This window comes from Podarcis liolepis (assembly GCF_965112155.1).
Source record: "Podarcis liolepis genome assembly, chromosome: 4".
NCBI classification, from domain to species: Eukaryota; Metazoa; Chordata; class Lepidosauria; order Squamata; family Lacertidae; genus Podarcis; species Podarcis liolepis.
Genome location: NC_139558.1, coordinates 64,689,182 through 64,761,270, shown reverse-complemented (window position 1 = coordinate 64,761,270; position 72,089 = coordinate 64,689,182). Strand labels below are relative to the sequence as shown.

Below are 72,089 nucleotides of genomic sequence, written 5' to 3'. Positions count from 1 at the left end.
AGACTTGCTGGGGGCATGACAAGCCGCCTTCTCTGCAGTTTCCAGGCAGCAAGGCCACAAAACCAGTCCCTGATAGGTTGGCTGCACATGCATGGACAGCTACATTTGCCTGGGAGCATCACAAATTGTTCAAGTTCTTTCTAGAACTTCCCCCAAGGTCATGCTTATATCAGATCGTAAGCTGGACTTCAAGAGCTTTTGACTTTTATTTTCTGAAATGTGGTCATTTGTACAATCAAGGATCATTAAGATTAATTAGACAGATCTGTCTCCTCCTGCTTCTCTCATGAGTTTTGATGTAAATGTTATTTTCCACTCAAGGTGGCTTGACAACAGAGGAGACTGTTCTTGTATCTTGCAAGAAAGGGAGTGATTCTGAGCTCCATTGCGTACACCAGCTTCAGTTGAGACTTGCTGTGAGAATTGTGAATTGCAACAAATTTAAATGAATAGCTTTGCAATTCCAAATGGCTGATGCGATCATTATCAAGTCAAAATGGAGTGCATATCCTTTTTATATCTTTTCTGTTAATTGATACGCTTGCTGCTCTGTGGCAGAATGTCCACATTTTAGCATTAAAGTCTGGAGGCTCATGATCAGAAAAAATGCCTTCGAAAGATCAGGGCTATTGAATTCCATTATGCAATGACCCTGATCCATTATTTCTCATAGAATGTATGCCATGACGTATAGTACTATAGCTCCACAGTGGTCTGGAATTACATTGGGGTAAGTGGGATTCCTGGCTATATACCAAGTAGGACAATGGCCAGCATGGCAAGAATGGGTGACAGGCAAGACAAGACAAGACACTAAACAGATGTAAAATATCTCCCTGTCATTCTTTCTAACAGTTGTCAATCACTAGAGTGCACCAAACAGTGCCCTTCCAGCCCCCCTCAGGGCAGAAGCTAGAAACACTTTTGCCTGCCAGTTTCAGGGAAATTTCGCTGATAAACTAGATGATGTTGCTGTACGACTGAGCACATATTCTGAAGCCTGCATCTTTCAGATGCCACCAAACAAGCATTTGAAGGCAGTGGGAGGGCTTTTGTGTGTGAAAAGTTAACTTGGTTCTCCTGGCTTCACTTAGCACCAGAACAATACCACCAGCCACAACGTAATTAACATCCAATTTGTATCAACTCCCATTAGGTTCAAATTAACAACGTTATGCTGTTAGCCTGCAGCAGTTAAGAGGAAAACAGAGCTGGGTCGTGTGCAAAAGGCAAAGGCGAAGCCTTGTTATTCCTTTAAGAAAATCCAGTGGGATTACAGTGTTCTCTCTTGTTTGGCTCCAGCTCAGAATTTCATGATTGACAGTACCCTAGGAGATGTCAGAAGCCCCCTAACCTTCATTGTAGTGGCTTCATGCATCACAGTTGCCTTGGGACTTCTTTTTCAGGTGTTCCCAAAGAGCTGTCAACACACCAGAATGATGACCTCTTGTGGAGTCAACATGTTCAGTACGTTAAGATCAGCTGGTGCCTGAGTAGAAAATGTTAGGAATCTACATGAATGGGTGGGAAGAAAAAGAAGACCAACTTTATTATGGACCCTCCTCTGAAAGCACAGTGAGTGAAATGTCAAGCTGAAAACGGTATTGACAGCTCTTCTCTGGTTTGCACAAATGCCAGAAGAGTCCCTTTGACAGTTTCCTTTTTCTTTGTAGAAATCAACAAGCAGCAAAAGATACACTTGCAAATGCCTTGAATAACTGGCATTTCCCCCCGTGCCATGTTACTAGGACCAATCCCAATATTTATTTATTTTTGATTGATTGATTGATTGGTTGGTTGGTTGGTTGCATTGAGCCTGGGTAGCAGTTTATGGAGAACTGCAGAATTCAAGCTTTATGTAATGTACAGTGTAGATAAATGTCACAATGAAAGGATACACCATGATAAAAGCATTCTGACTTTCCAAGGTCTTGTAAACACAGCCTTCCTGAAGTAAAGGCCACAAATCTGAAACCATGTAAAAGGCAGAGTAATACTTTAATACCATTTGAGAGGCATTTTCATTTTCCAAAATGTTTCCTAGCATTCTAGATATTCAGTTTCTTCCCTTGGGGGGTTCTTCAGCTAGTGCCTCCCACTACAGTCATACCTCATGTTACGTTTGCTTCATGTTATGTTTTTTCAGGTTGCGTCCCACGGCGACCTGGAAGTACCAGAAAGGGTTACTTCCGGGTTTCACTGCTCGTGCATGCGCAGAAGCGCCAAATCGCACTGTGCACCTGCACAGATATGGCGCTTCAGGTTGCGGGCTTTTCGTGTTGCGAACAGGCCTCCAGAACGGATCCTGTTTGCAACCAAAGGTACCACTGTACTGCTCAGCATCCAGCCAGTTCATGACAACTATGTGGTCTATATCACTGGACATTAGTGTGAGCTATACTAGTATTTGAGTTTTCACCAATTTATGGTCAAGCATTAACTATTTCCAGACTTACTGAAGTTGTTTTTCCTTGAGTTTCTATTCCATTCCTTGCTAGATAGGGCTGCCAGATTTTCAAGTGAGACTTCAAAGAAAGAAATTTGAATGGGGACCAACAGAAACAACAACTCTATGGCTAAACCCAAGTCTTTATGTGTGTTTTAATATTTACAGGTTTTTATTGTAAAAAATCCATAAATTGAGAGAATTAAGAAACAAATCATAACGTATTAAGTAAATAATAGTCGTCTATGGTGAGAAAAACCAAGCAGATCCTACTTTCTGTCTAATATCAAGCTGAACAGCTATAGGCATTAGATTGCTACATCATCCCTCACCCAATTCCCAACGTGCTTGACTTGAATACTCTTCTTTTGAAAATGTTTTCTTCTTTCGAGATTAAAGGAACCTCAGAGTGTGTTGCCATTACTGAGTGCTGAACCGAGAGCAGCTGCATAGTCTAATAGATTGGAAAGAAACTGGTTTCTTAGACTTAATGAATTTTCCGCTAAAGAAAAACATTTTTTTCTCCCCTTCTCAATATTTATGCTTACACAAAAATTCCTTTCCTTTTCAATAGGCCATGAACTGCTCTCATTACTAGGCCATGAGGCAATTCCTAATTTGGTGTTTTCCCTCAGAAAACAGGATATGCATAGCAGCCTGCTGCCATTATAAGGATGCTTCTCGATAGCAGCTTCTCCCATGACTATAGCACTAGTACAGGACATTAAACAGGAAGATGTACTTTCCAGATGATAGGCTTGACCCTCAATCCATTGATTTGCAGAGAGATTGGCAAACTCAGGGGTGGTTTGCAGGTATAATATGTGGGCTCAACTACATGGAAGTCACACAGGCCAATACAGCAGGCACAACATTTGCAAACAGAAGTGCCCTAAAGCTTCATCTAGACGAGTTCCTTCATGGCTCATTTAGTGCTGTGAAGTTGTGCAGGAATTGGTGGGAAATAGGAAAGGGGCTTAGCTTAGCAGCAGAACACATGCATTGCTTGCAGATGATTGAGCTTGGATAGGTCAGTTGGTTAGAGCGTGGTGCCGATAACGCCAAGGAAGCAGGTTCCATCCCCACATGGAACAGTTGTATATTCCTGCATTGCAAGGGATTGGATGAGAGAATCCTTAGGGTCCCTTCCAACTCTACAATTCTATTATTCTAAGGCGCCAAGTCTAGTCATTAGCATCTCCAGCTAGGAAGATGATGGGGTGGGGGAAAACCTTTGCTTGAGAACCTTGAGCTGCTGCCTATACTGGGATAAGAGGAGATAAAACTGGGACAGATGAATAGTGTGCTCTGGTATAAGGCAAGCTTCCTATGTTTTTACCTCACGGAATAGGTATCGACTAGCACAGGATCTTTGTGTTTACCTCCCTGTTTGCGACTAGGCTGCCTGTGCTTTTCCTACACCCCATCTGCATCATACATTTAAAGCAGTATCATGCCAGTAATGGATTCCCCTAAAGAATCCTGAGTACCATAGTTTGTAAAGGGTGTTGAGAGCTTCTTGGAGACATCTATTCCTCTCACGGAGCCAGTGTATCCAGGGAAGAAGGATTGATTGCCAGCCACTCCGACAATTATAGCTCTGAGAGAGAAATATGGGTTTCCTAACAACTCTCAGAACCCTTAACAATCTACAGTTGCCAAGATTCTTCAGGGGAAGCCATGACTGGTCAAAGTCATATACCTGAAGGAGCGTCTCCACCCCCATTGTTCAGCCTGGACACTGAGGTCCAGCTCCGAGGGCCTTCTGGCAATTCCCTCACTGTGAGAAGTGAAGTTACAGGGAACCAGGCAGAGGGCCTTCTCTCCATTCACACCCACTCTGTGGAACACCCTTCCGTGAGATGTCAAGGAAATAAACAACGATCTGATTTTTAAAAGACATCTGAAGGCAGCCCTGTTCAGGGAAGTTTTTAATGTTTGATGTTTTATTGTGTTTTTAATATTCTGTTGGAAGCTGCCCAGAGTGGCTGGGGAAACCCAGACATTGGTGGGGTATAAATAATAAATTATTATTATTATTATTATTATTATTATTATTATTATTATTATTATTATTTAGTTGTAGTAGTAGTATACTGCTTCAAATGCATAGTGCAGATGGGACCCTATCATTAGAGCAATATTTCCCAAACTTACAATAATCACATGGCCCTTTTGAGATATTAGTCTTACCAGCATACACTTTCTATGGTGAAGATAATTTGGGGGTAGTTTTAAAAATACTGTTTTATATTTGAAATATTTTCTGCAGTGGAAACAAATATGATAAAGTAAAATTAAATTTTCTGTCATGTACCCTTTGAAACCCTTTCACATATCCCTAAGGGTATGAGTACCACACATTTGGAATCCCTGCACTACAGCATGATCAGCTCTTTGGACCAGCACAGAGGATCAGCATGGAAATTGGCAGTCGTTCCTGTACAATTTGTGCATGTCAAACAACATGTCAAATTGGCACTCATCAGACACATACAAAATTCCCATCTGGAAGACTCCTAAAAATATTTGTGTGAAGCTGTGATTGAGAAGAAACACCACTAGAGTCACTCATGTTTTTTAGTGACCCTGTGAAATGTGACACCAGGGCTGGTGCCAGCACCACAGTAACATGGAGAGCTGACTAGGAATCTAACTCCATTGACATACCACTGGGCTTTATCCTCTCTTCCTATTTCTGACCTTCCTCCTGCAACCCACCCCAAGAGGTGGAAGAAACAGAGGATTTGAATGGTTGTCAGACAACCACACATTCTCGAAACATATGTAATGGTGTCATAGAATTATTGCGTTCGAAGGGAGACCAAGGGCCATCTGGTCCAACCCTCTACAATGCAGTCTATTAAGGTAGGATGCGGGTGGCACTGTGGTCTAAACCACTGAGCCTCTTGGGCTTGCTGATCAGAAGGTCAGCGGTTTGAATCCCTGTGGCGGGGTGAGCTCCCGTTGCTCTGTCCCAGCTGCTGCTAACCTAGCAGTTCTAATGCACACCAGTGCAAGTAGATAAATCGGTACCACTGCAGCAGGAAGGTAAACAGCATTTCCATGTGCTCTGGTTTCTGTCATGGTGTTCCGTTGCACTAGAAGCAGTTTAGTCATGCTGGCCACATGACCCGGAAAGCTGTCTGTGGACAAACTCCAGCTCTCTTGGCCTGAAAGCAAGATGAGTGCTGCACCCCATAGTCACCTTTCACTGGACATAACTGTCCTGGGGTCCTTTACCTTTACTTAATGCAGTCTATTTTAAACCAACCAATGGAAATGGAAGCAGTTGTGAACATGAACCTCACTTCCCCCAAAAGTACTTTTACAATAGTTTTTATCAGCACCCGATACCCAGAAAACTACAAGTTGATGATAGCGAAAGCCAAAGTCATTGTGCAATTCTACAGGGAAGTAAGAAGGCTGAAAGCATATTCAGATAATGGATGTCTTCTGCATTTGGCACTGTAGTGCATGGCCAGGGTGTATCAGAAGATTTCCAAGGAAAGACAGGTCTTTTTTTTTTTTTTTTACTCAGGATACCCTGCACTCACTGAGGGATACAAGCTGCACAGAGTGAATAGCCTGAGTTGGGCCTATACTTGTACCTGTCACCTGTGTGAACTGGAATGTGATTACCATGGCCTCAAGCACTTCATATATGAAGTGAGCCAGAAGTACCAAAATAACACAAGCAAGCCTTTGCTATATAATCCTTTGATAATCCTATATCACTTACATATTAAACAGCTATTTACTTGCTCCAGAACCCTAATAATACAAGTCCAACACCCTCAAAAAATGTTTGGAGTCTTCTGTTCATAATAGAATGAGGCCATATATTTCCCCTATGGTCCAGAAAAGGGAATTCTAAGACAGAGGGTTTGATTTTTAAATTAACTGAACCTTAGAACTCCTTCATTGCAGACTAAATGAACCAAAACACAGTTTTAAGCAGTGAGATCATGGCAGTTATTTTGCATTGTTTGGTGCTGGCAACAAGCTGGTTTCATGATCTATTTAGGTTCCAAAGGATTAATATAATTTTCAGTGTTGGAAGCACTTAGTTGTAATTCGTATTTTAATAATGTTTATGATTCCTATTTTGTTGCATCTTTCGCAGTTATAGCATCATAAAACATTCATAGAACCATATTAATCAAGTCACATTCCCGCTTACAGACTCATGATTTATGAGTTTCATGGAGAGAGAAACGGTTTACTGACTGCTGTAAATTGCAATGCTCTTTAGTGCAAAAGTGCTCTTTAGTGCTCTTTAGTACAATATCTGTAACATTCGTCCAGAATTCTTACGATGAATTTGGGGGTCTGTACTTTAGCATTCTGATAAAGACTCTCCTCCCTGAAAGAGAGGGGAGTGGTTGTGGGCGGGAGCCCGAACACCGCTCCTAGCAGGGGGCGTTGCCCCCTGCCTCCAGCTCACCTGGCTGGCACTCACGCCCCCCCCGGTGGCCGCCCAACCAGGTGCCATGGGGGGGGGGCGTGTCCAGCAGCCTTTATGCTGCAGTGCCAGCCTCTCCCCGGCCTCATTTCTATTTGCCGTCCTGAGCGAGTCACCCACCCACCACTCCCTTTGAGTTAGGGCTTAGGTCATTGGCCTTGCTATGGACCTTAGGTTGGTCGCCCCGGTTGCCCGGGGGGCCTGGTAGGAGTTTTTCCATTTGGCATTAGGCTTTTTGGTTTTTTCGCCTACCTCATAGCAATCGTCACAACTTTCTGGTGGTATTGGTGGGTAGGTTAGGCATTGGAATAATGTGTTGTGGTGTGTCGAAGTGCTAGGTGTGGCCATCGCCTATGCCTTCAATTTATAGGGGTATTCCGTTAAAGGAATCTGGCGGTCGTGTATTCCGTCCGAAGCCTGCTTGGCGGGAGGCCATGGCACGACCCTCGGTGACATCAGGGGTGAGCCTATAGTTGGATTAGCATCAACAGGTGTTGACCCCCTGGTGAATAAACCCACTTGTTTTGCGATCCAATGCCTAAGCCAATACCTTTTCATTGCTGTAATCAATAAAGTTGTGGCCTTTTCTAGCCCATTAACCTTATATCACGTGTCCCTTTGTCTTCATTTTACTTCGCGGGGGTCGGGTCCTCGAACCACAATCTGTGCAGCTATGCTGAACATGGAAACTGCGTCCCATACACCCATTAAGGAAACCCAAACATAGATGGGAGAATTTCAGTGAGTACTTCCATCTTCAGGGATGTGCAAGAACAGCCTCCTCCTAAATTATTTCTTTGGCATAGTTATGGCAATGAGGTGCAATTCACCATAGAATACAGTCTTGTTTTGAACAGTGTTCTGGAAGAGAATGTTGGTTCGCCTCTACTACTGACTCTTTTATTGACAGTGAGAGTGGCCCCTAAATTTGTGGGGTCCTCAACAGCAGTTAATTTGTACCTACCTCAGAACAGCCTTATGGCCTTGTTCCATGCAATCAACCAGTTTATCTACCCACCATTTATTTTCATTTTTGTGTGTGAACAAAAGATCGTTTTTTTGGCAGTAAACAATTTACAAACACTATGGGGGTTTCGTGAGGCAAAGAAAATACTGCACAGACAAAATGAGTTCAATACAAATATCCTTTTGCAGTTAAACAAGACAACTATTACCGTATATTTTATATCCAAGAGGAGCATGTGTTTATAACATACTTCGGCTCGGATCCTACAATTTGAAAGAGACCTGTTTAAAGGGTTGTAGGTAAGTGGTAACACATTAGCTTTGCAATAGGAGGTCGCAGGTTCAACCCCTGGCATCTCTGGGTATGACTGAGAAGGTCCGCTGTCTGGAGTGTCGCTGCCAGTTAGATGGACCAGCACTCCAACTCAGTACAAGGCAGCTTTGTGTGCTCCTATCCTGTTGCAATCTTAGCCCAATAGAGCCCTTTTTCCTGAATCTTGGAAAATCACAAGTTTTTGATCACTTTTATTCTATTCCAGAAAAAGGATAAAGATGGATCAGAGGCTTGATGCCCGCCTATCAGGGATGCTGTAGAACTGGGTTTCCTGTGTTGTTGGGTTGTTAGGCTAGATGTTAGGCTAGTTGGTGACCTCTGCATAATTGCCCCAAGGACTATGTGGAGTTGCCAGTAGCTTCACAACTCTCCTGGAACTGCAGAAGGCACCAGCTGTATGAACCAGTTATTACATGCATATGCATTTATTTAAAACATTCACATTTCTCCTTTCCAAAAAGTTTATGGCTGCTAGCAAATAAATGCAGTGTGTAAAAATACAATAAGACACACTAAATCACTAAGGCATTATTAGTTAAAAGAAGAAACAGGGCAGCCAATCCCAGAAAGATAAAACCATAAGAACAGCAATTAAAACCCATTAGTCGAAGTGCACTAAAATCACTAAGAATCAAAGGCTTTCATTAAACAGGAAGGTCTTCCCAAATGAGTTTTATGGGCCCTGTACACATACTTGTCATGATTTGTGCAGTTATGGTGGACCTTTTCCAAGTTGTTGCAGGTATTACTTGATCCTACTGTTACACGCAACCCACTTTTGAGTGGTGGTGAGGCACTGGCAGAGCAGCACTACAAGGTTTGGTTTCCTTGAGATGGGAGTTAATTAGAGACTTATGGTGTCTTTGTAATACTTGCAAATACTTGCATCATAGAAGCAAGCAGGCACGCCTTCAGCAGGCAGCTAATTTCATTTTTCACTTTCTCATGCTCTCTGTCCCCACCATCCACAGACTCCATCTCCTATAATCACCCATGTGGGATGGCATCTGCAAATGCATCAAAGGAATATTATGGTGCCCTATAATATTATGGAATATTATAGGGCACCTCTGTGATTTAGGAAACCACCCAGAACACTGTTTGTAGTACTAGATAATTAAATGCACTCTAACAGTTATTGTTGAATTAGAAATCAGATGCCATCGTATATGACTTCTCTCTCTTTTTGAAAAACAAACAAACAAGTATTTATTGCCAAACTACACTTCTGACATGTATGGCCCCTCAAAACTCCTCTAAATGATGTTCTCTCTCCAAGACATTTGGAGAGAGAGATTTGGAGGTGTCCCTAGTATTTTGGGACATCCCAAGCAGTTCCCTCATTTGCGTCTAGGGTTGACTAGCTTTGAGTAATGTTCTCCCCCACCCACTCCAAATTTTAGCAGTTACAGTATAATAAAAAGCACAGTGATGATCAGCTACTATGTTCCTAACTAATTACTCAATCAATTTTAGCCTAGACCCTAGAGCTTGTATACTCAAATCAGTCCAAACACACAAGTTGAATTAGTGTGGTGGTTTCAGTCTAACACCTACTTAGGTTTCCCTCACAGCCCCAGTATTCATTATACAATTTGGCTTCACTAGCATTTTCTCCTGAGAAGAGGCCCCACTAAGCAATAGATTGATTCATGCAAGCTATTATACTAAAAGGACCTACAGCTGAGTCCCAAAGAGGTGTTTAGCATCTGCTTGCTGCTAGTTATATTGTTCCCCGCTTTCACCAACTTTCCCTCTCAAATAGTATTTCATACTATTTGAATTAAATAGGCAAGCAGTCATTTCCCCCCTCTGAGTTATACCCATGTAACCTACGTTGGGGTTGGGGTTCAGGGAGTCATTTTGAACTCTGTTGTCTCCCTTTCCAGCTTTGTAACATAATTCATAGCTGGCAAATGGTAATGTGATGTAGAATAGACACAGTAGGAGGGGCTGTGCATTTTCAAAGTGAACACCCCCACACACTCACACCATGTTGTTGGAAAGCAAAAACAGAGACAGACCGCTAAACTCATTTTACCTGTTTTGGGTGCAGAAAGGCAGAAGGCAGAGCTAACAAATGGTGCATGTTGAAACAAAAAATTGTCTGCCTATGGATGACAGTGGAGGGAGGGTTTCCAGAGAGAGAAAAAGTATGATACTTCCTTATGGAAATACACACTTTCCCCCATCTTGATATTACTTCTGTTCAAATAGCTCAGGCTTCCTCAACCTCGGCCCTCCAGATGTTTTGAGACTACAATTCCCATCATCCCTGACCACTGGTCCTGCTAGCTAGGGATCATGGGAGTTGTAAGCCAAAAAACATCTGGAGGGCCGAGGTTGAGGAAGCCTGAAATAGCTTTCTGCAGATTTTTGAAACATTATAACACACACACATTACCACCATAAATCTAAAATCAGAGATTTAAAATCCAAAAGTAATAAGTATAGGGCAGTATATAATTTGTGGGTTGTAAAACATGGTGTGTGTGTGTGTTGCAGGTTAGGACATCTGTAATCCTACAAGTGATTTATGCAGACATGCTAGCTATCATGTTAAGGAAAGTAGGGATTCTTTAAACATAAAATATGGAATATTACAATGCCATCCAACTTATCACAAGTGAACATCAAATATAACATCTGTAATCTGATACCAAGGACCACTGCCCAAGCCCTCTCCATATTACTGATTTATTTATTTGCTTTCTTTTTAGACAGCCCTTCATCAACATCAAAATATTCCTAGGGCAGTTATGAGACATATAAAAATGCAACAGCAGATACATAAAATATATAATCATTAAAACTAGGCAGGGAGTACAACAGTGTGAAATTACTTAAAACCAATGTCTTACTCACTTACTCCAAATACCTAGGCAGGGACGGCCCTACCATTAGGCAGAATAAGGTGACTGCAAGTGGCATTCTGAATTACTTTCATGTGCGCGTAAGAAAACTTCATTTTGTTCAATCTGCACCTGAAGCAAAAATATATAGTGTACAAGTGTAATACACCTGCTAGTTCTGGTGTTTATGTGACCAATGGCGCATGAGCTTATAATACTTCCCAACAGATCTCTGCCAGTGGATATGTTATAAATCTCTCCAGAGCCAGACAAATTAGCCTTTATTTTTTCTCATATTGCTCTGAGCATCTCACATGACATTCCCAAATAAGGCATTGTGCTACAAGCCAACTCTGATTGCTAGTAATGACTTAACTGCAATGGAATTATAACAGTATGAATAACAGTGGTTTGCGCTGTGAATGCCTCAGCTACTCCAGGAATGCCTGAGCAACCCATACAAATCTGCTTCTCACTGACCGGACTGAAAGAACAAGGAAGCCCGAGCACTTTACAACTGCTGCCGATCTGTAAATACTGCTGGGTTCATTCAGCAGCACCAGGGGGAAACAAATGAAAAGAAGATAACTCCACTTCAGTACCATCAGCTCTAATGTTTGCAGATTAGAAAGGAGCTAAAGTTAAAGGATATATTGTGTTTCCATGTTCAACTAAAATGCCGTGCTATATCTTACAATTGCTTCATGCGGATGGAGTACAATTTATTTAATTCCATTATTTAAATATACACTACACTTTCATAAAAAATACAGCAAGGTGGCATACAACTTAAAGCAAAAACATTACAGTAAAAGCTTCGGTTAAAACTTCAATAATTACCGGTTGATAAAAAGAAATCCATGTTTCAAAGTCTAATGCAGTGTTCACAAGACTTCTAAAAGAAAGATGGGTTAGGGTCATGTTTTTCCTGCTGTCTGTGTCCTGACAAATACATGGTAAGTAAAACTCAGCAGACACCATATTTACCATGACTGCAGGTCTACACTGTAAAAAGTGGCACTTGCAGAATTTCTTCCTGCCTCTTAGAAGTGCAAAGGTTCTACAGTGGAACCATGGTTCTCAAACGCCTTGGTACTCAAACAACCTGGAACCCAAACACTGCAAACCTGGAAGTAAGTGTTCTGGTTTGCAAACTGTTTTCGGAAGCCGAACGTGCTCCATTTTGAGTGTTACTCTTCTGATTTGAGTGCCACACTTCCATTTTGAGTACCACATATCCGTTTTGAATGTTACTCTGAGGTCTGTCTGTTTTTGCTATTTATTTTGCGTTTTTGTTTTTGCAGCTCTTTTTTGTTTTTGTGGCTGTGTGGAACCCAGTTCAGCTACTGATTGATTGATTGATTGATTGATTGTGTGCCTGCAGTACATTGCTTATTGCTTTCATTTTATGGATCAATGGTCTCATTAAATAGTAAAATTCATGTTAAATTGCTGTTTTAGGGGTTGTTTTTAAAAGTCTGGAACGGATAAATCTATTTTCCATTACTTTCTATGAGAAAGCACACCTTGGCTAAGATACCACTGTACTTGGTGAAAGAAGGCAACCCTAAGCTAGGGGCACTAACTGAACATATTTCGTTAGATTAGATATGCAAACTGCCTCAATTTATGTGAACACAGCCACTGTAGATGCACTCTAAACACAGTGAACTCTAAACACAACATATTATACACTTTTGTAGAGGTCAGACAGTTTAATGTGCATTACCTTTGTACTAAATATTAACAATGAAAATGTCTCCAAGATAGATCTGAATATGGGATAACTAAATGTTTGGTAATTAATGATGAAGTCTCAGCTTCATAAATGGCAACTCATCCATTAATGGTAACAGGCTGAATGTTGTAGCTCTGATTTTACAGTGAATTCCAGATAGGTTCTTAATGAGGCTGTGTAGTAATAGTAAAATAATAGCAAATGCCATGTAAATCATTTGTGGGAGAGCTGTATAATATTTGTAAAATAGTTTCTTTTACAATAGGGGTAGAGTCTGCGTGTACCCCCCCCCCCCACTTGGCAACAAACTGGGCTTTTGTGGGAAAGAGACCTTCAGTTAGCCCAACAAAATTGGAAGGGGCCTCAGAAAATATCCATGTCAGGGACAGACTGCATGAAGGCTGACATACAACATCTTGTTTCCCATGGAAAAGCGACACTGCGCAACACTAGGTTGTGCAGGCTTTGGGGAATGCCTCAGTGCGTAGCTCTGTTGGGGACACATTCGTGCTTTGCATTCTCTTGAAAGCTATGATAAACCATTGGTGCACCTACTTCATGGGCACATTCCTTTTGTCCTACAGGCATTTTTAGTTCAGCAGGTTTTTCAAGTTCCTGTAAAAAAAATGCAGCTCTCATCCTCATGAAACCTTTGCGCAGTGCTTGTGGGGCGATTATACAAATCATAGGAAATGATGGTTCTTCTGGGCTGCTCTCAAGACACTGATAAAAAAATGTCTCCATGCTCTTGTTGCTTGCTTCTGCTACAGTCCCATCTACAACAAGATCTCACTGCTGATGATAGATGAGCCTACTCAGTTTCCCCTTGAAAAACTTCACCACCGTCCAAGAATATTTCTTAGCTTTCCTCATCATCTAGTTCCATTGCCCAACCTTCCTTTCTTTAGAAATTGCTTCCTGGTGTTCAAGTCAAATCTGCTTTTTTGCACCTTGAATTATTTTGTGCCCTTCCCTCCTAGGCTCTGATAAACAGTTGTCCTCCCTCATCTTTATGACACCCTTTCCCACATTTGAGAATTATCATCATGACTAATCTTCTTTTCTGTAAACTAAGCATGAACAGTTACATCATATGCAAAGTGTTCCAGTCCCTTTACAATCTCCATTGTGCTTCTCTCTCTCTCTCCCTCCCTCTCCCTCTCTCAAAATCCTCTTCCTAGGTACACTTTCTTGCTCTGGAATCTTGCCCTCCAGAGTCTTGCTCTGAAGTCTTCATGACAACCAACCTCCAGTGGCTTGCCAAAGTCCGGATAAAACAAGGGATGCTGCCAAATTCTAACAAAGCACAGAATTTGATGCCAAATTTACAGACCTGCTCATCATAGAATACCAATATAGGTAAAGGTAAAGGACCCCTGACCATTAGGTCCAGTCGTGACCGACTCTGGGGTTGCGGCGCTCATCTCGCTTTATTGGCCAAGGGAGCTGGCGTACAGCTTCCGGGTCATGTGGCCAGCATGACTAAGCCGCTTCTGGCAAACCAGAGCAGCGCACAGAAATGCCGTTTACCTTCCCGCCGGAGCGGTACCTATTTATCTACTTGCACTTTGAGGTGCTTTCGAACTGCTAGGTTGGCAGGAGCAGGGACCGAGCAACAGGAGCGCTCTCTGTTGTGGGGATTCGAACCACCGACCTTCTGATCGGTAAGTCCTAGGCTCTGTGGTTTAACCCACAGCGCCACCCGTGTAGGCTAGTAACTCACCCAAGACCTGTTAAAGGTGGTAAAGGGATAATGTGACAAATGAAGAGGAGAGACACACTCCATGACCCTGTTCCCTGCATCATGTCTCTGTTGTCTTCCACACATTGGGAATACAGATCAGTAGCAAGGAACTTGTTGGACTCCTGTATGACCCTCACATGATTTCCAAGTTTTGTTGAGAGCCTTCCTCTCCAATGTGTTGAGGGCAGTAGGTCAAGGTACTGGGGATTCAACAGAGGGGACAGGCCGACAAGTGCATCCCCTACAGTTCTAATCATGTGAAGATTTTATTTTAGTTTGCCTTTTTTTATTTTAAAAGATTTATGTGCAGCTTTCAGAAGTCTTCCCAAAGAAGCTCACAACCATAACTAATTTTGTGACAATAAATGTGTCAGCCTTTAAGGTGAGACAAGATTCTTTGTGGAGGTTTTTTTTCTGTAATCCACTAACAATATTCCTATCCCAGAGGAATATTGTACTGTAATTTTTTACACATTTATCAATAAGATAAAGCTCAGCAGTGCACTATGTGTCATGAGGAAAGTTCATATAGAGTCTATGACAGAAGAGAGCTGGAATATAAATGCAGTAAATAAACGTATATCCCGTCTTCCAACACCAGTTAATACTGCTATGCTTTTTCTTCTTTTTAAGCACCAATCTGGAAACCTTTAGTAGTCTCCGTCTGCCACCTGGTGGCTACAGCCATTAGTTACAGGGGAAGCAAATTATTGGTTTAGATTTGTTTTAGCACAGTTTGTTTAGCACAGGCGAGGGAAGCAACATTTTTTCCAACTGATACAGGACAGAATATAGCAGAGCACATTTAGATTTGCTAAGGCTTTCTTATTAAGAGTTTGGCTTATTGAAAGGCAGTACAGTGATACCTCGGCTTAAGTCCTTAATTCTTTCCGGAGGTCCATTCTTAACCTGAAACTGTTCTTAACCTGAAGCACCACTTTAGCTAATGGGGCCTCCTGCTGCTGCCTCGCTGCCGGAGCATGATTTCTGTTCTCATCCTGAAGCAAAGTTATTAACCCAAGGTACTATTTCTGGGTTAGCAGAGTCTGTAACCTGAAGCGTCTGTATCCCGAGGTGCCACTGTATGTGCATTTGAGTGCAATCAGGATTTGGACAAAATAATCATCTTCGCTTTCAGTGACCGACATCATGAATGAATGACAATCTTAGATATATTTTATAGAGATGTTTTTTGATCCCATCAACTCCGATCTCTTAGGATAAATTCACTATGGTGTCACACAGCACCCTTCTCTAAAAGTGCGTTAAAAATAAAAGAGCTCATAACTGATATACCCATCTCTGTCCACCTTAAGCCATAGTTGTCTGACCAGTCACAGAGACTCACAACACTTTTGTCTTGGCCTGGAGACATGCAAAGTTGACCAGACCCCTGTCACTCCTTGAATGAAAATACATAAAGTCTTTGTGCATCCTTTGCAATGACCAGAGCAGGAATGACCATTGGGAGGAGAACAGAGAGAAAAAATGCCATTGTGCATCTGCAGCAGCACAACCTTCATCTGCCCCAGCTGCAACAAAACATGTCTCTCTCGTATTGATCTGTACATCCACAGGAGGCACTGTAATCTTCCAAGAGTTTGGAAGAAGCCAGAACTTATTGGGCTTTGATGCCGTAGGCCCCTCCAATGTAGATGCAAGTTGTATATAAGTGTAAATAAACCATATATAATAAAGACACCACAGCTTCCGCCATGCCTTATTGTCTCATAGGAAACACAAACTCAGCGTTAAAGCATGCCTGTAACCAGTGATATTTCGCACTACTCTGGGATAACAATATTTTGTAAATCTTTTATAGGTTTGCAATTCTTCTCATCTATAACCAGAACAAGTCCTGTTTGGTATAGTGAATTGTTTGCAATTATTTTATTTTACTTGTATGATTTTTGTTTGAGCTGGCTCTTTTAGAGGAAGAAAGTGTACTCTGGAGTTTTCCTTAACGATCTTGAAAGTTAAAACTCTACTTTGTAAGAAAGAGCAAAATTTTGTAATCTATGTGGCCGAAAGAAAGTCAGATTGACTACATTTTCACCCGGAAAGAAGATTGCAAAAATGTGACAGATTGTCAAGTGATAAGAGGAGGCAGGAACTACTCGGTATAGATTGCCAGTAATGAATTATATGTTGACAGGAAAAATGGGAGAAAACATAGTAATTGCAGAAAAGAGAATTAAGTGCTAGACGATGATAAATGGAGATGGAAAGGTAGCACAGCTTAAGAACACTAGAGAAAATTAAACTGGATTCTTTAGTTGAAAAAAAAGCTGTGAATAGGAAGCAAATTTTAGTTTCAGAAAGTTGCAGACTTGGAGCAGAAGGTAGGAAGCAAACGGCAAAGGGAAATTAAAAGCAGGGCCAAAGAGAGTTCACACATTATATCATGCACACAATGAATTTGGAGAAAGAAGATATCCATCCTGTCATCAAGGAGGAAAAAGAACAAGGGTTTCATTTATGAGAACCAAGTGATATTCCTTAAAGGTGATGAGACTGATGTATGGAAAATACATTTTTTATGGTTGCCTCAGTGGAGGAAAACAGAAGGGTTCTTATGGAAGAGCAAATACCCCACTTGCCCCACTTTATTTTTAAACTGAGCCATATGTCAACTAAAGCCACTTACCAGCTTCCATCTCTCAAGCACACAGGGATTCAGGTGCAATTGGATTTCCTTTTCACAATAGAACAGAGAGTGGAGCCATCCTAGACAGCAGAGGAGTGTGCTGGAATGTGGAGTGGAGTCAGAATGAGCCTTGAGAACAGTAGGAGATGGTGGGGCAGAGAGGCGAGTTAACCGTGGCAGGTACCGTATGTTGGCAAGTGTGTGTGTCTGTGAGAGATGGAGACAGACAGACACTGATAAGCTGTGGATTCCAAATTAGATCTATGGATGACTAAATGTGTGTTTCATTTTCTTCTTGTCCTTGACACTGAACAAGCTATATAATGTTAGCCCATTCAGCCCAGTTAATGTCACAAACTGCAGTATATATTGGGGGACTGCATCAGTCTCAAGTAGAAGAAATAAAGTTGGAGATTGTAGAGGTTCAGAATAAGTAAGTTTTAAAACTGTATGCCAAACATGGCAAATTTTTGGAATCTAGTTCATGCAGAAATGTTTTCTGAAAAAGACTGCTGAAAAGATAAAATCTTATTTTGGGTCAACTTACCTATGCGAGTCGCTTCTTTCTTTATCAATGAAGCTCATCAAGTAAAAAACCTGAAACAGAACATGGCTGAATAATAACCAGCTGGCTGACTGTGAGCCATGATCTCCCCATACACCCCAAATCATGGCAAGCTTGCAGATGACATTCGGTGTCAATCATCGCTCTAATCTGGTGTGGTGTTCTCCAACCACTACTCCTATGAGTTGTGTTTTCTATACATTTGTTCTTCTTTTCTATCATTTTCCTTGAAAATTGCACAATTACTGGTGAGCCATCTTTTTCTTTGTGACCGTGCATGTATATTTATGTGAGAAATTATTTTAGGAATAATTTTTAATTATGTTTTATTTTCTAACTCTAATCTACAGCACCTACTTGCCAGCAAGAGGAAGCCCATCAACCACAGCATCTGAATTTCATTTTCCTGCTCATCTTCCAGCAATCCCCTACGACATTCTCCAGAACACTCTATTATGCAAGTATAACAACAGAACTGGAAATGCCCAGAAGCCATTGACAGAACATTTCATTCTCCCTGGAGTCTGGATATTCAGCAACAGACTTATGTCATGATTTCTGTTTTCCCCTGGAAAAGGAGGTTTCTGGAACATTTTTGGCTGTTTCTATTCATGTTTCAAACCTGTAAAGACAAATCTTCCACATTTGTGCCATTTTATGGCCCCTTTTCTCATCTCTTGGATGTGGCAGCCATTTTGTGTCTGCCTGTTTGTTCCTCTGACACCCTTCCTCCCTTTACTGCTCTTAAGGACACTTTTGTGACCAGCTGGTCACAACAGGTGAAGGGATAATGAGCAACAAGGCTGTTATGTACTGAGTTGAATAGGATTCAGAATGCAGCAGTCTGATTGGTCCTAGAACAATGCAGCAGTATGATTGGTCCGCAGGAGCCACCCAATCCAGCTCCAGGTGGAAGTGAATCCGCAACCTGATTGGCCTACAGGAGAATCCCGGAAATAGCCAATCATGTGCAACCCATTATGTAAATAATGCATATAAAGCAGATATTTGGGGGGAACTTTCATTCCTCGCTACTATGAGCTGAATAAATAACATGAAATCCACACTCGACTCCGAGTATATTTCAAAGGCTAAGCAGCTGGAAGCAGCCATGTCTGCCTTTCTTCCCACTACATCAGGAGAGCTCAGTGCTTACGTCCAGGGTAGGAATTGGTACTGCCAACCCTATTCTGACTACCCATTTAATTAGTGGTAGACTGAAAGCAAAAATCAGGCTTTAAATAAGACAACAAGATTATGGTGAAAATGTGAATCTATATCGTTATAGGTTTCATATCCATGAATCCCTTCCAGGTCTGTAATCCACTGAAGTTTAGAATCTAGCAGAAGCCACTGAACCAGTTCTACTAGCCTCTTTGTGATGTAATGGCCTTTGCTGGCCACTTAAGTGCTCTCATCAGCATATCACAGAGCGAGCTATGTTGCCATAGTGACAACTAAATGATGGTGCTCTCCAGGAAGTGGCTAGACATTTCTCCACCCCCTTCACCAGGCTAGCTGGTGTTATCCCAGGGTGGGGAACCATAGGCCAAAGTGGAGTGTATGTGCAGTGAGTTTTGGCTGATGCTGGAATCTGGAGACATAGAGGCTTGTCTCAGTCTGTGCTGGACCCATAGCTGTGGCTTGGGGGATCTCCCTGGAAATCTAACTGGGAGGGCAAAATCTGCTGGAGTGTTGATGCTGTGAGCCCTCCCAGCCTATGCTTGGGTTGCATATATGTGTAAATAGAACTATGCATCCTGAAGACACCACAGCCTCCGTTGATCTTCATTCCAAGAAAACCAAACCCAAGGTAAGTGCTAGACCTCAGGGAGTCTCTCACCATTCAGAGATTGGGGCGCATGCAACTGTGTTGAATTGAAAATGGCTTCTTTCCCTCAAAGCTCAAGGAAGAACTTTTTAGTTTAGGTATGTTTCTCATATTGTGTCATGTTTTATAAGGTCTAGTGTGAGGAGATGTTCTCTGGACAGCTGGCATGGGAGGAGCAGCCCTGCCATTTATCTTGCCTCCCCACCTCCCCCTTTATCTGTGTGGAGGCTCTCCGAGGGCCAGATGTTAACAAATTACCTTAATTATTCCCACACCCCATTCCTTTGGTGTGGCTCTGTACCACACCATATGCACCTCTGTAGGAGTCAAGTTGTAAATGAAATTCCCAAAGTTCACAGCTCAGAAGGTGATGGAAAGTGCGTTTGAAAGCAATGCCCTTAGAGGCCATATATTCTGAGCTTTGTCAGGCATAAGTACCACAATCTGCACGGCTGCAACAGTGTAGGCAATGTCTTAATTACTATAATTAGCCCTGAATCAAAGCCTATCATTGGAAGCATAATAAGCCCTGAGCACAATAAGTTACATTCTAAAATAGCTGGCTGGGAAAAAAATAAAGACAATTTGGTATACACAAATGAGAAGCAAAGAGGTGCTAAGTACTTCATTTAATTTACACTTAAAATTAGTAGTAGCTGTGCTTGATGCTCTATTCAATAGACTGAAGAAGGGATCTCCTGTTATCCCTTAAAAGCACGCATTAAACTACTTACTGAATACATATTTCACTCTTCTGCACATTTCTTGCATTCAGAATTCTTCTGGGTTTTTTTTTCTTGCTTCTTCCTGACCACTTTCCAGTTTTTTTCTATTCCCCTTCTTCAATGTGAATAATGATTGCAATCCATAACTTCATTCCTATTTGTTCTACTTTGACCTAACTTTTTATATAATCTGGAAACACGTCCCATGCAACCTAAACCCTTTGTGGGACCTTAGGTAACCTTCTTGCTTTACATTATTCATGCTTTGTGGATTAACAAACATAGGCAGTTTGCACTGTGAGCAAATTAATTCTCCCATCTACCATTTTTTATTTCAGAAGAAGCGAGACAGAGAGGAGCTATGAATGCCTCAGAAGAAGAAGAGTCTGAATGGGAACATAAAAGGTTGTAGTTCTGTCATAAACTCAAAACCGTCTCCTATTATCAAAGGTCAAAAACATTATCCACATGTCAGCCAAATTTATAAATACGCTCTCCATGGAGCTGAACCTAAAGTATGAAATAAATAGTACACTGGGAGCTATAAAGATGAATTAGGAGCATGGGAACCTGAAACTCTTAGTTTAATTGCTCCATTAGGCGAGAAAAGGGGTGATGTCTCCACATTTATGCACAGGAAATTTGGGGATTATTATTTTTTAAAAAAACATGAAATTATTGTACAGCTTTTAAAGCAGAATGTCAACGGGCTACAACACAGATTGCCCAATGGGGAGTGCCAAAGTTTTAGAATTTACCACACAACAAGATAGTTGTATTTGTTGCTGGCTGGTGGCTGCTTAGCGATTGGAAATCACCTTAATTATCATCAGAAAATGCTATAATTCAGATATACAAAACTGTATTCTTCTCCCACCAAATCATGGAATTCAGCATGAAATGGATGGAAAATGTTAAAAAAAGATGCAAGTGAAATTTTTGGACAGCGCTGGGCAAAGTACCTAAAGTCAATTAGAAAAACAAAGCACACATGTTTCTAAAACAGCAAAGCATCTTCAGAATATAGGTGATTTTGAACAGCAGTGGGCTTTATCCTTTCCCCACATTTATGGAATAACCACAAACATACCAACACATACCCTGGAAGTGGAGTCACCAAGCTTCTGAATTTTACTGCACAGAAATGAGCAGTCTGTTCTTTCTTGTTCCTGCTAAAGACCACAGGCCAGATTGCTCTCAGAAGAAGTGGGTACTTTCTCCATGGAGCCCACAAGTGCAGGGTGACTCACACAATGTGGCTATTTTCTCACTGAGAGACAATTACTGCCATCATAGCAGCACTTGGGCAGCACTAATTATATTAATTTCAGAGCAATATTACTAGTATGGCTTTCCTTCTGGCTGAGTGCGGATGCAATTTCCTTTTTCTGTCAAGAAATCCCTGAACACCACCACACACACTTTCACAAAACCACAATTCCCAGGAGTCCATGTGCAGAGGCAAGGGCCACTATCAACCCACAGTTTGAAGCTGTGATGTAGATATTACCAGGGTGAAAAATCACCTGTACATCAATGGATATAACACAGTAGCTTCTTGACCTAATTGTGTACATGGGGCAAGATCAGTGCAGAACAACAAGCCACTCTTTGACTGTGGGAATCAGACCCTTGGGAGCAAGCAAATATTTGAGTTTGCTTACATTAATTTGTGTGATGAGGTTAACATGAATTTCCCCAGGAGGCTCGCATGATGTGCTTCAAAACAAAACAAAACCCTAGAGACAGAAACCATTCAGGGCCAAAATAGATATGATGTGTGAATACAATTAACTTGTGCATTATTATTTTTTGTTTTATATATATAGCAGCCACAGCATGGTCTGAGTAGCCTCAGGACTACAAGATTGGCAGGAGAGGAAGGTTAACTCTTTCCCTGCCAGGAAAAACTGTAATTCAAAGCAAACCTCCGTTAGTGCCAACAGTAGATTCCTGTGGATTCAAGTAGCAGCTTCAAAGAGGCAAAGAGGTTAGGACCATAGCAAGGAGAGAAAAAAATAAGCTTCCCCCCACCATCTTCATAGTTCAGAGGGTATTTAGGTCTTCCCACAGTTGCCAGTCACATAAAAAAAAATCACTTTAATCGCACTTATGCACTTATGCAATTACAGTGGTACCTTGGTTCTCAAACACCTTGGTACTCAAACAACTTGGAACCCAAACACTTCAAATCCAGAAGTAAGTGTTCCAGTTTGCAAACTTTTTTTAGAAGCCGAACATGCTCCGTTTTGAGTGTTACGCTTCCAAATTGAGTGCCACACTTTTGTTTTGAGTGTTACTCTGAGGTCTGTCTGTTTTTGCTATTTATTTTGCGTTTTGTTTTTGCAGCTCTCTTTGTTTTTGTTTTTGTGACTGTGTGGAACCCAGTTCAGCTACTGATTGATTGGTTGTGTGACTGCAGTACATTGTTTACTGCTTTCATTCTATGGATCAATGGTCTTGATAGACAGTAAAATTCATGTTATATTGTTATTTTAGAAGTTGTTTTTAAAAGTCTGGAACGGATTAATCCATTTTGCATTACTTCCTATGGGAAAGCACACCTTGGTTTTGGAACGCTTTGGTTTTGGAAGGGAATTCCAGAACGGATTAAGTTTGAGAACCAAGGTACCACTGTAACTTGTTTGGCCCTTAATCTCACATGATATCCCACATTACTCCCCCACATCAGATTATTCAGTTTCCAAAATGGCAGATAGTAGAGGGGATATTGTATGGATTGATGTTTAGTAAAATGTTCCTTCTTCATTTGTAACCTTTTCTTTACAATTTAGAACATAATACCAATAACAGTTGACTGTATCCATTATTAGGAAATCTACCTGTCACCGTGGTCCACGTTTAAGATATTCATTCATTCATTCATTCATTCATTCATTCATTCAGGGAGCTGTATGACTGGTTCCTTCAAATCAATATGTGAAATTTCTCTTCTTAACCATTGCTTTCTCTTTATGGTCATTATACCAAAGTGGCAACATATTTTAGCCTTCCTGAAAACAGGAAGACTCCACATCTTGCTTCTCAACTACCATTTTCTGAGTTTGTTCATCTGAGCACTGGATAAAAGCAGGGCTGATTTTTTGGGGTAACACTTATTAAACAAAAGAATAAATGAAGAAACTTCCCCTTGGTTCACTGCAGCACATCAGGGATGAAAATGTTCACTAACCCTTACCCTTCTGCAAAGTATGTTGTGAAATATAATGGCAGGTATTATTAGCATAATTACAAAGACCCACTTTTAAATTGCTGCTATCAAGTAAAAGGATTACTCATGCATCTATAATATTTTCCTTAAAGCATCTTGGAAGAATGCACAACTCAGCACAATCTTAGCTGTCTCTTAATTACGTTCTACACATATCACTACAGAGAGAATTGGGAACGAATCGCAATTTCAACTGGTGCAAGATTTGAAGCATCATTAAACCAAAAGTCTTTAAAAAAGAACCATATTGTACACTGGCCAATGGACAAGTAATGGGTTTGCAAATAAATCTACATTTTATAATTATTGCTCAAATGTCGCAGTACTGCTGTGTGTGATCTTGTGTTAACAATGCTTTTTAAAACACACACACACACACACACACAATGTTTTTTTTAACACTGAGAAATTTAATCTGGAATTAATGCCAGTTTACAGCTCTGGGTCATCCTTCAAATTGTTCTATCTTCCATAACAGGATTTCTGGCCAGGAGTGCGCTAGCATCCCCTTTCTAGATGTTAACAACCATTATTCTATGCATGCATGCATGTATGTATGTATGTATGTATGTACAGTGGTACCTCAGGTTAAGTACTTAATTTGTTCCGGAGGTCCGTTCTTAACCTGAAGCACCACTTTAGCTAATGGGGCCTCCTGCTGCCGCCGCGCCGCCGGAGCACGATTTCTGTTCTCATCCTGAAGCAAAGTTCTTAACCCAAGGTAATATTTCTGGGTTAGTGGAGTCTGTAACCTGAAGCGTATGTAACCTGAAGCATATGTAACCCGAGGTACCACTGTATGTATGTTTATTTTTAAAAAAGTCTTACTGTGTTAGGGATTGCAGCCTATGTAGCCTTCTAAATTGACTACATTCCTCTCATTTTCAGAGTACTTTGAGAATTAGTGTGCAGTTAGATTTTTCTAGCACTTTGCAGATTTCTGCAAAAAGGTTTCACTAGCCATAGAATTCTTACTAAGGTTTTCTTACACTCAAGTTTGCTTGCTTGAAAAACACACACACACAGAATGTTAAAAGTGCAGCAAATTCAAGTAAAATTATGGTGTTCTTTTTCTAACTAGATAATAAAATTGTAGGCATGTCATAATGCTGTAATTTATGTTGCTGCCCAACAAGTACTCATGTGAACTACAGCATAATGAGAGAACAGAGGTACTGCAGGGGGAGGAGGATGGAAATGTCAGCAGGGAGGCAGGCAGGTGGCTCATATGAGTGGGTGGTAGCCCAGAGAGGTAAGCAAGTGAGTGGGTGGGTGGCTCAGATGCACAGGTAAGCGAGTAGGTGGCCCAGGTGGGCTTGGCAAGGGAAGCAATCAGGGGGTGGCAGACACAATTGAATCTATTAAAACCTTGGTAAGAATTCCATGCCTAGGGAAATCTCTTTGCCTAGCCCTAATAAATACCAATGGTTGACTACTTATTGATGTAATCCAACTCCCATCAGCCCTAATCATCTTGGCCAATGGTCAGGGATGATGGGAGTTGTAGTCCCGTATCATCTGGAGGCCCACAGTTTCTCTAGCCCGGGTTTAAAGGATTCACCTGAAAAGGCAGGTTTAGAGTACTCTATTTCCTTTCACCATCTTCTTATAGAGAAGAACAGTTTGTCTAATAGAAATGGACATGCTCAAGCCTCCTTTCCAGCAAATCTATAAATCCACCTTAAAGAGCAGCATTTTAAGGATAGACAGTTGGGTTGAAGACCTTGGCAGGAATGTAGACTAACACAGTTCCAAAGAGGCAAAGGGCCAGGAAAACAGGCTGAATAGTTCATAGATGCCTTGTGGAGGAACAATTATGCTCCTGGTATATCCAATGCAAGTGCAGTCAAGCCATTATCTTTCAGTAGACATTCTAAATTATGCATCCTTATTCACAACATGTGCAATGTCATTTTAAATGGCCAATCCTTTAAAAAACAGCGGTGATAAGGGTTAAGGGGCAACAACTGTATGTGGCTGTGGGGAGGTCCAAATTCCCATTTCTGGAATGGATTGGGAGGATTCAGATGAAAGCTGAGAATCAGTTTGATTTGAGCCTGTTCGTGTCTTATCCAAACCTACATACATATCTGCAGCCTTAAAAGCTTTCTCTCTTGTAATAAGAATCCTTTGCCTGTCATAGCGAAAGCACCATCAGTGCAGACTGAGTGATGCCATTCACGTGGAATGTTATTATCTCTTAAAAGATTATTATAAAGATAAAACCCTTGTTCAGAGGCTGCAGGCTTGGTCTACACCAATAAAGCACTCCCAGAAACATCACTCTCATTAAAATGATAGGAAATAGCCATAGATGTACTAATCAGGAAGCAGCAGGAGATTCATCAAGCTACATGGTACATTTCTTGGTTACGTGCATTATTGTGTAGCAAGAGCCATTTAGCAATTTGGTGTCTGACAATGCCCTTGACAACTGAAACAGCTTTAGCTGCCTCCTCTTACCACTTTTCATGTATTATTTTAGTGGCATCGGTCCCAGATGTTCACTGACTGCGAAATGCAAGCAATCTCATCCATTCTTAAACAACTAAATGCCTATGGTCTTTTTTTTTTTTTTAGTACCACAGTCTGATCTATGTTTACTTGGAAGTAAATACTACTGTGTTAAATGGGGCTTACTCCCTAGTATTTAGGATAACAGGTTTTTAGGGTGGTTACTAATTTAGTAAAACAATACTACTACTCCTCTTCCAAATGCAACAACAACAACTTGTTCAAGGTAAGTATCCTAGCTATCCTACCCCAATATTACAACTGTGAATAATAAAAATGCTGGACCCTAACACAACTCCAGAACTGAGGGCCAAATAGAGAGACCTTAGCTCCATTGCTTTCAGTGCAAATGGTCCCAGGTTAAACCTCCAACATCTCCAAAGGAGCAGGAAGCAACTGATAGGAAAGGCCTCTATCTGGAGATAGATGGGTCTTGCATCTGCTAGGGAGCGGATGGCGCTGTGGTCTAAACGACTGAACCTTTTGGGCTTGCTGATGGGAAGGTAGGTGGTTCGAATCTGTGAGACTGGGTGAGCTCCCATTGCTCTGTCCCAGCTTCTGCAAACCTAGCAGTTCAAAAACACACCAGTGTGAGTACAGTGGTACCTCGGGTTACATATGCTTCAGGTTACAGACTCCACTAACCCAGAAATATTACCTCAGGTTAAGAACTTTGCTTCAGGATGAGAACAGAAATCAAGTGGCGACAGCAGGAGGCCCCATTAGCTAAAGTGGTGCTTCGGGTTAAGAACAGTTTCAGGTTAAGAACAGACCTCCAGAACGAATTAAGTTCTTAACCCAAGGTACCACTGTAGATAGTTACCGCTGTGGCAGGAAGGTAAACAGTGTTTCTGTGCACTCTGGTTTCTGTCATGGTATTCTGTTGCACCAGTTTAGTCATGCTGGCCACATGACCCAGAAATCTGTCTGTGGACAAACACTGGCTCCCTTGGCCTGAAGTGAGATGAGTGCCGCACACCTGTAGTCACTTTTGACTGAACTTAACCATCCAGGGGTCCTTTACCTTTATGTTTGTATCCACAGCAGTGACCAGAGGAGAAATGGCTACTGGGAGGAGCATAAAGAGGAGTGCCTTGGTGCATCTGTAGCAGCAAAACCAGACACCTTCATCTGCCCCAGCTGCAAAAAGACATCTCTCTCCCATATTGCTCTCCAACGGTTTGACTTTACCCCCCAATGGGACATTCTTCCATTCTCTCTCAAGACAGACAGATGCCAGGAACAAACAAAGCTGCTGTCAGAGTAGATAATCCTAGACCAGACAAATAGCCTTCTGTGGTAGCTCTCTATGACCACCTGAGGACCACAGAAAGCTGTTACTAGTAACTAAAGGTCCAGCATATTTAAGCTAGAAACCTAACTATGTCTACTCAGAAGTAATATTGAAAAGTAAGTAGCCTATACTACAAACTAGGTAGAACTATCCAATAAGATGCTCTTCTGTTTCAAAAAGAAGCCTTCCTAAAACCTTTCACCAATGCAGCGCTATGATAGCTCCTAGAAACCAACGTTTCTAAAGTGACCAGCTTTCACCCTCTCCTCACTCCTTCTTTATAGGCACTTCCCTGGAATACATATGTATTAAAGATGTTATAGATGATGTTCAATTGCTGGATTTGTGTTTTCCAAATATGAGAGACTGAATGTGCATTCAAAACATTCATCTTCAAGGTCTGCACATGCGGGTCTTTTTATCTGACTGCTCGCTTTTTGCCAACCGTCTCATGCACTTACTCCACAGTTCTGTTGAGCTCCAGGGATTGGTTAACATTCATTACAGAAGAAAAACGATGAACTGTTCATATTCCAAACTAGAAAGTTTGGCAACTGTCCAAAATGTTACAAATTTTAGGTATTCAGAGAGGTACAACTGGCAGTAGCAATGTAATTTACAATTTTCCAGCTCTGCTCTTCTAGAAATTTTATTTTGTAATTTTTCAAGCAAAGGATAATCTACATTGTTGATTCCTTTACCAATCACTGGTGGTGTTGTCTCCAGAATTTATTTCAACCCTTTTCCATGTACAGTGGTACCTCAAGTTACAAACGCCTCAGGTTACAAATACTTCAGGTTACAAACTCCACTAACCTGGAAGAGTTACCTCAAGTTGAGAACTGTGCCCCAGGATGAGAACAGAAATTGTGTGCCGGTGGCACAGCGGCAGCAAGAGGCCCCATTAGCGAAAGCACGCCTCTAGTTAAGAACAGTTTCAGGTTAGGAATGGACCTGCAGAATGAATTAAGTTTGTAACTAGAGGTAAAAAGGTAAAGGGTAAAGGGACCCCTGACCATTAGGTCCAGTCGTGACTGACTCTGGGGTTGCGGCGCTCATCTCACTTTATTGGCCAAGGGAGCCGGCGTACAGCTTCCAGGTCATGTGGCCAGCATGACTAAGCCACTTCTGGCAAACCAGAGCAGCGCACGGAAACGCCATTTACCTTCCCATCAGAGCAATACCTATTTATCTACTTGCACTTTTGACGTGCTTTCGAACTGCTAGGTTGGCAGGAGCAGGGACCGAGCAACGGGAGCTCACCCCATCGCGGGGATTTGAACCGCTGACCTTCTGATCGGCAAGTCCTAGGCTCTGTGGTTTAACCCACAGTGCCACCCGTGTCCCATTAACTAGAGGTACCACTGTACTTATAGACACGTGCTGTGTGTGGTGCAAAGAGACTTTATTCTCTCTTGTTTGCAACAGTATATTAACTCCTACTTCATTTTGCTATATCTCTGTGATGTCTACAGCACTATTTTAACTTTAAGGAATTCTACCTAAAGGAAAGGGTCTTGGGGCAGCTGACAGAACAGCGTATGGGGGAACTGGCTTCAGGCATCAGGCCCATTGGCAGACCAACTCTGTGCTGCAAATATATCTAAAAACGTGACATGAAGGCTGACAACATCAATCCCGTGATGTGGGAATCCCTTCCAGACAACCACAGAGACTGGAGACAGGCAGTCAGATTGTGCATGCATAGCAGTGACCATAGGAGGAATAACCACTGGGAGGAGCGTAGAGAGAAGAAATGCCATGGTGCATCTGCAGCAGCACAAACAGGCACCTTCATCTGCCCAACTGCAACAAAACATGTCTCTCCCATAGCAGTCTTTACAGCCACAGCAGGTGCTGTAACCTTCCAGCAGTTTGACTTTACCCACAAAGGCACACTCTTCCATTGTTTCCCATGACAGAGGCCAACCCACCAATGGCATGAAAACAAGGTGTCAGGGAACTGACATCAGAGCAGAGGGGAGAGGCGAGGCTCCCAGATTCTGCAGGAGAGGGAACGAGTAAGGGAAGAGAGAGAACGTCATCTGGGGAAGGAAGTCCAGGTGACACCAGGAAGAAGGGAGAGGCAGAGAGCATCTCGGAGGTGAGGCTCCGAGACTCTTCCAGTGAAGTGAGGAGGGTGGAGGACCACCACTTGGCATGTCCACTCTGCGCAGAAGGCTTCCGCGCAGAGAGGCGAGGCGTAGGTTGTCCGTTAAGGAATTCTTATGCTGAAGGAAATTTAGGAGACGCCCACTCACGGATTCTGCTAGCGACTGAGCAGCAGCGCCAAGGGCTGCTCAGTCAGGGAAAGACACAACCACCCCTAAGCAGTTTGGAACAGCGGGAGGTTTACACACAAGCAACCCCAATTCCCGTGACACAAGGGTTCAGTTATGGAATTCAAGTATGACTGCAAACATCTGGCAAAAAAAGTGCAACCAATCAGGGAACTGGATGCTCTCAAGAGCAGTGGTGGGAGGGCAGTGATATTTACCAATTTATCCTCTACCATGCAGTCCCCAGTGCCAACTCCCACACCACACCAGGGATCCCCCAATCCTCCAGGGCAGATGTTTGGGAGCATATGGGATTGCCATGGTAGGGAGATAAATCACAAAAATACTTTGCTCCCCTCTCACCCATGGAAGAATCCAGTTTGCAGAGTTCCTCCCTGTGCCATTCTGGATGCAATCCAGTACCAACATTTGTAGAGGAAAAGAGTCACTCTCCTGACACTAGTATCATGGTTGCTTATTTGGCTGGGGCACAGTCGTGGTGATGCTAGAGCTCTGTGGTTGCATCACTGGGCCTGTCACTGCCAATCCAGCGCCTCTGCAAGTTCAGCTACAAACTCTGAACCTCACCGCCATCCTTCCCCAGTCCTGTCCAGGTCAACATTAGCAATGCCAGTATTAGGAAGGTGGTTCCAACCCACCACATTAATCACTTCTGTTGGACACTTTCTTCATGTAATGTAAGGTATGTGTTTCTGAAAAAATAGTCTTCTTGGTTAAATAAAATCCATATACTGTCAGACAAATATTTTTGAAGAAGACTCTGTGGGTTCTGAATATAGCATGTCCAGTTCATGGATGCTAAAGCATGCACGAGATACAGTTAACCTGGGACCCATAGGCTCCTCCTTTCACTCTCTGGTGCAGAAGAAGATCAGGAGCTTCTTTCATTTTTGATTTAATTTGTTGAAACAAACCACTTTCTCAAACTATGGCTTAGCTGTCTTATTTAAGCAAACCATAGTAAAGGTAAAGGGACCCCTGACCACTAGGTCCAGTCGTGGCCGACTCTGGGGTTGCGGCGCTCATCTCGCTTTATTGGCCGAGGGAGCCGGCATACGGCTTCCTGGTCATTTGGCCAGCATGACTAAGCCGCTTCTGGCGAACCAGAGAAGCACACGAAAACGCTGTTTACCTTCCCGCCTATTTATCTACTTGCACTTTGAGGTGCTTTCGAACTGCTCGGTGGGCAGGAGCAGGGACCGAGCAACGGGAGCTCACCCCGTTGCGAGGATTCGAACCACCAACCTTCTGATCAGCAAGTCCTAGGCTCTGTGGTTTAACCCACAGCACCACCTGCGTCCCAAACAAACCATAGTTAAGATCAATAACCAAAGCTTTCAAACTTTTCATTATGGCCAGGCTGAAGGAAATGGGAGAGCCCAAGGCTTACCCAAGTTCCTCTTCATAATGCCAAACTATGGTTCAGCATTACAGCCAAACCAACACAGTGCTTGCTACCCTGCAGTATTCTCACCTAAACCAAAGAGTAAAAAATAAAATAAATCACAGCTTTTTCCTCCTTTTTTAAAAAAATGAAACAAAATTAGAAGTATGAAAAGTTGAGAAACAAGTACTATATGCCTTGAAAATGTAAGTGCACTATTCTTGTGCACTATTCTCATATCAATTAAGATTATAACTTTTGGTAACTTAGTGAGTTTCTCTTAATCAGTTGTCCCAAACCATTATGAGCAATCCATTAGTGGGTGGAAATTTCCCCCTGGGTCCAGGGGCAGGCAATCATTCGAAAAAGGTGAAAGAGAAAATTGTTAATCTTGGTTAATGTCAGAAACTAATATTATTTCCATTTGGCAGCTGGCATGCAATAAACGGAGTTCATATATACATAATTATACTTAACGTTTATGCTAAGAATGAAAACTCATTTGAAAGATATGTTACTTTGTTATAGAGTGATACTAAATTTTAAGAGAAGTACTTACATGACTATAAAATAAAGAACAAATGGCTAATAATTAGTTTACTGTTTCATTTTAAAGGTTTTATTTCTGTGCTTGAAATTAAAAACTATTCTGACTGTTGACTGACATCTAGTGGATAAGCTGCGAACTGTCTCCATCAGATTCAATTAGAGGACATTTCCTTGATACCAAGAGCTAGTTGTAAAATATTAATCCACTTCCTAAAAGGATTAAAGTATATTAGCATTAAAACTTCAGGTAGTATAACAAAATAATCTGGAAAAAGTTGAGCACCCTGGTGCATGTTGCTCGCACTGACATTCTATTGAAATCAATGGGATTTCAGTGAGTAGCTATTAAATTGTCAAAACAGGACGTCTGCTGTTATCCACCATCCATTAATAAATAGGCTCAACCAACTTTCTCTGGACTGTCACAATCTGTAGGAACAGAACAATGAATGGAATTAGTTCATAAATTTTCAACATGGTTTGAATAAGATGAGACCCTGTTCTCATGTGTCATATAGTATCCACATAGTCCAGTAGGTGTTCTTCCTTCCACCTGATCATTTCAATAATTCTTGTGGAATAATAGGAAATTTCAAATGTAAAATGAGACGCAAATGAGGGCTCTTTCTTTTTTTCTCTATCTGTCACTACAGCAGAAGGATGTACGACCCTTGTCAGCTTCAGCCTGAATTTAATTGTATGGATTCCTAAATGAGATGTAGAACCCAATCACTGCCAGTTGGCACTGGCAGACGTGAATGAATATTAATATGGGTTGGAGCCAGACTTAAGTTAGCTTAGAGTAGACCTATTAAAATCAAAGGGACATAAGTTAGCATGACAAAATTAAGACTCATTAATTTCAGCAGGCCTACTAAGCATGACTAAGTCTGAATCAAATCCTGTATTAATTGTAAATATTAAAATTAAGGATTCCATCAGATGAAGGAAACAGGACAAGTTTGATCAATGGTACTTTGCAAACTCTTCAACCAGCCCATTTTTGTTGACCAACCTATTAATCAGGAATTATTCACCTGGAATTATTCAGTCTATACCATACTATTATATAGTATTTTCCATGAAAGCTGATTTAAACCTGTGGGGAGATGTTGAAATTGAAATGCCATTTAAATTTTTGAGCTAGCACATATTGTATAATTGTTGTACGATACTTGAACTGAATATTGTGTTGTGGCAAGAAACGTATACAAAATATCAAGTGGAATTTGCATATAATCAATATTATTCTGATTTAAAATAAATGCCCTACAAAAGAGGAAAAAGTGATTTACTGTGAGGATTGTCTTACAGCAATTGGTAGGCCCACAGGGTCTAAAATTAGAGCAGCACTTTAAAAACTTATATATCAAGCCTTTCTAGAGTGGAGGTGGAAAATGCAGTAGCAATATTGGTAGGAAAGGTTTTATTGCATTTGTCCCTCAGGTCATTTTCCAGGAAAGATTTCTACTAGACTTAGCTGGCAACTTGATTTCAAGAAGGTTCGTAAATGCCCTTTCAGTCCCTACCTACTGTAGCAACGTACATAATAGACAATTTCATTCCATAACAGATTCTTCAAGATTAGGTGGTTCTGTATTGTCCAAAACAAGGGTGCTCTTCCAGGTTGTCATTAAATCTGCATGTGTATGAGCTGAACAGCTGAAAAGGAAGCCAGGATAAATTAAAAGTGACTTTGAAGAAGTAAAACTTCTACTTGGAACAACTTCTTGTATGGTGTTGTAGCGGGGAGGTCAATAATTAAGGTTTTTGTATTGAAAGGCTTAGAGCTATGAAACAACAGACCATTAGTCATACCCAGTTAAACTTGATTAGATAGTCAAAATCACTCTCAATGTACCAAGATATCAACATTCGTTCATTGTGTTAGTCATGGCTGCTATTTTTAAAAATAGCAAGAAACATGAGATAAGGAAAGTATCCCCCCTCCTGAGGCAGGATAAATATCATTCTGCACACCTGAAAAAGTATTTTTTGCTATCAAAAAGTCATTTAAAAAACCCCCACACTCTATATCATTAAACTAGCACTTGAGTCTTCTCACTTGCTTACACATTTAGGCACAGTTCACAGCTAAAGGAATGAGCCTGTGTGAACCTTGAGCTTGTGAGCTCTGCTTTCTCCTTCATGTGTACATTGAGAAGATAAAAAAGCATCTACTTTACCTTTAGAACTAACCACAGTCTCCCATGACATCTGAATTGTGGTTTGTCCAAACTATCATTGGTTAACAAAGCAGTATATCAAGCCTGTTGGAATTCTGCCTGGGTCAGAGGAATGTGCCACAGCGTAGGCACCGGCAGATATTCCTGTCGACCTCCCCGCGTCTCCACTCTGCTGATAAGCAGGCGAGGTCTCGGCGATTCTTCTCAGATGTGTGAGAGGAACACACCGTTCTTCCTCTCTCCCCTTTGGTGTCCCCCAGGGAGGGGAAAGAAGCAGACAGAAAACTATTTACATCTTTTATTTCTGTCTCTCATATCAGTACAGAGAAACATGTCTGCACTCGACAACAGCAAGAAGAAACTCCACCCATGTACTTCCAGTACGGGTCATATGACACACACACTGAGCTAACATCCGGTGCTCAGTACAGAATGGACTGCCCCTTTGTTTCCATGGCAACAGTCACAAACATCCTGTCTGGCTTTCCAGCCACAAGCAGCTGACTGAGCTGCTGGAGCCTTTGCTTGCTGCAGCATTGGTGCTTTATGGTAACATACTCCCCCTAAAGTATCAATGCGTGCTGCGAGCAAAGCGTCATCCAGAGAAGAAAACAAACAGTTGTTATACTTATAACATTCCCCTGTTGTTTCAGTTCCACCCTTGGAACTACCCGCCACTGGTTTAACCAATGTACCTCTCTGGTTGTGTGACTTCACATTTCCTTGGTTAACAACTCTCTGTTGTGCCTTTGTCTCTGACTCAGACACAGCTTCAATCTGTCCTTGGTCGTTTACAACAGCAACATATGCTAGGTTAGCAAACTCCTTTGAATACCTCTTGGGTGGTACACCCTTCGTTGCTCTCTCAGACCTACGTAAGAGTTGCTGCTCTTCTCTGCTTTCTGGTTCAGCCTCTGAACTCTCTGGAGAACCAGTAGTAAGCTTAATCAGTGGTTCATCCTCCTTTTCTGAGGGTCTAGTCATTATTTGAGATTTCCTCTCAATGACTGTGACAACTGAGCTGTCTGAGCTATCGCTGTCATCATCATCAGTATCACTGAACTCAATAAGATCAAACTCATCATCAGAATCATCAGAATCCTCTGTGGAAAAAGTGTTAACAATCACTCTCTCCTGTTCAGGAGCACTCTCTAGAAATTTTGTGAGAATCACCTGACCAGATTCAGACAAAATTACTCTGTAGAGACCTTTTTCATAACCTACGAAGATGCCTCTGGCATTCTTTACCCCACTTGGAGCTTCTGTTCTCACATGAGACCCGAAAACCTTAAAATAGGCAACAGAAGGTTTTCTATTAAACAGCTTCTCAAAAGGAGAACATCCCAACTCTGTTGAGACTTTTCTCAACCACACATGAAGATAGGACGCTAAAGATTCGGCCCAATAATCATGTGGTAAATGTGAACTCAGCAATTGCGCATGCATCCCCTTTTGCAATTCTTTGTTCACCCTAACACAGACACATTTCTCCCATGCTTCTTCGGAACTAGCAAGTTTGTGTCTTATCCCTTTCTCATCCAGGAACCTCTGGAAATTCTGTAAAAGAAAAACTGGCTTGTCATCTGTGAAAAGACAATCAATGTTAGCATCATGCATACTTTTAACCTTGTCACAAAACTCCTGAAACTTTTCTAAAGCTTCCTGCGGTTTCTTCATCAAGTAAACCCAAGAATAATTAGTGTAACAATCAACACACACAAGGTAATATTTTGCACCGCCTCTAGATGGTTCTAGAGGACCAATCACATCAGCAAACACCCGCTGAAATGCTCTGTGGACCTTCTTAGTCACCTTCTTGGTGTTCACACTGGTCAGATCTGCAAGAGAAAATTCGTTAGAATTAGAAGTATTACATTTCATGTAATCACTTTGATCAAAAGTCAACAAATACAGTCCATCTTTCTCTTTGGCAGTAAGAAACAGTTCTCCATCTTTGTAGATCTTGCATCTTTTAGCATCATAGTACAGTTTTAGTCCCTTCTTTGCAATCTGCGAAGCACTCAGCAGACTAAATTTCAGTTCTGGAACCAGGTAAACATCGCTTATAGTCAAGTTCAGACTCTCAAGATACACAGTTCCAATCCCGGTCGCTTCCAGCTCTTGACCGTTGGCTTGTTTCACAGTGAAGCTTTGCTTCTTCAACGTCGAAAACAGTTCTCTGTGTGGGCAGAGATGTTTCGTGGCGCCCGTATCGATTATGAATGCGTTCCCAACATCTGGCGTGGTTCCTTTCGCCATCATCACCTTTGCAGGTTTCACCTGGCAGTTGGTACGGCTTTTGCTTGACGCCTCAGGCTTTGTAGAGCTGTTCTTGGCTCCTTTTGACTGTCGTGGCTTCTTACAGTTTCGCTGTAGATGCCCAGTCTGTCCACAATTGTAGCATCGGATGGCACTCAATGCTACAGCATCACCAGTAGTGGGAAGATTTGAACTCTGTTCTTGCCTCCCTCTGTCTTTCACTTCCAGTGCAGCAAGTCTGTCGTGTTCGTTCAGGACGACGGCACACACTCTTTCCGCGGTTAGCTGCTGAGCAGGTAGCGAACCAAGCTGACTGGCAACAACCTTATAGGTGCGGCTAAGGCTGTTTATCATCATGAAGCAAAACACTTCCTCCTGAAGACGGAAATTGCGTTCCACCATCTGTTGACGCAGAAACTTCATCTCTGTCAGGTGCGCTTGAACATCTCCATCAGGCGCTAATCTCAGATTGGTCAACTTCTCAAAATACAGCAACGCTGAAGAACCGGCATCTCTCTGATGCGTTGTACGCAGCGCGTTCCAAACCTCTTGCGCAAATTCCAAATGCTGTATATGCACAAGCTGCTCATCTGAGATGCACAGAATTATAGCAGTCCTAGCCTTCACATTCTGTGACTCCCAAGCACGCGTTGGTGCTGCAGGGATGGGATTCTCAATCACCTCAAACAGTCTCTGATTGTGCAGCAGGGCCTTCATCTTTACAGACCAAGATGAATAATTGTCATTGGTCAGGAGGGGTGGAGAAGGCAAGCCTCCCCCCTTCTTGGCATCCATTTTGAGTCCTTGCATTGACTCTGAAACACAAGCCTCTAAAATCCAATAGCTGGCTTGTTTACTCTCTTGACACCTGGCAACTCTGACACTGGCTGCGTTGGAAAGTCCCTTCCAGCAGTTCGTGAGGACCTAGTCATAACAAAGCTTTGTTTTCGCCTCTCTGAAGCATAGTCTGACTGTCCAGCCCTCTTTAGTAACTTTCCATTGCTCCTCTCTGAGGCACAGCCTTCTGAAGGACGTCGCCTAGCAACAGCGCATTCCTTTCCTCGGACAGGAAACCACAAAAATGCCTGGTATGCAGGCCTCTTCTAAGTTGGAGCTGCTTTCCCACACACGCTCTCCGTGAAGCAGAGAATGAATCATTCTGCATTCACACTTTTAAGCCCTTAAAAGTCTCATACCTTGAGCATCGGCTTGGCTGTCAGCTTCTTCTGGTCAGCTTCTGGCTGCAGAGAATCAGCCTCTCAAATCAGGCTTCCATGGAGCAGAGGAGGACCTTTCACCAGCCTCTCATCCAGATGTCCGATGGATCGAAGAAAACAGCAACCATCCTCTGCTACCACTGTTGGAATTCTGCCTGGGTCAGAGGAATGTGCCACAGCGTAGGCACCGGCAGATATTCCTGTCGACCTCCCCGCGTCTCCACTCTGCTGATAAGCAGGCGAGGTCTCGGCGATTCTTCTCAGATGTGTGAGAGGAACACACCGTTCTTCCTCTCTCCCCTTTGGTGTCCCCCAGGGAGGGGAAAGAAGCAGACAGAAAACTATTTACATCTTTTATTTCTGTCTCTCATATCAGTACAGAGAAACATGTCTGCACTCGACAACAGCAAGAAGAAACTCCACCCATGTACTTCCAGTACGGGTCATATGACACACACACTGAGCTAACATCCGGTGCTCAGTACAGAATGGACTGCCCCTTTGTTTCCATGGCAACAGTCACAAACATCCTGTCTGGCTTTCCAGCCACAAGCAGCTGACTGAGCTGCTGGAGCCTTTGCTTGCTGCAGCATTGGTGCTTTATGGTAACAAAGCCATGGTTTGATCCTAGTTTGTTCTAACCATCCATGGACTTCGGTTATTCAGAGAAATTGCAAGGAACCAGAGCTTGTGGCAAATTTTCAGGAATGCACTTTAGTGTCACTTGATAAAGACTCCCTTTGCCCCAGCTTTGCAGAAACTGAAAGATTAAGGCTGGCTTTTATGGGGAATCAATATCTCCTCCACTTCAAATTCCATTAGACTAACACTTGCCACAAAACTTTCAAGCCCAAATACAATTCTTTTCCCTCGCATAAAGAACCCTGCTTTTAGCCACTTAGCCATGGATGATTCAGAGTGAATATAAAAATATATAGATTTTTCTTTTTTTTTACTGCCACTAGCACAATGGTTCTTGCACTTTCAAACAATGTCTTGGGTGATGTACTTGAAGCATTAGTTGAATAAACTGTGATTGTTATAGAAGAGCCTCAACAACTGAAGGATACATTTTCGGCTAAATTTTCTCTGTGTGAGTGTCTTTCCATTATTTCAGTAGCAGTTTAGGCTAGAGACAAGAAGGTAAACTATGTAAAAAGCATTCTTCTTACTTGTTTATTTAAAGAAAACAAGTTAGTATTGTACTGCAAAATACAAAATCATGCCAAAATAATGTTGAATCATGACAACATATAGGCAGGAAAGTACTCTTTGCATTACATAACGTAACCCGTACGTTCTTCATGAATGTAAAAATTTCTAAATATTCTGCACCAGGTAGGAGGGGAACAGTTCCTCAAAGAACATAGGGTGTACTCAAATGAAAGTTTTCAAAATCTGGACAGGCTAACTGGTGGTGGTGGTGGGGTTCAGCCACTGACCATTGCACATTTACTCGAATTGTGAATTAAAGTAGGGAAAGTTATCATAAGGACACATGGCTTCTGTAACATTCTAAGTCCTAATGAAATAAAAGAAACAACAGCGTGGAATTAAATACATGTATCATTACCTCCCCCAGAGAAAATGCCCCATCTAATGTGGATTTAGTCCTCGATGAGCTCCTTTCTTTAGGTTGCTGCAGCTCACACATTTTGTCAGGGGCATAGTGTAGGTCAGTAATGTGCACCAGTTAATGTGGCAAACAGAACACAGAATGGAGCCTTTGCCTTGGGAGGAACACAGTTGTAGTCTGAAATGTGGTTCGAGTCCTCCTACAACAGCCAGTCAGATCTATCGCCCACAAGAAATCGGTATCACTCACAGGAGAGCTTGGTCACTGTTTTTCAGGCTGAGGAAAACACAAGAGCCCAGGATGAAAAGATCATCTGGGATCAGGGGGCATCTGAACAGAGAAGACTGCTCTACCTTATGCATTTCTAAATCACCTCCCTTCCTCTCTATTGGGGTAGCCACTTTATTTATTTATTTAATGTCAAATTTAACAAAGAAGAAAAATGGAAAACACAGAAAGATATATATATTTTTTTAAAAAAGGGAGAGGGGAAAAACACTAAAGACTACCAGTTCACATTGAGAAGACAATAACCACCTTCAGTACTTCCATCTTAAAATCAAACATATAAATTGATACAAGCCATCCAGGTGTCCAAACAAGCATCCATGTGAGATTGGCATTTTTTTTTAAAAAAAATATGTTTCAATGTAGTAAGGCTAGTGAAGTTCTCAGACTTTCAGCCTGGGACAAATGACTTCATCTAATGAATGGGCATCTCTTCTGGTTCAAATGCTCTGGGGGTATTACTACAAAGCAGAAGGTTTTCTAAAAGGCAAGCCATTTAACTGCATACTTTCATCTATATAATCTCTGGTTATGAAGAGCCAGAACATTTTGTCTTCAGCTGGTCTGACTTCTGAAACAACCCAGGCCAACACAAGACTATAAACACCAATAAACTAGTAGAAGATTAGGCAACAGCAGACCAAATTTGATAGATATTCAATATACAGTCGTACCTTGGAAGTCAAACAGCTTAGTTCCCGAATGTTTTGGATCCTGAACATCACAAACAGTGACTGTTCCGGTTTGTGAACTATTTTTGGAAGCCAAATGTCCGGCAGAGCTTTCTGCAGCCAATCAGAAGCCTCACTTCAGTTTTTGAACATTTTGGAAGCTGAATGGACTTCCGGAATGGATTCCATTTTACTTCCAAAGTATGAATGTATTATATTGCCTCTTGACGAAAGAGAAGCCATTTTTCTTCTGGTTTGAGCCAAAAGTTAGGCTTTCAGCCTGTTAAACATGACTGGTTTGGGATTCCTGCAGTATAGTTTCCACTTCTATTCAACTGTGCAAATGGGTGGACATTTCCACTACACGATTTCTCATAAATATTTTTCAGCCCCTATTGGGAAACTGTCATTCTTTCTCATGAGGAATGAACCACATACCTTTATTTTATCTGGGGTTGTTTTTTATATTAAAAAAAAATCTAATGCTTGAGTTTGGAATAGTATATATCTATACCTGAATGGATTTTTCCTCCTAGGAAAAGAATGTCATATTTCTTTGGGAGAGCAGTAGCGTTAGTGAGGACATCTGCTTGGAATCCAATTTGTGGGGTGCTATGAGAGAAAGGCATTTTGCTTTATGATAAAAGAAAAGCAGAAAACTTTCAGCAAATAGATCAGGAAGAAACAAAGAGAAGCAAGGAAAGCACTCTGATGGGATGGCACAATGGGTCAGTTTCAGGATGTGTTAAGGGCACACATAAAATGAGGATGGGGCAGCGTGAGGTCCATGGGTAGCAGGTTGCCCATCTTTGCTTTAGGTTCATCTACACAATTATGCAGATATTTTGCTAGCCTTTTATGAGAATGCTCCACAAGTCTGACTCTCTGCCTCAATCTCTTCCTGATCTCCCTTGTTAATATGGGTGAGATGGGAAATTAGAGAGGTAAGGGAACCTGTAACCTTTTGTGTATTTCTCTTAGAAATAGGAGTATGACAGATCTGCACTGCTGCACAGAAGATTCAGCAGTCCCATCGTGATATAAGCAGTCATTATTCTTTGGTCTCATCTCAGACCTATTTGCATGCCTAGCCAGCAAAACAGACCTCATGCAAAGAGGCATTTTGTGATGTGAGGGAGCATTCTAGATGGTGTGCTTTTATATTGACACAGCAAGCTGAAATATGATGTGCTTTAAGTCTTATGTGGAAATGCTTTTAGTCAGACCCTTAGGACCATTTCACACACTACATAAAGGCAAACCACAGATAGCCAAGAGGTTGCTCCAGCTACAATGGGTGTAGCTGAATAATAAAATGTGTAGTTCACTTCAGATTCTTATATGTTTATTTTAAGGAATGTATTATCTGCTCAGTGGATATTTATCTCCTTTAAATCATTGCTAAGAAATTGTGCTTAATTTAGTTGTACACAAAACTTGCATTTGCAGAGATTGAAATGTGTGCTATATTTGTGTTATTGTGTATCTGTAGAAAATAATAAACTGTTCCAGCATATTCTTCATACCTGATAGGAGTTTGCTGTTTGAGTCACCTACTGTGTAGGGAATTCTAATTGAGCTCTTTGGTATGAATATTCATGACAAAAATGAAACTGGTTTAGAAAGAGATTATACATAATTCACTGCTGCCTTGGAACTGCACTGACTCATACATAGCTGTCAAGATTTACCTGGGGAGAGTTATAATTCATAAAGTGTCTTTTAAAAATTACACTAGCATTTGGGGCAGGACAGTGTCTGATAATTTCTTCACAGAACTTTTCAAAGATGATCACATGAACAAGCAACATTAGCTTTTAAATTCTCCACTTGTGTTCTTTTGATTAGACATGAACTTTTTGGTTTGTATTGGTATGAAAAAAGAAATGCTCTTTGAATGATCAGGTACAAGTGACGGTAACTTGTTACTGTTGAAACAGTTTACTGTGAGCTGCGTTATTCAAAGGCAAGAGAGGAAACTTCACATACTTCTTGGAGGCTAATACATGTTCTACAACCTTGATTCTAAAAACTGTTGCTGGATCAGTCCCTGTCACACGCAAGTAAAATACCTTGTATCTCCTTTTGTTTTTAAGAAATCCTTTGTCCACTTTGCTATCAGACTTATTTTTACTGCCTGGAATCATCAATAACCTGCCTCTTTCTTCCATGCCATCAAATTCAACAGGTATTTTGAGCGAACCATTGATAAGGAAGTCCAACAGTGTCACATTTGACTTCAAAGGAAGAAACGTCTGAAAAATGAGGGAAGTGGTTAAAAGGAAGTTGAAAAGGAAGGTCAAGTGGCTAGAATCTCTAGAGAATGCATGGGGGTTATTCAAAACCACAGTAATAGCAGCTCAGAGAGAATGTATACCACAGATCAAGAAATGTGCAGGCTGCTAGAGGCAAGAGGACTTCCTTCATGAAATGGAAGTTGTGGCAGATGAGGAGAAGGAAAAGGAATACATACTTTGGAAGAAACAGGCAGTAATGGAAGAATACATACTTTGGAAGAAACAGGCAGTAATGGAAAAAGAAAGAAAGAAAGAAAGAAAGAAAGAAAGAAAGAAAGAAAGAAAGAGAATTTGAGAAGTACAGTGGTACCTTGGGTTACGAACTTAATTCGTTCCAGAGGTCCGTTCTTAACCTGAAACTGTTCTTAACCTGAGGCATGCTTTCGCTAATGCAGCCTCCCGCTGCTGCCACACCACCAGTTGGGAAATTTCCAAACAGCCAGCCAGACACGTGTGCTCTAGCTGCCAGGGATGGCAGCCGAACATGATGGGGCACAACCACTGGCCACCCAGGAAAGTGGTAAGAGGCCATTCCTGGCCGTATTAACAAATTAACAATGAATGGATCACCAAGTCTTCTTCATGCACCACATAGTTAAACTATGCAGTTCCCTACCAGAAGATGTAGGGGTGGCTACAAATGTGTACAGCTTTAAAAGGATTCGAGACAAGTTGAGGATAAGGCTGCAAGTCTCCCAGTCCTCTGGCCTTTAAAATGGCAGTGGGGGTAATTGTTTTTGCTTGTTACTATGGTATTTATTTTTGTGTTTTTTATATTGTAAGCCACCCTGTGATCCTCAGATGAAGGGTAGTATAATAATAATAATAATAATAATAATAATAATAATAATAATAATAATAATATAAAATAAAATATAAAAAATGATGGCTGTGTACTACCTCCAGTATCACAGACAGAATGCCTCTGAATGCTAGTTGCTTGGAACATGAGAGAGGAGACTGCTGTTGTGCTCATGTCCTGCTTTCAGGCTTCCAGTAGACATCTGGTTGACCAGAGTGAGAACAGGATAATGAATTGAGTAAGTCTTTGATGATAGTGGTCTGGTGTAGCAAGGGACCTTTGTCCTAACTCGTTCTGTGGTGGCGGCGATTTCTCTGACAGATCCTGTGAATGATGGAATGTCACTTCTTGAGTATGATGACATTTCTAGCATGTGATCCTTCTGTGGAAGCCAGAGTGGTGCATCATACCTGAAATGAAGGGTGACTGGTGGACAAACTGCTGAAGATGCGTCAGCTTTCATCACTGACATCTCTCATTAAGTAGTTATGAAGAGAAATGCTGGCAAAGGCTGCCTAAAACTATGTTGACTTCTTTTTTTAAACAGATATACAATGGCTATTTTAACTAATTATTGCCATTTCTAAAGGTAAATCCAAAAAGGGTTTTGCTAAGTTTAACATGCAGATTTTGTGCTATATATTTGAAGCTATTTTTTCTTCAGATGTGGGTATCATCTGCATACGTCAATTAAATATGAAGTAAAAATAGTTCAAAAATCCCCAGCCTACTTAGAACTGTCAGAATAATATGTTGAGTCAAAATTTTGTTCAAAAGTGAGCTAACTATCACCACCCACAGGCAATCCATTTGCAAAAAAAGAAAAAGAAGAAAAAAGAATCTCTAAAATACATGCTAGTTATGTCCAGTTCATTGCAGCAAGTGACCTCAGGGTCCTTGGAGATTCATTGTAAAAGCACTTTAGAGAAGCCTGCATAATCTGTGCTACATAAAAGTCATTTAAGGTTTCTTCTACATGTCCTTTAAACATAAATGGTAGTATTACTTGACAAGGTTGAAAAATAAAAGACAGAGAAGCAACATTGAGAGTTGAGTGAAAACGTAGAGACATCTTATGTTTCAGATGAATACATTAAACAGAGATCTTACACCCATTTGTGGCAGCTCCATCTTTGCAATTATTCCCCCTGTTCTGCTCTGAACTTTCTCTACTTTTAATCTTTTTCTCCATGTAGGGTGGAGCTGCATCTACTAGCCAAGTGTATGGAGAACAATGGATGCAAAAGACAAGGAAATAGCTCCTCTTCCGGATTTTCAGTGTTTCACATCAAGGCAGGGACACATTTTGGCCCCACAAAGTGATCCTATAGGTCCACGAGAGACACTTTCATCAGCACCAATAACAAGAATCAGTTCAAACCTTGATTCGGTGCTTTGAAAATTTGCCCAGTTTGATCCAAAGTGCATTGGAGGTGGACAATTTGGTTTGGGTTTATTTTGGAAAACTAAGCTTTGTGTCTCCTCCACTTTCACTATTATGGAGAAATTAAAATTTGTCCATAACTTCTTTTTTAAAATACTTTTGACAGAAGTGAATGAAATTTGCTGGCATAGTGGCTTCTCTTGAGAGAATAATACTACAGACAAACAGGCTCTGGGGATTTTGTGTGGGGAATGTTTTAAATATATGTGTTTGTTTGCAGTCTCTCATGAGTGCTTGAGACGATAAAATGGGGAGCAGAAGAAATAAATCTCTATCTGACTTTTAGAAGACATCTGAAGGTAGCCCTGCACAGGAAAGTTTTTAATGTTTGAGGTTTTTTGTGTTTTAATACTGTGTTGGAAGCCACCAAGATTGGCTGGGGCAACCCAGTCAGATGGGCGGCATATAAATAACATCACTACTACTACTACTACTACTACTACTATTAACCAGGCAACACATTTTGAGCTTCTTGGAGGAAAGGTGAGATATAAATGTAATAATAAATAAAATATAAAAGTACAAAGCTGATTTGACTGAAGTGGATGTGTGGGCATACAGTATGGTAATGTCATAGCTTTCCTTCTCAGACTCAGACCTCAAACTGTTACTACGACGGAAGGTTTTGAAAGTTTTATTGATGGCATCAAGGTTGAATATTGGGTTACAGATTAGAAGCAGGTAAAGCATAGAAGACCCATAAGACATGGTTAGGCTTAGCTAAGGCATATATCCAAAAATTGACACACACCCTGTGCTCTCCATTTGAAGAGTGAGGCAGGGACACCTATTTGTGTGGGTTATTTCCAGAACCTCAGGACTAGGCAAGCAAACAGGTATTAAACCATAGAGGCTGGAGGTACATAGTTTGCTCAGACTAGCCCTGTTGCCTCTGCATTCTTGATGAAAGAGGTGGAGCCAGTAGAGCCAGCACCACGTTCGACTTACAGTATCCCCAGGCAGCAGGGAGTGCATAAATGGTGCTGGTATTTGATAGTTGCTGCCTATATATAAGTGGCAGGAAAGTTGGGAAATAGGTCACCACTATAGTTACATAAGAGTGGATAACAAAAATTTGGAAGGTATCAGTGATGCAGTGAAGCACGGTGTGAAGGTAGCAGTCAAGCATGCAGTGGAGATAGGAGTGAAGCTTATGCAGTTGGTCACATTAAGAAATGGCAGACAAAGAACATATTGTTTTCAGAGACAAATGGCTTCTATTAATTGAATTTATGAAAAACAGACGCAATGTAAATATTGATTAGTATAGTAGTTGTCACGTTTAGCACTTTTTAAAGTGGGTGCTGCTTTTCATCTCATTTATGAATATTTTACCTATGTTTTAACCCAGTTATTTTGCATGTGTAAGGTGAACATTGATTTGTTCTTCACAGAAAGGATGGTAATCTATTCCTTTTTAACCACACTACTTTACATTCTGCTGATGGAGTACACCAGATTGAGGTAGAATCTCCAAGTCATCTTTCTGTCTAGAGCACTGATGTTAGACATTTAAGTGTTAGATAAAACAAAAATACTGTTGGTTTTACTATTGAAAATGCCTCTTCCATCAATCTGCAATAAGGAATGTGGTGCTTTGTGCTAAAGTGGCCGTGCTAAATTGGATTACCAAGCTATAGTTCAAGCAATAGTTCAGATGCTGCTATGAGAAAGACATCTACTTTTTAAACTGTTTGGAGTGATTTATATGTCTCTTTCAAAAACTTGCAAATATGTTCATTAATGGCTCTCAAGGAAGCAGAATTTAATGAAAGCTATATGAGATGGAAAATTTATGTATTTTCATAATGCAATAATGTCCTTCCAGAAATATATGCTATTTTTTTATTTATGGACACCATGCATCAGTCCTTTTGAAACGCTTCTCTCATTCTTGTTCTACATGGAAAACTTGGAGTATGGATGGAAATTGAATTTTATGTGATTTTTAAAATACTCTGACATTGTGTATTTAAGCAAAGAGACCTGTGTTGAAATCCTGCCCAGAGATATTTCCCATTATCCCTTGATGAGGTTGTAGCTGATCAGCCATAAGTAATTTCTGGTAATTTCTGTTTGCCAGGGGAAAGCATATGTACCACTAAGAGCTTGACTTTCTGGCATAGTATAACCAACTTTGTGAACTATTATTAGAGGACAATGGTGACAGATTTCACTCTACAGCTTGGGAGGCACAATAACAGAAGTAAAAGAAAAACAGTGGGTGGAACTTTGGGTTAAATTCAGCAGAACCATGAACAGTGTGGCTGACGATCATGGCAAGGAATGAGCTGCTGATGACCAAACTAGATGGGATGCTAAATGCAGCTTTAATTAGCATGGTTTTCAAAGTGTCAATAGCATGTGCAGGATAACCGGGAAAGAGTTTGTGATTAAAATGTGCTCCCTCAAATGTAATAAAATACTCCTTGCAAAGGAAAAGGAAACTATGGAGTCATGTGTTTGATCTGTCTGGTAGATGCATGACATGTACGTGTGAATGGAAGAAGATCGCTGAACTCTCCTGCTCCTGCTCTCAACCACAGAAGACCCATTAGACCTTGGTAGGAAGGCTCATCAGACTTTTCTTCAGCTTTAGTATAAACACGGACAACTGGGAAACACTGGCCTGAGAGCGCTCCAATTGGAGAACAGCCTTTTACTAAAGGTGTCATGGGCTTTGAAGACACTCAAACTCAGGACAAAAGGGAGAAACGAGCTAAGAGGAAGGCATGTTTAGCAAACCCTCACCATGATCAACTCCCACCCAGAAACTTATGTCCCAGCTGTGGAAGGATGTGTAGATTCAGAATTGGCCTCCATAGTCACATACGGACTCACTGTTAAAACTGTGTTTATGGAAGACAATCTTACTCAGCTTTGAATGATCACCAAAGAAGAAGACTTCAGCCTTGCTCAGTTGCATTGCAAGTGTCTTAAGTGAGTTCATGATACCAGAGCAGATGAAGGGAAAGGATAGGGATGAGATGGTATGTGAACAGAGACATGTGAGGAGTGCAGTGATGGTGGTGATGGTGGTAATGTTGAGAGAACCAAACCATGAAGATGCACCAGAGGCTTTCCAAGCAACTCAAAGCAGACAACATGAAAATGACTTATTGTGCAGTTGGATGAAATCCTCACCTTATCTGTGACCACATAGCTTCATAGAGACAGGGGTGCCTGATTGCCTGAGGAACCCATACTCCCCAACTACAGTTGAATAGATGCCAGAAGTCTTTTTAGTATAATGATAATGATAATAATGTATTATTATTTATTTGCCAGCCACTCTGGGCGGCTCCCAACAGAATATTAAAACACGATAAAACATCAAACATTAAAAACTTCCCTATACGGGGCTGCCTTCAGATATCTTCTAAAAGTTAGGTAGTTGTTTATTTCCTTGACATCTGCCATCTGCCTGGTTCCCTGTAACCTTACTTCTTGCAGTGAGGGAACCGCCAGAAGGCCCTTGGTGCTGGACCTCAGTGTCCGGGCTGAACGATGGGGGTGGAGATGCTCCTTCAGGTTGTCACAGTGTAGAAGAACCACAATTGGTCTGTCCCAAGTAGAAGGCAGGACTTCTTGTTTTTCTTGGACAATAACCACACTTGCTGCATAGCTAGATGCCTTTCTTAGATCAGGAAGAGGAGATTGGAAAATTGTTTGTGGTATAATGTAAAGTCAGATGTTCAAAGGAAAGATGTTCAAAAATAAACATTCTACTGCATGTGCACAAGCCCTTTAAGCAAGCCAAAAGTAGCTCTTTGGATCCTGGCCACTGTTTGTTGCTATTTCTACTTGTGCAATGGTTTCTCTTTTGAGTCAGATAGAAATACAAGGAATAAATAAATCATATCAGGAAGCATTTGTGGCGAAACAATGTGTGTTGCTCAAAATTCTTGGCAACCAAACCCAGTAACATTTTGTAAAACATGATTTGATGTTAGAATGCCAAATTACACATCACGACTGATCAACTAACTGTGACTTTCTGTAATAAAGACTCCACATGGAAAATGTTGCTCAAACAACATCTTGGATGCAGAGACAGACAATATTATTCAGGTCTACTAACAAATGGTCTGATATTCCCTCGCTGCTTAAAAGAGGCTGATGCTATTCCTTAAGGTGCCAGAGTAATAGTCAGGTTTTGCTCATCTGAAAATCATTTTTTAAAAAACCAAAAAACCCCAGCTTTTCTAATAAAGCAGAAATGATGCCTTTTAGATGAAAATCCAGCAGAATTTCACAGCAGAATTCAACTTGGTTAGTATGGCACTCCTAATCGCATAATTTGTTATCTACCCTCTTGATTTAACAGGTCTAGTTCTTCAAAGCGGTACAAGATTCATCATAAAGTGCAAGTCTTGTAATAAAATAAATATAAATGTACACTTTCCCCAGAAACTTAGATTTAACTCATCTGAAATGTTCATAATGTAAGGAAAGATGGATTCAGGGCCCTTCAAGATGCGAATTTTAGTGAGTATTCGGGGTGATTGTTCTCTTGACAGAGGGTGGCTCCTGGAGGGGCAAGGGGGAGAACAGTGAAGAGAGGAACCCTCAGGTATTTCAACATTTTGTTTGTAGCTGTTAGAGAGGAGAAGTTCGCCCACTTCCTGCTCACATTCTGTGCCCTCTTATACAATCTCTCTCTGCGCCTCCTTCCTAAATGCCAGGAAGCCTCTGGAGCCTCCACTTGTTTTTTGTGTCTATGTTTGCTTTCTCTTCTGTGGAAAGACAACAAGTTTACACTCGTGCACAATTGCACAGGGAGAGTAGGTGCCATGGAGCCATAGCACAACTAATTGCTGTTTTAAAGGGGGGGATGAGGGCAGACAGCAGGGATGGAAACAATGAAGTGGGAGGAGTCAAAGGAGGCCAGGGCAGAGTTAATAATGCGGAATTATTGAAAAATATTATTTTAAGCAGCAGGAAGAGCAGATGGCCCAGAACAAAACCATTAGAAATGCACATTGAAAGTGTAATGTTTCATTTTTATCATATAAACATTGGTTTAGTTTTTAATTACACTTAATTATTTTCCCAGGGCACTCCAATCACAGTGATTTGGGAAAGGGATATGTTGAAATAAATATTAAAACTAATCCTGCCCATTCCCCTATCCAAGCCCTTAGAAAGATCTTTGTTCCAGGGAGCAGAGACTGTATCACCAGAAGTCTAGGGTGATTGGTAGCAGAAGTCCACACCCCATCAATGGCCCCTGGGATATTATTCCTGCCCCTGCCTAAACCCTATTGGACCCACTCCAAAATGGTAAAGTCTTCTCAGCTATCATTTTGAAATTTAGCAGTGTTCTTACTTCAGAAGGGGTGACAATGCCTGCAAATCTCATCCAAATCTGACAGAAAATAAAATATATACCAAACTTTAGAGGTGTCCTACGCTAAAATCCCTGGATGTGCCTGCCTACAATTTGGCAAGCTTACTCTACTTTGGAGAGCCTCTTATGCTTGGAAATTTTATCTACTTCCTTGAAAAGGGGAGGAAAGTTATAGATATTTTTATATTCCCAATTACAGTGAATTGAAGGGAAATGGATTTGTTTTTAAGACATCTAATTCAGGCCAAAATAATGAGTTTAATGGGAAAGACACAGAGCTGCTTCAAAACAGAACAGGCTGCTTCCCAAAGCCCCGGGTGCAAGCTAAATCTTATGGCCGGTGTACCTGCCCCCCTTTGGATTCCCAGCTCTAATTTGTGCTGCATCCTATTTATAGTTTCCTCAGGATCCTGCTGACATTAATATAACCCTGTGCTAGTCCCCTGCCCACCAAAATATTTTGCCATAACTAATGCAGTGACTCTGATCTCTGTGTTTGTTTCCCCCAGGAAGTCAGCCAATGGTTGACCTAATGCCAGTTGTAGGCAGTCATAGAGGTACATTTCTGGTTGGCCACTGTGAGAACAGGATACTGGAATGAATGGGCCATTGACTTGATCCAGCTGGCTGTTATATTCTTATTTCATCAGTACTGTGTCTTGGAATAATACTGAGACTAGAACATTGTGCTGTACAGGTTACTTGCACACACCATAACACACACATTTTCTAGGAATTTAGTTATATTCATTATATTTATAACCAAGCTAAAAGCAATGTTCATGACATTTTGGGCACTGGCCATACCTAGGCCTGCTTAGCATCACTGAGGACGCTGCCACATCTGCCTGCTGGGACCACATTGCATTGCCCCTCTTCTACATAATTTTGGGAAATGCTTATAAGCATTTATCTTCAACTGAGGAACACTAGATTACATACAAAGCTTATAACATCCTCAGACCCTCCAAGTGTCCCTATTTTCCAGGGATAGTTCTGGATTTACAGAAGCTGTCCCTGGTTTCTGATTTGATCCCAGAATGTCCTGTTTTTCCTTAGGGTGTCCCTATTTTCACTGGTGAAATTTTGGAGGGTATGGAGTTATCTGACCCCCAAGCCAAGAAGTATCTATATAACCTTTAGAAGACATCTGAAGGCAGTCCTATATAGGGTAATTTTTTAATGTTTAATGTTTTATTATGTGTTTATATATGTTGGAAGCCATCCAGAGTGGTTGGGGCAGTCCAGTCAGATGGGCAGGGTAAATAATAATAATAATAATAATAATAATAATAATAATAATAATAATAATAATAATTGTAATAGAACATCCCTGTTTTCATTGGAGAAATGTTGGAGGGTATGCATCTTTTCATCTAGTCTACAGCAAAGTCTTGCTATCACATTCACCGCCACAGTAGCAATCACCTGGAAGAAATGTAACAGTTGATGGGAAATATACATTTTGATGAAAATATAAGATCTCTGTCATTCAATTTTTCCAGTCGTTTGATTCAGCCGTGGTGACACGAGGAAGAACTGCTGTGCAAACACTTGTTACTGATCAGATATGACATTACTTCTGACAGAATATCAATTACGTCTCGATAGGCATGACTGCAGAAACCTGGTGTTTGATGCATTCTTATAATTTTGTACTTTCAGAATTTGAACTTTGGAGAATCTCCTTTGTAAAACAATCTATATTTGCCTGTTTATTTAAATAATTTGTTAGCCACTCTCAGAGCAGCTTGTGGATAAACAGGTTATGGAACTTGATGTGTTTCTTTAGCATGTTTCCAAGGGTGGAAGACAGGTGGTTCTTAATGTCTGTCCATTCTCATCTAGACTTACATTCGAATGCACATTTAAAGTTCTAAATGGCTTGGGATCCCCAAGCCATGAAAGAGCATCTCTTCCCCATGCAATCTATATTAGAGGCACATTACTTCACAGTAGCAGGGGATGTGATGGGGCAGATGGAACCACCCACCAGACAGCAACATCTATTACCAAATCAATAGTGATAATGGCAGGTATTTTATAAGTCAATTATAATTTCATTCTCAAACACACATAATTGAATATTGTTGCTTCCATTCAACAGGTTTTTGTAAGGGCAGAAATATTAATCTACTGTCCCTGTCCCCCCCCCCCCCGATTTGGGTTGGTGTAAAATAGTGGGAAAGTGTGTGAGCAGAAAATCCGAAAATCCTTGATTCAAGTCTTTCTTCCGTCATGTGTCCTCATGATGGCCTGAAGCAAGCCACTAGCCCCTCATCCTTTTTTCATGACATGGCTTACCTTCCAATGATATTTTAAGGATTGCTATGATAAAGCATGCAATATACTTGCTTCTTATATCACTCCCACTAGATGTCAATATAATGTAATATAGAAGAATGGGGCATCCCCATCAGTTTTATTGAGGTCACATGTTGGTTTGTAAGGCAAAAGGTGGCAGCCCAGTTCCCATTAGTTCAGGCCAACTTAACCCCAATTCTTACCACCACCACATCACATTACTAAGTGCAGCAATGATTAAATGGCTTTTAGATGTTGCCAACTCTTGACTTAAAAAATAAAACAAAACCCCCAAACCCAAATTCCAAACATTTAAATAATTTTCAATAGTGGTCTTATTGTTATGCTAAATTATAATATTTCTCTGCATTCGTATAATCACTTTTGCCTTGAAGCATATGAGGCAGCCATAGATTAACAACTGAGACATGATCACTTCTAAGCAAATTAACCTTTTCTGTCTGGGCTAAATTTTCTATTAATATGAAAATCAGCTGCAATTTAATTCTGGTTTGCTTGCATGTGTGCTTTAATTTCAGAACTTATATATTTCCTCAGCTGCACTGTGACTGTACACAGGCATCTACGACAGCTGAGGATGTTATGGGGAAGAACTTTCTGACAGTAAGTGCTGTTTGGCAGGGAAATGGACTCCCTCGTGAAGTTATGGACTCTCCTTCATCTAAGAGTTTTTCTAGCAGAGGTTGGATAGCCATCTGTCATGGATGTTATAGTTGAGATTCCTTCATTGCAGGGGGTTGGGCTAGATGACCTGGGGTCCCTTCCAACTCTATGCTTCTATGTGAGATCAAGAGCCTTCAACCTACAGCTGGCAGAAATGACCAGTGTAAAGCTTCTCCTGGTAACTTTGGTACTCTTCATTGGTCTCTTTCATTGGACCATGCACAAGGAGGCAGGATGTTTCCACTTATCTCCCCATCTGCCCACCTTTCAAAGAATTGTAATGTTGGAATGGACCCCAAGGCCCATCTAAACCAAAACCCTGCACTGCATTTAACAGACATTTCATTTAATCGGCATGACTAATTTAGGTTGATTACTTTTCGTGGGTGTACTCTTATAGGGCTGCATTGAATACAACTGCTGCATAAAGACAGGGTAGTCAAAATCATGAGTGAAGACATTTCCCAGACGCAAAGAGCACAGAGGAAAAACAAGGGACCAGCTGAACTGTTTGTTTCCTCATTTCATAGCTGCCATTTGCTCAAGGCCAGTACTAGAAAAACGTAGAAAAGAAAATGAAAGAGACTTATAATTTATAATGCATACTTTCATGAACTGCTTGAAGCATTTGACTAATTTCAAACACTTTTCTGAAATGCTAAGCTGCCCTGCATATGAAGTGTGCTAAAAAATCACTGCTCCAAAAATAAAGTGTCATTATAGATTGCTTTTCTTTTGTGTTATTTACCTGTTTTGTTTACATTTGGCTGCTGTTGAGTTGTTTCGCAATATTATCAGATTTTATTAATTGGTTTGATAGCTGAGACCACCTTCATAGACCTGTTAGTTAAATACTGCACCATAACGCCAAGCTATTGCACACTGCTGCATAGCATTAAAGTGCTTTTTAAAATGCCCTTGACCTCATTAAAAATAACAAGACCTCTTTACAGCTTTGCAAGCACTTAGCTAGGCTGAAGGGTGTTGTAAAGAGGGTGGAATATATTATGAAGTGCCATACAAAGTCTAAACTAGGTAGGCAATTAGTGAACTAATAAGGGTGCAGAAGTATTTCCTTGGAAACTGTTAATTTTTACATCGATAAGTAATTATCATTTGTGCTGGTAACACAGCATAAATTCATAGCTCGTGCTGGTCTAATAGCATGGCTCAGAAAAATAACAAAGGGATTTTAAAGATTGTAAATGTAATCTTATTGTGAGAAACATGGAAATATAGAAACCCAAATAGGGGGAAATCAATTAAGAAAGATTAGCACTTCTTATAGCAGCAGTATCTCAAAATATATAGAATGCTACTTCCCCTGTTATTATCTGCGGTAGTGAGGGGAAGTGATATTAATCCATTCCTCCAATCTTGCACTGTCTTGTCTGTGAGCTATTCTGCCCAGTATACAAAGCACTGAACAACCTGTGACTCAAGCACTGTACCTGAAGAAAAGTGTCTTTTCCAGTATTGCCCCACCTGATTACCAGCTGGGGGTGCCCTGCTTGTTGTCACACCAGTGGCTAAAGCTATCTGGGTGGTGATACATGACGGGGCATTTTCAGTAATCTCCTTAGGTTCAATAAAGCTTACTACCAGGTAAATTTGTACAGAATTCCCTGGTCTTTCACAGTCTTCATCTTCGTATAGAAATCTCCAGACTGCTCTGCAGAAGTTTTGAAGGTGTTCCATGACTTACGAATGTAGGGAAAAATGTAACAGAAATATTTTCTTTTGAAAAGGCTTTCTGACCTTCATTCTGAAGGGAATGCATTCTGGTGCCTGGAAGGACTATTGTGCTTCACAGCTGTATTTGCCGTGCCAACATGTTTAAAATGATTCAAAGGGATACATTTCACTGCAATACTCAGAGCAGACCCACTGAAATCAGTGGAGGTACTCTGCATATGACTCAGGGTCCAATTAAAATTCTCTCCCACCTGGGCTTCTCGGGGCAGTAGTCACCCCATACTCTTACAAGTTTAGTGGCTGGGAGAGCTGGGTGGAGGGACACCCCCACCCCCAAAACTTGGTTCAGTTAGTTTTTGGATGTTGTGTTAGGCTCCAATCCTAAGCCCACTTACACGAGAGTAAGCACCTCTGAATTCATTTGGACTGACTTCCTGGTTAGGATTGCAGTCTTAATTTGATAGAATCACTTGAAGCATTTTCTTACCCAAAAAGAGGGCATGTCTCTGGAATTGTTAAAGCATTCTGTAGATCTCAGGGTGGAGGAGATGATTTAATTTTTTTCTATATTTCCTTGCTTGTTCTTAGGCCGATGGTGGCATGTGGGATGTTCAAAAACAGATCTTGCACTTTCAAAGGTCAAGAGCACTGTAAATACAATAAATATTCCAGTCTGAGACACACATTTATTATTCGTAATTTTTTTAGCCCGAATTTATATGCTCTTATCAAAAAACTGTTCTTTCAAGAGCCAGAAGCTATATCATATGAGAAAAATGAGAGAGAAGTGAAGAGGTCACACAGGTTTGCGCTATCATAACATGGCAAATATGAAGCAATACATTTTAAATAAAAATTGTCATGCACTGTTGTGATAAGAGAATAGCTGCTTATATTAGAGGAAATTATTCTTATACAATATAGCTCTCCAAGCTCATAAAAGGGCCTGTACTAAGCATGCAGTTCCTCATGCGCAATTGGAAAAATGCTATTGAGATAATAAAAAGTATGTGTGAGTGAACAGTATGGCATGTGTGAGCAACCTTTCCCTTCAATCTGCATTAATAGTTACACTGAGTAAGGTGTGTGATCCCATTACAGCATAACACAGTCTTATGAAATCCAATGATACTTTTTGCAATATGCTGCCTTTTCTTCTTGCTTTGACAAGAATAACATTCAAATGTCCTCACTTACAATAACTATACATGCATGGCTGGGGGGCGGGGATCTAAAACTCTATGTTCCCCGCCCCTAATACATACTGATAATGCTGCTGCTGATACTACTACTACAAGTACTAGTAATACTACTAGTAGTTGAGTTACTAGGAGCAGCATCAAAAGAAGAAACATGAATAAGAGTAGTAATCTAATAAATACTGATAATACCACTACTCCATAAAATTTATGGAGGTATATATTATATAAAAGCCCTGTAATTTAGGTCAGTATAAACCAAGCTTCCTCTGTGAATATCCTGATGGATTCACCTTAATGGATTTTGTTGGCATAGACAGCTCCTACTAGACATAGGAATAAATACTGCAGAAAGTTTGCTTAAAAATACCTCTTTTTTCATTGATGTCTAGATAGTTGCAAATAATAGATTCCCTTCTTAGCCGTAGTCTGTCCCTTGATGGAATCCTGTGCAATATTAGTTTCTCAAACATGTTAATGAATACCAGCTTTATATCTGTTGTTTTACCAATGATCCCAGATATATGGAATAATTTTGTCCTCCAAACAGAAAGAAACCCAAAACAAGACCATTCTCTTGACAGTTTAAAAGAATAAAATATTTTCCAGTTTCTCAGTAAACACCCCACCTTCTGAATTTTTGATGCGGGGTAGATCATCCAGTGAGACTTCATAACACAGTGAGGAATTTCTTCTGTAACTTGAAACTCAAAGAAATGCAGAAGACCTAAATAATAGGTCCTGTTTGTGGGCTTCCCATAGACACCTGGCTGGCCACTGGGAGAAAAGGGTGGGCCTTTGGTCAGGTCCAGCAGGACTTTACTTGTGCTTTTAATATTTTAGCCTAACCATTAACAGTGCTTTAAAAAACACCAAAAAACCATTCCATTTTATAACTTAGACGTGCAGTTGAGAAAGAGAATTACGTACTCGTTTTCAAAGAAGCTCCAGATTTTCCCTGCCAGAGAGAATTACGCAAAAGAAGCATTGAGTACATCTGCCTTCTTTCCATCTTTTAGATCATAAATAGAATGCGGTGGTTTCTTTATATATCTTGGCTTGCAGCATCTGCATATTTTTGCTGTGGGAAGTGAAAGTGTGTGTGTGGGGGGGGAGAGGCCAGGAAAACTGTTTTCACACCAAATTCAACCCCCCCCCCCAATCCATGCCTCAGGCTATCATCTCAAATGTATCTTTCAGCCTGGCAAACAAACAATTATCTAAATTCTAACAAAATGTCAACATGAGAGGATTTCCTGCATTGTATTCCTCATTGTTCTCCCCTTCGTTCCATTCATTTTGAATTTCAGTTGAACTAGGATAATTTCTATAATTTATTTATTTGAGCATGCACAGTTTGTTCTGGTGCCTTTAATTTGTTCACATATTCCTTTCTACTGCATAATGAGGCATCTAAGACATTGGAATAACCTGCTGGGTTAGGTCAAAGGTCCATTTAGTCTAGCACTCTGTTCTCACAACGGACAACCAGATACATATGGGAAGCCCACAAGAAGAAGCTGACTGCAACAATACTCTCCCTACATGAGATTTCCAGTAACTGGCATTAAGACACATACTGTCTGTATCAGTGGAGGTAGAACACAACCACCATGGCTAGTAAGCATGCAAATGGGAAGGGAACAAACTAGTTGTAATCATATTGTGATTGACTCCATATTATTTGTGTATGGTGTTTTGCTGATTTGCACATTTGCTATGTATGGATGCATCAACATTCCTATTTTGCAAAATAAGAACAGACCTGCTATGTCAATGACCCAGTTTTCCAGCATCATGTTCCCCAAAGCAGCCAACCAGTTGCCTCTGGGAAGTCCATAAGTGGAGTATAAAGGAAATGGCTCTCTTCAGCATAGTTCCTCAGCTACTGATAGTTGTGTCCTCCATGAATTTGTCTATAATCTCCTTTAAATCCATCTAAGGTAATAGTTATCACATCTCAGGGCAACAAATTTCAGAAATTAATTCATGCTTATGAAAACTCAGAAAGTGTAAGCAACTGAAAAAGTGAATGCAATTGCTATAATAAAAGAGGTAAAGGACCCCAGACGGTTAAGTCCAGTCAAAGGCGACTATGGGTGTGGCACTCATTTCGTTTTCAGGCCGAGGGAGCAGGTGTTTGTCCACCGACAGCTTTCCGGGTCATGTGGCCAACATGACTAAACTACTTCTGGCACGATGGAACACCGTAACGGAAACCAGAGCGCAAAGAAATACCATTTACCTTCCTGCCACAGCGGTACCGATTTATCTACTTGCACTGGTATGCTTTTGAACTGCTAGGTTGGCAGAAGCTGGGACAGAGTAACGGGAGCTCACTCTGTCGCAGGGCTCAGTGGTTTAAACCACAGCACCACTATGTCTCTAATTGCTATAATAATACATTTTCAATTGAAAGAGAACAACACATAATCCTTACATTAGCCAACTCAGTCTTGAATATTCCTTTATAAGCTGAGGTTTCACCACCCTAGTAAAGTACTTTCATTAAAGTTACACTAGTGCGTCCAGGATTTTTGGTGATTAACTGGATTATGAATAAATCAATTGACAATATGGCATATTGGCTTAATTCAGATGTCATGTTAAACTGGGAATGTCATGAAAAGGATGAGGTTGAATGACTTCTGGCACTGTGTTCTCCCTTCTCCTCTCTCCTCCTCCACTGTGACTGCAAGGAGGCAGGAACCTTTCTTTTTCAGTTTCAACCACAGTAACATTATATTCAAACTCGAAATCATGGTTAGTTCAAACAAGTCATCTTCATAACCCACATGAAATTTGAAGGTTTTTTTTTAAAAAATACACAATAAAAAAGATTAATCACAATCAGGGAGGTTTGGATAATACAGCTAATTATAAGAAGTCACAGCTAATTAAAAGAAAAAGAGAAGCAAAACTGCACGGAAGGAGGGGGGAGGGAATCCAGGAGCCCAAGGCTTGCCTAGGCTTCTTCCGATCATGATAAACCATGGTTTACTGTGACATCTGAAAGCAGAGAAACAGTATAGTTTTTTTGCAAGCTGAAGTGACTATAATGACCTTTCTGATAGAGTGGGGACGTGCAGAAGTTATTTAGGAAGATTTAATACAGTTAAGCCAAGAGCGAAAATCTTAATGCTCCAGCAATTATTTTGATAATTAATTGGCAGATAATTTAGACATACAAACTGGGAAATTTACAATTACACTTCAGGCAGGTTTTCTGAATGACATCCAAGTTACTGATCACAGTCTTCTCGAAAACTGCTGGTTGAAATGAATTTGCTTGGTGATTATCACAGTCTGCGCAATAGAGTGTATCTCAAATATGCAGGGGGTGAAACAGAATTAATGAACCATAGAAAATGCTCGGGTTTTTTAGTTGCAACTATAATAATATCTAGATGGATGCTACTTACCTGAAATTGAAGTGGTTGAAAATATACCTTCTCTTTGAATTATTTATTTTCTCAAGCCAATAGTCGCACATCCCCAAAGCAACTTACTAATTTAGCCATGTTTTTCCCAGCGCTCACTTCATTCCCTGCAATGAGAAAATCAGGCAGGGGGGATTGGCACCATCTGTATCAGAGGACTGTAAGGAGCAGCAAAGTGATACCAGAGTTAAGTAGTTGGGATTGTTCTGGGACTATGTACCTGGAAACAGGGAAATACTGAATCTGACTTGACCCAGTGATAATTGAAGGCTTGGAAGATGGATTGCTAAGCATCTATCCAACTACAACTGGCAAGGTAGTTGAGAATGGGTAATTGCCCTTTTAATTCCCTCTGTATTTGTAACACCTTTTGCATTTGGGCTGCCCCTATAAAATACCAAAGGAAAAGGTTGAAAATAAAGTGCATACTTTTCTTCATGAAAGTTTCCATTGCACTTTGCAGAATTGACATTTAGGCTGCAGTTCTAAAACCACTTATTGGGAAGGAAGGCCCATTGACCTTAATAGGTCATACTTCTTAGTAAACATGCTTAGTCGATTGTTTCATACTCCCAATTTCTCTTGAGCGGTGGTGGGAAGTTTCGGGCGTACTAGACAGGCCCAGTTTCCTTCGCAAAACTGCAGTGCAATGATAATCAATACCTGTTCACAAATGTACAGCTTGAGCAGGTAGCAAGCAAGCCAGCACATCAATAGGCAACGTGAGTCCCAAAGCAGTATCAGCATACTTGAAACCTCAAGAGAGCATTTGCCAGTTTCATTCATAAATTACAGGAGGGCAAGAAATAAAACAGCTTGTGCTCACAACATACAGCCTAGTCACTGAGGAAAATGCTAGTCACTGAGGAAAATGTTAAACTGGGAAGGTCAAACCGTAACTAAGAATGATGCTATGATGACACCATAGCATCATTGCAATGCTTTGCTTTCAAAACTAATTTATTTTCACTCAGTAGAAACAGTAGATTCTGGAAACTTAGGGTAAGGGTATTCATGTTAAATCAGTGCAGGTAAGACATATGGGTGTCACATTTTGTGTCCAGAAGGATGTGAATACCACTGCTCTTGTGCAAATGAGATGCATTGCTTAATTTTATTCTTTAAAATAATATAGTAGCTAACTTATAACCTTTATAAAGAGAAGTATTGCATCTTAAAACTAAGAAACATGTACTCTGATATGAAACGCCTATCTTAGCCCAGATCAGGGCAGCTTGATTGTGGTGGCTCATTGGTGAAAGGAATGAACTCTGAACATGTTCAGTAGTAGTCACATGATATTCCAGGGTATTCATTGATTACCTTATTTTTCGCCCCATAGGGCGCACCGGCCCACAGGGCACACCTAGGTTTTTTTTGGGGGGGCGAATAAAGAAATCCCCCCCAGGCACGGGGCTGGGGCGGGGGAAGCCCGAGCTTCCCAGACGCGCTACGCTGCACTCCCCGGGTTTCGGGCTGCAGGCTGCTGTCTGCAAGCCTTCGGAGCCCGGCGGGAACTCCCACAGGCTCCCAAGGCTTGCGGATAGCTTCCTGAAGCCTTCAGCCAAAGCCTGCATTCTCCCCATAGGATGCACACACATTTTCCCTTCATTTTTGGAGGGGAAAAAGTGTGTCCTATAGGACGAAAAATGCGGTATATATTCCAGGGCTGAGCACTGGCATTCAAACAGATCCTTGTCAAACCATGGCTCAGATTAAGCCCTGAAATCATATCTACAATAGTTTCCCCTCCATTAAGGTTTAAAAATTGTTTCAGAAAGCCATTTACAGGGGGAAAGCAATGTGAAAGGCAGACTTCTCATGGCTCCCAGGTGGTCCCATTCTGCTACTAAATTACTAATGCAAACAAAAGTACCAGAATTGTCACCTATTCATTGGAGGAGTTAGGCTTTACTGTCACCTCCTGATAACACTATTTAGCAGAGCATATTTTACACCAAAACTTATTGGCCAGTACATATAGTTCTCTGGAAAAACCGTCTGCAAGGCCATTACCCTGCCTGAAGCCATTACCGCTTTGCCTAGATCCAAAGGCATTTGCAATATCTACAAACAATCAAGCGACGGTCAAAGACGCAATTCCAACCCCTGGAATTCAAAAATCCATTTCAAATAGAAGAGCGCTGTAATCGGTACAAAAATGATTAGATTTCACACATCCACGGGACTATTTTGACAATTTAGCCATTTGAAATCTGTGGGAATAACCATTGTGCAAACAGAGAGGCATCAGCTCGGCATGATTCAAGTCTTAGATCTTCAGCTAAAATCCAAATAAAACAACCAAACGTGGAATTGTTCATCTTTCTGATATGCTTTCTCATATATTCTACAAAGACACAGAAGCCTTTTTCTATTTCATGATTTCTACTTTTATTTCAGTTTATTCCACAACATACTGATTAATCTTATTATATGGCCCCAGTGGGTTCTATAGCTTATAGTTAGAAAATGGTTCAATAGGCTGCTTTGAAAGATGGCAGTGCGGGAGAGGTAAGTTATAGGATAGTCCATGCTGAACCTGGTGTAGAAAGATTTAAAATGACTTGTTTTGAATGAATTAAATGTCTAACAAGTTCATAAAAGGTAAAGGTAAAGGGACCCCTGACCATTAGGTCCAGTTGTGACCGACTCTGGGGTTGCGGCGCTCATCTCGCTTTATTGACCAAGGGAGTCGGCGTACAGCTTCCAGGTCATGTGGCCAGCATGACTAAGCTGCTTCTGGTGAACCAGAGCAGCACACGGAAACGCTGTTTACCTTTCCGCCGGAGCGGTACCTATTTATCTACTTGCACTTCGAGGTGCTTTCAAGCTGCTAGGTTGGCAGGAGCAGGGACCGAGCAACAGGAGCTCACCCCGTCATGGGGATTCAAACTGCCAACCTTCTGATCAGCAAGTCCTAGGCTCTGTGGTTTAACCCACAGTGCCACCCGCGTCCCTTAACAAGTGCATAAAACTGTCTAAATTGTCTTGCGGATGGGGGAGAAAAAGGACTGCCCCCACCACCAGCTGGATTCAATTCCCCACCCCTGCTTTATAACATGAGGAGAGTATAAGATATGGCCTGGGGAAGGTGGGGTTGGGGTGTAGTCTGTAAGGAATGCTGGGTACTGGGCTGAGAGTCCTGGCATGCCGCATTTGGCCCAGGGACCTAAGGTTCACCATCCTAGTTGCAAGCATACTATGGAACCAAATTTGTGATTTGTCACTGGCAAGTATGAATCTGTTGGCGTGATGAGTGACTATGGGAGATTATAGCATCCTAACTGCAAGATCTTTACTAAAAACAAGATGGGATCCTGAACACAAATTCATGACTCCTCAAGGCACTCTCCATATCAGGAGACTGTGAAAAGATCACAGTGTTCAAAACAAATAAAAAGAGGGCTGAGAATGTAGACCCTTCAGATTTGAGTAATGATATTATTATTTTCTGTGAGACCCGCAGCAAGGCATGAAGGCTTTCTTTATCAGATTGAAATAAAAAAATTTTTTTCTTCCAGTAGCACCTTAAAGACCAACTAAGTTAGTTCTTGGTATGAGCTTTCGTGTGCATGCACACTTCTTCTTTATCTGAAGAAGTGTGCATGCACACGAAAGCTCATACCAAGAACTAACTTAGTTGGTCTTTAAGGTGCTACTGGAAGAAATTTTTTTTTATTTTGACTATGGCAGACCAACACGGCTACCTATCTACTACTGTTTATCCAATTGGTAAGTGAAAGAGACTAAAAATGAGGCTAGCCCCCTTTACCAAACCAGGGCTGTGTGGGAATTAAACCAAAATGAGAACCATCAAGTATTGTAGTGGTGAAAGGGGGATCCTGAGAGCTGTGGGACTCTGGGGGTGGGATAAGAATCCCTTTGAGGTCCATACAAGCATCACACTCAGATTCTTAGCACCTATGGGGATAGTGAATCAGGTGTGTCTCTCTCAGACAAGTAGGGGCTGGCTGGTGGCATGCTGAAACATCTACTGCTTATGCTCAGAGCACATTTGGGTTGCTCAGATTCTACAAGCCAAAAGGAAGTGGAAAGCCTTGACCTATGTTTACACAGGTTCCAGTTCTCATTGCACATTTATGCTAAACAAAGTGTGGTTTTCCCAAGCATCTGTGTCCTGCCTCCTTATTTTTGGCTGCAGGTGCAGTGCGTATTGAGCAGAAACGAAACCAGTTTTGTGCAGACTCAGACTCTGTATAAGTGCTACCTGTTCATTTTCTGCTATATTGTGGCAGCAGCATAAGACTGCAATCTAAACTGTAGCGGTACTGATTAAACCTAAGCATAGCTGAAGATTAATGTGTAAGGTTAGATGGAACCGAGGTGAACACATAACAGATGATTTCATGCTGTTCTAATACTGAACTATGTGAAAGCATGAGTATATGGGAAAGTATGTAATGTACTTCAAGTATCTGGGCCTGCAAACCCTGAAGAGGCATCACTGCAACAGTTCTAGCTGAATGAGTTCTAATTTGCCACTCAAGAGGCAACCTACCAAGTAATAACTATGAGAATTGTACAGTGCTCCTAATGCAATGTACTGTAGCTCTGTTTTTAAGCCAACGGCTGAAATAATTGCATGCCAACTTCATCTAAATGTCTACTTGCTATCTAACTATTTTTTAAAAATTCAAATAATCATACATACTAGTAAAGTTAAGGAGATCCTACAAATTTAAAACAAGTGATACATGAATTAATTCACTCATAATCCTTAAGCGTGTCTCCCATATGTTTGTGCTATAGTGATTTTAATGTCCTAAAGCAGTTTCTGGGAAGAACTATAGCTCAATGGAAAAACATACCGTATTTTTCGCCCAATAGGACGCACTTTTTCCCTCCAAAAATGAAGGGGAAATCAGGGTGCATCCTATGGGGCGAATGCAGGCTTTGGCTGAAGCCTGGAGAGCAAGAGGGGTCGGTGGGCACTGACCCTTCTCGCTCTCCAGGCTTCAGGAAGCTCTGCGCAACCCTCGGGAGACCGGCTCCGAGGGTTGCGCAGAGCTGCTTGCAGTCCCCAGCTCAGCACAGCTCTGCGCGGCCACCGGGAGCCGGGGGCGAAGCCCCGCCCCACTCCAGATGGCGGCGCATATCTGCCTGCAGTCCCGGGATCAGCGCAGCTCTGCGCGGCCACCGGGAGCCGGGGGCGAAGCCCCGCCCCACTTCCGATGGCCGCGCAGAGCTGCCTGCAGTCCTGGGATCAGCGCAGCTCTGCGCGGCCACCGGGAGCGGGGCGCGAAGTCCCACCCCGCTCCGGATGGCGGCGCAGAGCTGCCTGCAGTCCCGGGATCAGCGCAGCTCTGCACGGCCACCGGGAGCGGGGCGCTAAGTCCCGCCCTGCTTCGGATGGCAGCGCAGAGCTGCCTGCAGTCCCGGGATCACTGCACTTCTCCCCATCGCCAGCCCCACAAGCTCGGGGGACAGCGGGGAGGCAGAGCGTGCCTTCCCACTGTTCCCCGACCTGGTTCTTCCAGCCCCGCACCTGGGGGGGAAATAATTTTTTTTCTTTATTTCCCCCCCAAAAAACTAGGTGCGTCCTATGGGCCGGAGCGTCCTATGGGGTGCAAAATACGGTATACTTTGCAAGCTGAAGATCCAAGGTTCAATCTCTGAATTTGTTAAATAATTAGATCATAATGATGAGAAAGACTGCCCAAGACTGCCCAAGACCCAAGGAGTCTCATCCAGTGTACAACAGCTTTTGGTATATAATTTTATTATTTTACTGTTGTCATTTTAAAATTTTAATGCTATTGTTTTCTGCTTATGATGTACAATTTCATTAGATCTTAATTATTTATTGTTCCTGCTGCTTTTATTAAAAACAATGTGTATAAAAACAAACAACAGTAACAACTTCAATATTGCTTTTAAAGAAAAGCAGCCTATCAATATTTTAGAATGAATAAGGACCCTTTCCAATGTTTTATAATTATGTTACATGATAATTGTAAGTTTCTAAACTGACGGGAATATCTTGCATGAGAAAAGTAAGATGGAAAAAAATAACCATAGTAAACATTCACTTTTATTACAGTATTGCATAGATTTGAAATCACCGATCACCAGAATAGAGAACTTTACACACTTACCCAGCCAGACATGCAGAATGGGCAAGGGTGCCAACTTGAATACAAAATGGGGTGGGGGCAGGTAAGCCCTGCCCCACATAATCAACTCCAAAACGTGGCACGCACATCATTTGAATGGCAATTTTGCCTTCCCGGCTCCCTCAAATATTTTATTGGGGGGGGGGTGGAAGGGATCTCAGCCCCTAGGAGTTGGCTCCTATGAGTACAAGTTGTGGGTGTGCCCCTTTTCTTGTGCTCAAACACATGGTTTATGGGTATGGAAGTCTGCTGCATGTTGCAGGGTAGCTAATTCACCCTGCTGTCTAACCAAATTAGTTTCTTTCCCAGTCACTATTAAGAAATAAAAAGCTACTATATCCCCCCCCCCTTATTACAGAAGTGGGTGGAATTTACAGGTGAACTAAACCTTTCAAGGTGGTTAACTAAAGTCTTTCAAATTACAGGCAAATAGGCCCAGAGACTTTTGTGCTGGACAATTTAGAAGTTTGCTTTTTTTATTTTTATTTTTAAGAAAAGGAAAGGTTTATAACTTTTTAAATTTTGCATGCTTACTATGGGTCAAGGAGCAGATTACCCAGCCTACCACACCTTACCAGTTACTTTATCCTTTTCATGATTTCCCTTAAGGTGGCTTATAAACCATCAGGAAGAGTCAAGGCCTACAGCAGTTTATCAGCCACACCCTCACCCAACTGCAGCCTGCCCTGAATGAGCTACCAGTGAGCAAAACATCGGTCTAGTTTCTTCCCTATGTGACCAATGGAATCTTTCTTCCTGGGACAAGCAGCGGGTTGCGCCCCCCCCCCCCCATTTGGGCATGGCTTCAAACACCAGTGGTGGGAGTGCACTGGAACCAGAGTAAATAGTAATGTGCACATCACCTTAGTCTTGATGTTTCATCACTCCACTTCCATCATCAGCAAAGACAGTTCAGTTAAGGGAAATGCAAATATGTGTGGACTGACACAGGAGGCTGCAGTGAGGTTGACCCCGAATAGGGTATTGAAGTGGCACAGCACAAGTAGCTTTGCAAACACTCATGGTAGTGTGCCATAAGGCTACCCAGGCTGACTTCAGTTCACGCTTTTGTTGTACATGTGGCCAAGTCTTCATGTTGTGGTGGAATTGAAATATGTAGGCTCCACAAGTTGAGAGGTGAACAGCCCTTTGTGACAGGGTTGGACTTTGTATCCTTGCCATAATTTGCTATCCTCATTATTTCTTTTCTCAGCTTGCCCCTCTGCCAACCGTGGAAGGATATGATGATGATGATGATGATGATGATGATGATGATGCTTGGTGGTGATTTATTTTAAATGCGTTATAAAATCCCAAATAAAACATTCCACCCTCCAACTTTCCACATCAAGTTTCAAAGGAACAATAAAGAAACTAATAAAGAGGCATTGAAAGTGTAGATGAAATGTGGTTGTCAACGATGGAGAGAAAATGAAGGACGGGCAGTAGAAGAAGGAAATGTGCAAAGAGGTGAGAGACACTAAACAGCTACTGTTTTTTATTTAATATTCTTTCGTCTAGAGAACAAGTCCAAATCAGTTTATGCCTTTAGACTCATGCACGGGTCTCCCATCAACTATTAAAGGCATCCCCCTCTTTACAGGTTAGGTGTGGGAGCTCTTCTACTCCTGGTTCCTAAGCAGCTCCCATAAATCTGGCCATTTGACTTGCTGCCTCACATAAGCAAAGCAGAGCATGTAAGAACCCAGGATTTATAGTGAATGACAAACTGAGCATAAAGCAACAATGAGATGTCCTAGTAAACAGTGGTACATTTAAGTGACTGTATTAAGTAGGGTGCATTCCACTACTGCTCTATAATAATGCCCATATAGCACTTGCGGATGTTTAAAGCATGTCATACATTCTCAGGTTGTAATCCTTACAAGCCTGTGCCAAGTGTGGTCCATATTATTCTCTCATTTTGTAGATAAAGAAACAAGTCTGAAAGAAAGTGGCTTAAGCAGCCTTATATTCCTGGGTTCTAAATCATGTGAGGAGCCTAACTGTGCAGAAAAGACAGATGTTCCACCACAAAAGTTTGGGGATTTGCAAGAACAGGGATCTAAAGGGTGTTGAGGGTCAAACAGGCTCACCTCTCTCTCCCCATCACTCAATGGTAATCCTGTGAAGAATGACTGAATAGGGGTAGCATTTACAGGACCATACAAGATACAATGAGCATTGCATGATGCTTAAAGAGGCTGGTGGATACACCCAAGATGCTTTTACATAAAGCAAGGCATTTCTGAAAAGTATCAAAAGCTTCTGAACTTGAAAATAATTTATTCAAGTGAGAGGTTTCTGAATGCAAACAATACAAACAGAATAATGGCAACCAAATTACAGACATTTCTGTTGATCACCAGGATAACACTGGGTCTCCATTCATTTCACTGAAGCCCACCTCAAAATATGGCAGCTCCACCAGCTGAGGAAGTCTGAAGGAGCTTCAATTTTTGGCAACTTTTCTTCACCAATGAAAAGTATAATGGTGCTTCATTCTAGGGCAGGGTACGGTTAAAGAAAATTACACAGAAGCTTTTTCTGTACTGAACTTAAACAGGAACATCTTATCTTTAAGTAGACTAGACAGCCAGTACTTTGAACTTAGGGACAGCTACCTATAGGCAAGTAACTGACTTGAACAAAATTTGGAGGCTACTAAAGTCCCTGGCACATACCTTTATATGTGATACTTAGGTAATGTCTTCATAAAGTGTCTCATTATTCAAGGGCTGAATAACGAGATATATTTAACATGGTTCCTCCTCCTCGCCTTAATGTCTAGAACATCTTGAGGCTCATCACTACCATGACCTGGATCATAGTGAGCGCATCTCATCTGCAAACAATGCTGAATTTACGTATAAGCTAAATAAGCTATAGCTTAGGGACCCACTCTCTTGGAGCCCCCCCCAAAAAAATAAAGGGGAAAAACTGGATGTACATTTCCAAATATAAGATAAAAAACAAATAAAATAAAACCTACATACAGCAACAGTGTTTTGTGTTGTGTAGGCTCCTATGATGTAAGTAATGGGCCCCGCCTGCTAGCCTGCTCCCTAAAATATTCAGCACAAAAATTTGTTGTTGACAGAGGACAGCTGGACTTATAAAGGGCCCCATTACCTTCAGTAGCTTAGGGCCTCATCAAACCTAAATCCGGTCCTGTCTGCAAATCATGCTCCTGGCTGCCAATTATATGCTGGCTGCAATCACATGATGGAGGGAGACTTGTCCAGTCCAGAACAAAGTTTGCTCCAGCCCAGTTAGGAAAAGGGGAAACATGGTTTGCACTGGATTAATTCATGTGCTTCTGTGATATATTTAGCAATTTATCAACAACAGCACTATAATATGATGCGGTGGTATTCACTATAAGAAGATCTCCTTTCAACCTTTTATAAGAGAAAAACATAAAGACGATAAGAAGATTCTGAGTGATACTGATATATTAGGACAGTAGAAAGGAAAGATTTATTACTTTTTCTGTGGAAAATGCAGAGAGAGAAAACAGCGCATTCAGCTCTTTTGAGTATAGGGCCACCTCAGTTACTGATCTACAGTGCAATCCTAAGCATGCCTACTCAAAAGTAAATTTTATTGAATTCAGTAGGGCTGACTTCCAGGTAAATGGGGTTAGGACTGCAGCCTTAGTCATCAGCCCAAGCCCTTGTGCATGCTATATATTTTTAATCATTAGTCCTTCCAAATGTGGGTCAAGATGTTTTTAAAAAACAATGCACTAATACTGTTCTCCCAATAGAGGGAAGCATCCTCAATGCAGTGTGCAAGAGGCTGCAATAAGCAGCATGGAAAAGAAAAGGGAAGACCCCCCCCCCCCAGTGTTAACATTCCTAGTACTTATTCAGAAAAAATGTTTTGAAAAATATTGTTAAACTCCGGGAACGTCTTTAAAGCATTGTTGAAGTAAAGTACTTATAGGTATCAAATTTATCAGTCCTGCAGCTGCATTATCTCATTTTCCTTTTCACAGATTTAATTATTTCCCAATGAACAAAGGTTTTTCCAGTCTCTGGAGATGTCTGTTTTCTGCCAGTGCATTGCTATAACTAATATTTGGCTTTTAACCTCTTCAGAAAGCAGTAATCTAAGTGATCGATTATCTAACACAATACAACATATTTCTGCTTATTTTTCAGCTTGTGGACTCAGAATAAATAAATCATTCTAAAAATAGATGTTGTTCATTATTAAACTCCCAAGCCATACCGAGAAAAGAGGTAAAACCAGGACTTTTAATAGAATATCAGTTAACCAGATGGGGAAACCAATTAAAGATATCTAACAAATAATGCCTGATTTTAAATAATGCTATGGTAAGAAGATAGTGGTCCAATAATTAGTTATTTCCACCAAAATACTGACTACAAGATGCCAGGTCCTTGTTTAGCTCAATGATAGCTCTAAAATTCTCTCTGACCATTTACTTTTTGGATATAAATAGGATGCCATTGCTGATACATTTATAGCTGTATGTTTATGCAAATCGTTTTTTGGGATCTCTAGAATACTCCACCATCCTGCACACGGACCTTTTGAGCAAATGGGTATACTATATGCTGGACATTATAAAGAGAGAACAAGGATTCAAAAATGTGACTTAAATGGATTGTGTTTACAAACAACCTCCAGCTTCATTAAAAAGATACTGCAGGGGAAAAAACTGGCATTTCATAATAGCAATAAATTAGAACAATTAACATTTACAAATGTTCAGTTTGGCTAAAATGACCATGTTCTGGGCAGTGCTTGACATGAATTATGGTGAAATAAGTAGGGTGGTCCTTAATGAAATTCACAAGCTCTCCCCAAATTTAGCCACATATGCTCCCTGTAGCCTTCTGAAAACAGGAGCTACTACAAAAAGTAAGGGGACTAACCCCCTCTGTCCCCCCTCCCCAGTAATTCAAGCACCAGTGAAGAAACAGAAGAGTAGCAAGCTACCCCTTAACATAAGTGTATTCCTGGCGACTAGGAGTTGGAATCTGATTTCATTTTTTTAAAAAGCCCTCCAATCTTGCAGAAGTTTTAAGCACTTGTTTCCAACCCAACGTGAGTGTTCTTAAGCACTTGATTCCAACCGAATGTAAGCTAAAATGAATGGTGATTTGGTCAGAATAGTCACCTGGGGACAGCTGGCCAGGCCCATTCATAAGAAACAGGACATAGTACATAAGGCAGGATCCTTGCAGAAGCTAGCCAAGTTTGCATCTGGCTTGTGGACTACCTGGGAATTTTCTGTACCAGGTTTACGGCAACCTTCTTTTTGTCAAGGGCTACATGCGCTCAGGAGATGCACACCAACAATGGGCAAGCCTGCTGCCAGTGTTGAGTGGGAGCAGAGACATAAGTGGATGGGTCCCCTCTATCTCTCTGCCACATGCTTTTCTTTCTTCCCCTCCCCCCTTTCCTCTCTTTCCTTCCCCTCCCATGGATTCCTGGAAAAGGGGAAGGCTGCCAACTCTTAACAAAGTCTGTGTAGATGGCTATTGAATCTGGGTCATGGGCTGCATGTGATAGGGCTGCCGGTTGCCCACTCCTGCTCTGTACACTGCCTTGAATGGAGGAGAGGTGAGATACACATACATAAGAAATGCAAGAGCTAGTTGCAAACCATATCATATCTACATGGTAGGTGATGGGTGTTCTGAATGAGGCTGAAGAGCGAGGCTGAAGAGCGAGACTGATTCTGACAGCAGTATAAAAGGAGGTTCTAGGGTAGAATTTTAAAAAGCCATTTTTAAATGGCTTGACCTGTTTTCAGAATAACAGAGCATGTACTGCAGTAAAAAAATTGCTTGCACTGCAAACACAAGGGGCAATTTCAATGAGGACATGGATCTATCCAGCTTTTTTCACTGGCTCCAGTTACACCATTGAAGAAAGAGCAAAAAACAAACACCAAACAATCCAACATCTGCATGCAAATCTGGCTAACTCATTTTCGGAAAGACAGAAACCATGAGAAAGATCAAAGAAGAGCAACAAAATAATTACGGGGCAGTAGGGATTTGCCTATAAGGAAGATTAAAAGAGCTAAATAAATATGTAAAGTTTGGCTAAGCGATATCTGAAGAGAGACACGCAAATCATCAACAAATATTTGATTGGTTTAAACACTTGGGACAGCAGGGAATTGCTTCGCCCAGACTGAACAGGTACAGCTCAAAAGATGAAATTAAGAAATGGAAAATTTAGGCAGAAGCAGAACTCAAAGCTAATTCTCCTGACAGTAAGTTGCATTAGTGGCCAGGCAATGTACTAGCAAATGTACAATGGGGGGGGGGGGATTCTGCACTGATAGGAGAAGGGACCAGATGACCTACTGGGTCTTTCCAATCTCAAATATTTATGATTCCGTAATTAAGTATTATTAAATATAATTGCCTGTGCCCATGGTTGTCCCTCAGAAATCTTTGACTAATGCCTTAGGTCAGAAGTGTGCAATTATCTCCTAAGTAAAGGTCTTTCACTTTCACTCATCCACTCTCCTGAAATTACCTTGCTGATTTCATGATTTACAAGTGCTTTCATAAAAACCACGTGTTTTGATCTTGCAGCATTTTAAAGCTTTGGAGAGCAGACGACTTGTAGGTGGGGGTTGATTCTGACAGGCAAGCAGGCCCCTTTTCCCAGTGGTCAGATATCTTAACCCATCTTTGTTTTCCTGAAGTAAGGATGACATGCAGCAGCAGAGCACATCCAATATGCACGCAGTCTCTGACCACAATGGGAATTGTCCACCATCATCAGTGCTGTTTACAACATGAGGAAAAAGCTATTACAGAGAAAGATAACTCAAGAAGGAATTTTCAAATGCATGATACTAGCAATATGCATGATGATGACTAATACATGATAATGACAATTATTACATACTAAACATGGATATGGGAATATAATGTCAGTTGCAGAGTACTAGAAGGT

General features: G+C 41.3%; 2 long non-coding RNA genes across 2 annotated transcripts; one reads left to right on the top strand and one right to left on the bottom strand.

The window, feature by feature from the left end:
- Positions 1-19,145: 19,145 nt before the first annotated feature.
- Positions 19,146-23,860, top strand: LOC310704853. The gene is made up of 3 exons (XR_014525068.1): positions 19,146-19,570; positions 20,652-20,718; positions 23,638-23,860. It is a non-coding gene; the product is annotated as an uncharacterized lncRNA (long non-coding RNA).
- A 31,036-nt stretch (positions 23,861-54,896) lies between these two features.
- Positions 54,897-65,777, bottom strand: LOC310704817. The gene is made up of 4 exons (XR_014525042.1): positions 65,670-65,777; positions 58,981-59,105; positions 55,929-56,005; positions 54,897-55,007 (listed from the first exon to the last, which is right to left on the bottom strand). It is a non-coding gene; the product is annotated as an uncharacterized lncRNA (long non-coding RNA).
- Between the last annotated feature and the right edge of the window lie 6,312 nt (positions 65,778-72,089).